At 31.5% G+C, this 51199-nt stretch overlaps 5 protein-coding genes, 1 long non-coding RNA gene and 2 other non-coding genes across 9 annotated transcripts in view; 5 read left to right on the top strand and 3 right to left on the bottom strand.

Annotated features, from left to right (window-relative positions):
- Positions 1-258: 258 nt before the first annotated feature.
- Positions 259-1945, top strand: LOC132039943 (pathogenesis-related protein STH-2-like). Its single transcript, XM_059430502.1, has 2 exons — positions 259-536; positions 1515-1945. The coding sequence occupies exons 1-2, from the start codon at positions 353-355 to the stop codon at positions 1811-1813; spliced, it is 483 nt and encodes a 160-aa protein (XP_059286485.1). The 5' UTR covers positions 259-352; the 3' UTR covers positions 1814-1945.
- A 1143-nt stretch (positions 1946-3088) lies between these two features.
- LOC132040344 (uncharacterized) lies at positions 3089-5850 on the top strand. Its single transcript, XM_059430978.1, has 2 exons — positions 3089-4022; positions 4558-5850. Exons 1-2 carry the CDS (start codon positions 3651-3653, stop codon positions 5827-5829), a joined length of 1644 nt encoding a protein of 547 aa, XP_059286961.1. The 5' UTR covers positions 3089-3650; the 3' UTR covers positions 5830-5850.
- A 5841-nt stretch (positions 5851-11691) lies between these two features.
- LOC132040685 (auxin-responsive protein IAA13-like) lies at positions 11692-14771 on the top strand. The gene is made up of 4 exons (XM_059431340.1): positions 11692-12056; positions 12833-13131; positions 13797-13914; positions 14476-14771. Exons 1-4 carry the CDS (start codon positions 11776-11778, stop codon positions 14543-14545), a joined length of 768 nt encoding a protein of 255 aa, XP_059287323.1. The 5' UTR covers positions 11692-11775; the 3' UTR covers positions 14546-14771.
- A 384-nt stretch (positions 14772-15155) lies between these two features.
- TRNAS-AGA (transfer RNA serine (anticodon AGA)) lies at positions 15156-15237 on the top strand. The gene has a single exon. It is a non-coding gene; the product is annotated as a tRNA-Ser (tRNA).
- Positions 15238-16716: 1479 nt separating this feature from the next.
- Positions 16717-21929, bottom strand: LOC132039022 (histone-lysine N-methyltransferase family member SUVH9-like). The gene is made up of 3 exons (XM_059429555.1): positions 21402-21929; positions 18450-20128; positions 16717-17402 (listed from the first exon to the last, which is right to left on the bottom strand). The coding sequence occupies exons 1-2, from the start codon at positions 21723-21725 to the stop codon at positions 18515-18517; spliced, it is 1938 nt and encodes a 645-aa protein (XP_059285538.1). The 5' UTR covers positions 21726-21929; the 3' UTR covers positions 16717-17402; positions 18450-18514.
- A 1223-nt stretch (positions 21930-23152) lies between these two features.
- LOC132041271 (U6 spliceosomal RNA) lies at positions 23153-23254 on the top strand. The gene has a single exon (XR_009410971.1). It is a non-coding gene; the product is annotated as a U6 spliceosomal RNA (small nuclear RNA).
- An 11044-nt stretch (positions 23255-34298) lies between these two features.
- Positions 34299-36480, bottom strand: LOC132040842 (chalcone synthase B). The gene is made up of 2 exons (XM_059431523.1): positions 36199-36480; positions 34299-35357 (listed from the first exon to the last, which is right to left on the bottom strand). The coding sequence occupies exons 1-2, from the start codon at positions 36401-36403 to the stop codon at positions 34366-34368; spliced, it is 1197 nt and encodes a 398-aa protein (XP_059287506.1). The 5' UTR covers positions 36404-36480; the 3' UTR covers positions 34299-34365.
- Positions 36481-50526: 14046 nt separating this feature from the next.
- Positions 50527-51199, bottom strand: part of LOC132040022 (uncharacterized) — a 27352-nt gene continuing 26679 nt past the window's right edge. For both annotated transcript variants that reach the window (XR_009410549.1, XR_009410550.1), the window contains exon 5: positions 50527-50941. This is a non-coding gene — a long non-coding RNA (uncharacterized LOC132040022). The remainder of the gene's footprint in view (positions 50942-51199) is intronic.

Raw genomic sequence — 51199 nt, 5'->3', positions numbered from 1 at the left:
TTTATGAATCTTATGTGAAATTAAAGTGTCATAAAACTACAAGATTTCTATAATGGGCCATAAAATCAATCTCCGCAAAGTAAGGATTTTTAGCTAGAGTTGCCAACCTATAAACTTGTTCAAAAGTCTACAATGGAGTGCTTTGAATGTTGAAATTGAAAGAGTTGACTTGTTGACTGATTGACTTAAATAAAAGTCTCACTCCAAATTATCCTATAAATACCTTCTCAAATTTCATTATCCATACAGCCCAAACTTTCTCAATTGAGCAAATTTAGTTCTAGTTACCTTCCTTTCATAATTATTTATCTTTTATCTTAAAACTTCTATTTATTTTAAGGAAAAATTAATCATGGGTGTTACTACTTTTACACAAGATATTGCAACACTAGTTGATCCAGCTAGGATTTTCAATGCTTTGGCTCTTGATGCAGACAACCTTTTACCAAAGTTGATGTCACAAGCTATAAAAAATATTGAGACTGTTGCAGGTGATGATGGTGATGGATGCATCAAGAAGATGAACTTCGTTGAAGGTTACTAATTTTCTTCTAATTTAATTAACTTTTTTACGAAGTCGTTTCAAATCAAGAATCTTGATTTTCATGGTGATTGATATAAATTAAGATGATAGAAATGAAGAGAAATATTATGTAATGTGAAAGTTAATTGCAAGCTAATTTTTTTTTTTTTTTTGCTTAAATAGTTAAAGTAGTTCTAGTTTCACTATTTCCTCATTAGGATACCAATACCATTTGATCAATGGAAAAAAAGGTGACAAATGTTTTCCACGATGATTTTAGTTACTCATGACCCGTCTAGTTTCCACAAGTAAGTTTCAGTGACTGAACAAACCATTCTCATAGTTACAGAACAATCCTTGACCAAAGGATGTCAGTTGATCATATACTTTGCTGAAAATAACACTATGTAAACATGTAAAACGGCTTTTTGATGTATATATACTATATGATGAATATTCTTGACTTCTTTGGCCTCTCTAATGAAAATTCTGATTCCCTCACTACTATCTTCAAAGAAAAGTCTTTGGGACGACTTTTCCACTTTCTATGGCGACTTAGCCACCGCAAATGTTCCGTTTAGCTTCGTAATTCTCTAGATTTTATATGATAGGAGGCACAAAAGTAAATTGGTAACATGAAAAATGCAAGTCCAATAATATAACTTCTCAAACATTTAGAGAATAGATTAATTAAAATTAAACAAAATATAGTAGGAGTATAAAATTAAAGTATTATCTTATAAAATTAATGACTAAGAAATAGGGGCAGAACTAGAGTGTCTTTTACGGGTCGGCCAAACCCAATAACTTTGGTTTAAACTCTGATATTCTATCTAACAAAATCATTGAATATGTCAGATTATAACTTTAGAACGTAACCAGTAACTTAAAAAGAGTAAAATTTAGAACTAATCAGTTTCAAATCCTGGCTCTGCCGATAAATAAAATTAGATAGAAAATAATTTGCTATTTGTTATTTTGATGATGGCAGGATATCCGATAAAGTACTTGAAACACAAGATCCATGTCATTGACGACAAGAACATGATAATCAAATATTCATTAATCGAAGGAGAAGTTCTTGGAGAAAATTTGGAACACATTTCCTATGATGTTAGATTTGAAGGATCTGAAAATGGAGGATGCATTTGCAAGACTATAAGTGAATACCACACAAATGGTGATTTTATAGTGAAGGAAGAACAAATCAAAGAAGGCAAAGAGAAAGATGTTGAACTTGTCAAGGTTGTTGAAGCATATCTCATTGCTAATCCTACTGCCTATGTTTAATAATTTTATCAATTCTTCAAGAGTTCCAAGTTTAATTTTTGGCATTTTGGATTTGAATTTGAGTAATTTGTGTTGTGTTTTAACTTATAATATATGCATCATGAGATTATATTATAAATATTTTTTATACTACTGGGTTGTTTGGTTTAGAAACAAAAGGGATTGTAACACAGAAATTAATTGTATATGAAATAGTAATATATCGATTGTATGTGGCTATTATTTTTTGTCAGACAATTGGTTCTTTGAACTAAAATGGATTTATAGGGTAAAAAATGCAATACAATTGTACAAATAAACAACAACAACGTACCCAGTGATGTAGGTATACCTTTATGGGGTGGAGAGATTGTTTAGATAAACCCTAAGAATTTGAAGAAACAGAAAAAAGAATTCAAATCAAAATAAGAATTTTTCTGTTAGGCACAGTGAAAAATATTCACTTAACAAGCATGGTTCTTCTTTTGGCAAAAATAACAAGCATGTTGAATAGTCCATGTAATTTACTCTTTCGTTCCTTTTTGAATTGAACACTAACAACCAATTATTCCCGTCTCTGCCTATAGTTTCCAACGTTCACATCATGATTTTCAACGGCATATATTCATGAACAATGGTCTTGCATACTTTATTATGTTTAAGCTCTTAAAAGTCCAAAATCTCTGCTAAAACATATTCGATCTGGAGAAATTACTGCACGTGCGAATAAAGTAACAATTGAAAATTCAGAAGAAAAAGAAATTACATATTTTTACCGTGTCAATTTATGTGACACTCTTTCAGCCTTTTTAGTCAATTCAATAAAGAATGACATCTTTTCATATTTAATAACAACTTAACTTCAAACTTTTAATATTACTCTTAATGAAATAATTTATAGCCACAGAAATTTTTATGACTTATTTTAGACTCCAAGTTTCCAAAGTCTTTTTTTTTTCGTAAACTTTGTTCTCAATCAAACAGCTTCATATAAATTGGGAAGGAGTGGGTATCATAAGTTATAAAATCAAACTCCAACAATCCCAATTTAATTGACACTTTTCGTTTTTCAAGAGTCAAACGAGTTGTTTTTTGACCGTGATTTTTTCATATGTCTTTTAAATATTTTAAACTGTTAATTTTGGTGATTTATAGTACTTTTTGCGAAGTTTCGAATATATAAATTTTATTTCAAAAAATTTAACGATTATATGTTCAAACACACAGTCAAATTTAAAAAATTTGACTCTCTAAAGAGAAACGTGTCAAACAAATTGGGCTGGAAGACATTTTGGTCAAAAATGGATAATATGTGATACAACAATGTTAGGAGTATCTTTTTGAGCTCAATAAAAATAAGAGTTAAAAGAAGGATGACCGATGCAGAGAAAAAAAAAAATTAGGCATCAAATTAAACATGGTTCATCAAAAAACAAAACAAAAAAAATAAAAAATACACGTGCTCCTTTGCTCAAACTGATTTTTTTTTTTTTTTGTGAAATTTTCACATAGAATGACAAGATTTTCGTCTAAAGTAAAACTAAAGGTCCACGATTATTGACTAGACAACATTTAAATTAAAGGATTACAAATCATCCAAATGTGTTGATAACCTTAATGGTCAAAAAAAGACTTTGAATTCAATTACTACTCCCTCTGTATTCGCTTTTTTTCTTTAATGTCCTCTCGAAAAATCACCTTCCTCTCCTTCCCCAATTTCCCTCGGGGTCTTCTTCCACGTTAATGCCAAATTTTTCCCTCGTCGTCCCATCAACCACGGGCGGCGAGCGGAAATATAATTTTCCATTCCACAATCACCAATCACAACCATCACCACCGCCACCATCAGCATTTCAAAATGCCTCCCAAGGGAGTCTTGAAACCGTTCCAATTATTGGAGGTAAACATCATCTCCGCCCAAGATTTGGAACCCGTGTCCAAGAAAATGAAAACCTACGCGTCCGCGTGGGTCCACCCTACCCGAAAACTCACCACTGGGGTTGATGCCGAAGGTGGTAACAACCCCACGTGGAACGATAAATTTGTTTTTCGGGTAGATGATGAATTTCTAAGGCAGGATACTTCTGCCGTTCAAATTGATATTTTTTCCGTTCATTGGTTCCGTGATTCGCTCGTTGGCTCCGTTCGTGTACTTGTCGGAAATCTTATCCCTCCTCCTACTAGGTTGCAACAACAACACCATATTGGCATGCGTTTTGTTGCACTTCAGGTTTGTCCTTTCTGTTTTCTTCTACTTATATTTCATCTCTTTGATTTCGTTTTCTTGTGAATATTTGTTTACGTGCATGCGGAAAGTTGCATGCATGCATGTACCTATTTAATCTTCCTCTCTAAAATCATCCCTTTGTTTTATCTAACTTTTATATGATTCAGAAAAAAATTATAGATGAAATTGTGGAATATCTCCATTGTTTGATGTTGATTCTTTCTTAGGACTATTTCAATATACCCTTTTTGAAACCTCATATTACTGTAACAAGAAATGAACTTCATTAGTTTTGTCATACGCTTTAATGTATGTATAAATATCTTAATATTTTGAAAAGCTGCATATGTGATAATGAGTTAGGTATAAAGGTAAAAATTGCTTACCTGTTTTCTTAAACAAATGAAAGATTTGCTTTAACAATTATGTTGCATTCTAATGTTTAGGTATTGATGTCAATGTATATAATTCACAATAATTCGTCAATTAAATATGTGAAATTGACATTTCTTTTTTTCGATCTTTTTTTTGGATATAGATACGACGTCCATCAGGGCGTCCCCAGGGAATATTAAACATTGGTGTAACGTTACTTGGTGGAACTATGAGAAGCATGCCATTATATAGACAATTGAGTATGTCAGCAGTTGGATATCGCGATTTGATGGACGAAGATGCAGATCTTCCCAACTACAACGAAAAAAATATAGAAACTCAAAATAACAACAAGGGCGATAACAATAACACCACCAACAACAACAACTTCACTGCATTAAAACCTATACTCCGTCGGACAAGGAGTGAACGTAGCGAACGTGTCACGTTCGATAGTGTCTCAATGGCTAACAGTTCATTAGTTGCGGCAGTTCCTCTAAAAAAGAAGGCTGTGGCTGTAGAAAAAGAAAGCTCAATACTTAGTATTTCATTTGAGCCACCAAAACACATGATGAAGAAAAAAGGGAAAGCAAGTTCTGTGATAAGTGGGGCAGAGCTAAGGGAAAAACCAAAAACAAAAGATAAAAAAGGTAAGTCTGGTTCAGTACTAAGTGATTCAATTGTGAGTAAAGAGTCATCTAGTCTTATAAACAGGCCCAAAGATGAAAGGCCCAAGCCCAAAGACAACAATAGGCCCAAAGAGGAAAAGCCCAAGCTCAAACTTATAGAGTTAGAACTTGGTGACAAAGAAAAGCCCACAAATGAAAAGAAGACTAATGGCACTGACTCACCAACCACTAAAGCAGTTGATGAAAAGTCAGTTACAATAAAGCCCAAAGGCTTGGGAATTACTGGGGACTTGCCAAAAGAGAAACAAACAACAGTAATTGGAAAGCCCATGACAAGAAATGGTGGATTTGATTATGGAGGCCCAAAAGGACTTGGGCCAGGACATAATGGGAAGTTTGTATTTGGAGGCCCATTTAAGGCCCATTCAATGTGGTCTGATTCAGAAGTTGGGCCTTCACCCTCAGAAGTGGCTGCTGCTATGGCTGAAAAGAAATACCCATTAGAAGAAGAAAAGAGCTCAGTTTTGGATGGTTGGAGTTTAGACGAAAGCGTCGAAGGGCTCCGGTCGAAGCTCGAGAGGTGGCGGACCGAGTTACCACCTCTATACGATCGAGGGATGGCATCGAGTAGCTACCATTCGACCGGACGCCACACGAGAAGGCACACTGATGGTGGGAGTGGCTTGTTTTCTTGCTTTGGTAACTTTTATGGTTATGAATGTCAATGCATTTGTGGAAAGCCCAAAAAGAAAAGTATGAACCCAAAGTTTCAAAGCCCATCAGTTGCAAGCAGGTCATGGGTGTAAAAAGCCCAAGCCCAAACCTAAAATAAGGGAAAGGAAAACGAAGGAAAACACATTCTTTGCTATTGTATTTTGAAGGAGAGAGCATCCATACTTGAAGATGCCGCTTTTCCAAAGAGAAAATATTCAGTATTATTGTTTTAATTTAATAAGAAATTTGTATCATTATGTTTTCCATTTTGGTTTCTAAGAGCCCGTTTGGATTGACTTATAAGTTGGTCAAACCAACTTATAAGTCAACTTTAACTTATTTGAGTGTTTGACAAAAATAGAAAATAGCTTAAATTAAGTTAAAAAGTACTTAAAATAAGCGAAAATCAAAAGTTGCTCAATACAATTTATTTTTTTGGCTTAAAAGTCATTTTGGTTTGACCAACAACTTTATCCTTTTATCCCTTATATTTTCTATTAATTCCAATACTACCCTTACTTTTAAAAAGCCCTTTAAAAACGCTTTTATCCGAGCACGTAATCGCTTATTTATAAAATAACTTTCGGCACTTAAAATCTTTAAGCACTTATCTTTAAAAGCCACTTTCTTTATTGACTAATCAAACGGGCTCTAAAGCAGAACGTGGCCAGTCTATAATTCACTCCTCTTATGTTCATTGCTAAATTTATTTTTTTTAACGGCACATGGCTCAAATTAGGGGTATTTGTTGGTCAGTTTGGTACGACTTTTAAGTATTTCGATTTGATATTGTCAATATTTAGTTTCTTAAAACGTTATTTGCTTCGATAATTTCGATTCAATTTTCTAGAGAATGAGTGAGTTAGCTTCGTCGAGCGGCTCGCATAATTTGTCACGTCAGCTCCAAAAAGGATAAGTTGTGTTAGGATTCATAAAGTTCCGTAGACTTCATAATTGCATAAAAAGAGTCAAAATAACAGCTACGGCACGTTGAGGCACTTCTTTGATGGTCCCCGTATACCCGGCAATCTTTGAAGAATACATGATTTATATATGTTTCAGGTCAGTGAGAGGGAGTACGGAATAAGGATTGATTTTTACTATATTCATCATAGCCCACCCCATCTACCTATCGCAGGTCAATTAAAGAAAAGAAACAAAATATTTTAATATCGAAAAAGAAAAAAGTATAAATTGGTACCAAGTCCTAGCTGTCTGGAACTATAACAGATCCTTGAAGACAGGTGAGTAATGTGGGTCCCAAATCCACGTGGTCAGCCGCGTTAGCTGTCTGCTTTCGTGGCATCTAACATTCTCCGAGTCACGTGACTTTTGTCGGTTTGTATTTGGAATTCTATTTTTTATTTTCTTTTTTCGTCCTTTTTGAGTTCTACTTGGAATAGTTGGTATTTGCCTGTTTGGACAATATTTGAGTAGTAATTTCAACCAAAATATAAATAAATAAATTGAAAGTGAAGTTAGACAAAAAAGTGAAAGTTGTCCTTCAGAAATAATTTTTCTTCTCACCTTAAGCATAAATAATGAAGGTCATTGTTAAAACCTCTATTAAATTATTGGAAATAGGTGAATATATTATTACTACTTTTTTTTATCAGAAACATCACTTATCTTTTTTATTTCACTCAAAAGGTTACTCAAGCGGAAAGTGATATACACTGGTACTTTTTAATAACGTGACACCTGATTTCTTAAGCCAAAAACTAGAAATATTAAATCAAACTTATTTTAATCAAAAACCTCCTATCCGACCCATTATCCTGACTCGTGAAATCCCTTTATATGCTAAACTTTGTTTGTTCACTATTTATCAAACAAATAGGTACGAGCAACCCATTTTAACTGAAAAAATTTCATCAAAATCAAAGCAAAGAAAGAATTTGAGGCTCCTAGATAAAGATACATTTTTTATTGAATGATTATCCCAAGTAGGGATGGGTCTAGTAATATTGTTATGAATTCATTTGAACCCATAAAACCTAAACTTGGATTTATAATGGAGTATTAAAGTATGAACTCATAACTTAGACAATGTGATGTGTTCAATGGTGAAACCCCAGTCATGAACACATATAATTAAATACTGGATTAACCTCTGGTACCAAATAATTAACTAAATACTTCATATATGTTGCTTGGACTTTTTGGGGTCATATTAGTATTTTAGTATTACTCCAAAAGAGGAAAAAAACTAACACAATAAAGAAAGAAATTGTTTTATTTAATTCAAGTTGGGTGGCTTGGTGCATGGCCCAGAGACTACTGGTAAATGGTTTTTAGGTCTCTCTTTTTGAAAGCAAAAGGGTGAGTGATAGTTGTCTTCCAAATAATAGACAGACAACACAAAGAAAGCAAATAAAGTATGGAGAAGCCAAACAAATTAATATAGTAGAATATATATGCTTTTGGCTTGTGAAAAGAATCAACCTTTAGACATTATATATATAACCATGCTTTTTATGCTTTATGCTAAAGTTGAGACACCTAAGCTTGATTAATTCAGATATTCTAAATCCTTTGGTTTGTTTTGTGTCATTACAAATGCTTAATTAAGATTTCTAGGCATTTAAAAAGTCTTAGCGGGTGTTTGGATATAAAAGATGTGATTTTTGAAACAAAAAAAAGTATTTCGGAGTTGAAGTTAATTTTAAAAAGATAGAAGTTTTGTGAGTTGAAGAAAATAAACACTTGAAAAACTAATTAAAACTAGGCTTTCAAACTTGAAATTCATCTTCAAAAGAAATTTAAAAAGTCTATCATTAATATAATGAAAGCTATTTTAAATTTTTGAAACAAAGAAAAAAGGCCAAACGGGCTCTTAATGAGCTTTCTCCATTAGTCTTTTATTATCTAGGTCATCATACTTCTCTCACACACATAACAAGCACAAGTTTCATCTCATATTTACTAAACTTTGAAAATTTAAACTCAATTACTAGTATTATAAATATTAAAAAAAATAACGATAAGAGTAATATAGAAGAATATAACTATTTTTTCTTGATTTTGATAAAATAGACTAAGTAAAAAAAATTATTATTTTTAATATGTTGAACAAGTAAACGAAAACGGAAGGAACAGTAACTTTTTATGCGACAGTAAAAAAATCCTTGCCACATCCTGCAGGCCTCGAAATAGATTCTTTGTTATCTTAAGCTAATTATATAACTAACCACATTAAAGTTCTGTATCTTACATATGATCTTTGTCGGACCAAATATTATCATTCTGTCCAAATTAACTTTTATGTAATATAATAATCCATCAAATGAACATGTTTTCTAGAGACAATGCCAGCGATTAGAGAGCTTTCTACTTTAAGTACACCTCCTTTGAATTTTTCCTCTCAATGTTTCAATTTTTTGATTCACACCAATTTTGCTTTTTTCCATGAGAAAAACAAGGGAGTAGAAAAATCAAAAGTTATATCAGACACCATTGATCTTTTTCCCTTTTTCCTTGCAACCTTTTTTATATAAATAAAACTCATAAAAGTGAAAGTTACTCTCAAGATTTACAGTGAGAAGGATAAAATTTCTCTATCTTTAATTGGAGATTTCGAATACGTGCCCAGAAAATAAAAAATTCTGATAAAGTGTGTTTTGCCCTTTAATAAAACTTACATTAATTGCGCGAATTTAGAATAGTCGAAGCCCAAACACGTACCGAATCATCTGACAAACCACAAGAAGGAAGAGAATTTGTCTGAAAAGTATAAGTTCATTAAATATTGAAAATCAATCAAAGAAGACTTAATGCATATGCGGCCCTCTAAATTTGCTCTTTTTTTTATTTTGGCACCTCAACTAAGTGTTGTTCCTATTGAACCCTTGAACTTGGCCTCAATTGTGTCTATCAAACACAATCCGACTTACATAATACATATGGTGAGTTTCAATTTTTTTAGCCTTGCGCGTGAATGTCAATCGCATCCTACCTGAAAAATTCAACCAATTAAAACATCCCACTCATTTTAATTATACCTCTGATGTGGAAAATCGCATCTAATGTGTATATCTGAAGCCTAATATAAACTGAGTTTAGTGGTCATGAATGGCTTACCTGATCAATCAGCGGAGTACTAAGCTTTCGTGGAATAATTAGGAACATCTTTACCTATTAAAATTAGATATGCAGGCTAAAATCTGGCATATCTAATTCCTCATATATATGTGCGGTCTTTTGTGTATAATTAAAATGGGTGGGGCGTTTTAATTGGTTGAATTTTCCACGTAGGATGCGATTGACATTCCACGCAAGACTAATAAAATTGAAAATCACCATATATATTATGTAAGTCGGATTATGTTTGATAGATACACTTGAAGCCAAGTTCAAGGGTCCAATAGGAATAACACTTAGTTAAAGTGCCAAAATAGAAAAAAGGGGACAAGTTTAGGGGGGCCCATATGCAATAAGCTATCAAAGAATTTGTAAATTGTAGTCAGATATAACTGTAAGGTCACTTCCCCAAGGCAAATAAAATAGCAAATTTATCGACTTCTCATACATTCAGTAAAAAAAAAAAGGAGAAGAAGAAGAAGAATTGCTAAATAAGTACGAATAATAAATCTCGAACCAGTAGTCCAATAAGTTGTGCTAGAATTTTGAACTTGAACTTATAATGTTCAAATTTTGAATTCGCTTCTACCCGTATAACTACCTATATAACAAACTACACTCGCTCTAAACTATATCAACTTATTTTATCCGAATCTACCTGCAGAAAATAAACCTCAATATCTACATAAAATAATGCATCTAAAGATAGGAAACATGTTAGTATGTAGCTTAATTTCAGACACAAGTTGAGTAGAGAAAGGCAGGGGACATGGAAAAACACTTGCGAGTAATAAAGGCAAAAACATGGCAAAATAAATCAGAGACTAAAAAGGGGAATGGAAAATGATGAATGAGAAATTGAAATGAATGCAAATGAAACTTGAAGAAGAAGAATTGATCTGTTTGAAAAGAGTGTTTGGCTCAATGGCGGACATATATGGGTCCACAAACATCACTAGCTTCGATCCTTCCTTTATAATATAATTTTTTTTATTCAAAATATAATACAAATAACCAATAGATATTTATGTGGGTGTATCCATAAATTATATCATTAAAACAAAATAAAAAAATGTAGAATTAAACAATTTCTAAATAAGAAAATATTATAAGATTCATATTAAATTATGCAAGAGTTTATGTATTAATTTATATTAATAATGCGAAAATTAAACTATTTAAAGACAAATATCTTTTAAAACAAGTAGTTCATGAATCATAATTTTATTATTGTTAATTATTCCATAACAATCTTTGCATTATAATTTACGTATAGTTAATATGTGAACCAAAACCATCATAATTCATAGGAGAAGTTACTTATTGTAATTATTAGTCTTTAAAGGATAAAAACAATAAATTATCGAATTTTCAAGGAGTTGAGGAAATGGTCTTCTTTTTTCTTTTTCTCATTCGGTGTTAACTATTCGTTTTGAAGCACGGCTAATTCAAATTCACATCAAAATTTTCAATTCAAGAGTAAAATGCTCTCTATAAAAAAAACAACCTCAAACTCAAAATCTTTAATTGAGAATGAAGTAATATAAACTTATCATTTCGTCGTTGGTACTAAGGAAATTATATTCATTGCAAGTTTAGTCCCAACATTTGGACAAAAAACGAACGAGAAAGGAGAAAGTTCTTTAAAAGCTATATGGGGGCATGGAAATAACACATTCAAGTACATTATGGCAAAAGCAAATGAGTGAAAAAAATAAAATGAATGCAAATGAAACTTGAAGAGGAAGAATTCATCTACTATACATTTTTTTTTTTTTTTAAATGTGCTTGGCTCAATGGCAAACATATGGGTCCCATGTATAACCATCATTTCCATCACTTTTATATTTTTATTTATAATGGATCTCTCCCAATATATATATCATCACTTCATTCTCATCAATCTATTGAACTTCATTTTTTTCTCATAAAGAAAAAAAAAACTTGAACCCCTTCTCATGGAAACAACACTTGGTTTACTAGGTGGTGATGACACAAGTTCAAGTGTATCAAAAATGGACCATGATTATTCATCTTACACTGATGAAACTGGGCTTGAGTTGGGTTTGGGCCTGGGCCCAAGTCTAACAAAGGCTAAGAAATCATCAAGAACATGGTGTGAGTATGGTAGTATCTTGACTGCTAAAGACTTTCCTAATGGATTTATTACAGGGACAGTTAATAATATGTGTGTTGATTCTAGTACTGAGAATACTGGAAATGCTTCTACAAGTTCCAGGTTAGAATTTATGTATTCTGCTAATACAAGTTATATAGAGTTCTTTGGTAAATTTAGGTGATTATTTTAGGACTTTTTCCTTGAGTTGTGCTTCTGAATTGATTAGTATTTCTCGTCAAAGGTGTAGTGGCATGAATATGATTCCTAAACTCTTAAGAAAGATTTTGGGTTCGAAATTTGGAAATAAAAAAACTTTTGACAGGAATCACTTCCGTTTGATGGCCTTTATGTGGCTAAAATTTGAATTAGTCAGACGAGTGATTTTTGAATATACTATGAGTACATGAAAAGTGATTATGTTCTTTACTTTAATGTTGTTTATCTTATTATTTACTATCTGGCAATGTGATTGAACTCGGAATTTAGAAAAGAAAGATAAATTTTGGCACCTACCAAGAATAGACGAGAGAACTTGTCGCCTTAATTAAAGAAGTCTCTTTTTATTTGCTACAGAAGTATATTTATATATGTCCATCAATTGTAAAATGAAAATCCAAAACTAAAAAAGAAATACCATTGTCTTTTAGAACAAAATAAAATGATTAACTAGTAGATATACACTAGTTACCACCTTATTAACATAATTTATTTTTTGGTTAAATACATTATGAGATGTTTTTCTATGTAAATTAATTCGGTTAAATAGCTTATATAGGTTTATCTTGAACTCTCTTTTCCACTTTTGACATGTTGGGTTAGATTAATCATTGATATAAGTATTTATATTTGCCTTGATGGATAGAGTATAATTGATTCATTTGCATTTTTTCAAGCAGTCAGGTTGTGGGATGGCCACCAATAAGGACTTACAGGATGAATAGTTTTAATCAATCAAAGATTACAAATGCTGATCAAGAAGAAAATGGAGCTAGTGGGAACAAAGAGATGGAGAGTTCAAAGAAGAAAATTAATCATGGAAATACCAAGAATGAGGCAGATTTTGTGAAGGTGAATATGGATGGATTGCCAATTGGAAGAAAAGTTGATTTGGGTTCTCATACTTGCTATGAAACCTTAGGCAAAACCTTGGAGGAGATGTTCTTCAAATCAACCAAAACTACAAATTCTACTAATTGTAAGTTGAGATATCTACCATATATAGTTAATAAATTTGATTGAAGTCTTATGATGTTAGCACTCAAACACTATGTGGTTCGGACTCTTCAAAAATAGTGATGGGTGCATGTTGGATCGATCCTTCAAAAGTAGTGCATATTTGGAAGATGGCAATCGAACCCCTTCGTCGGAAAATTGCACTATATATATACGGTGAATTTTTTATTCATGTACAAATATTATTTTTGCATCCCCTTAACAAATGGAGATTTCGGATCAGTGATGAGGCGCCTGCGATTTTTCGAATCTCGGCAATGACACTTTTTTTTTTCTTCTTGAATAACGTTTTAGCTTAGAGACAATGCAACCTCCTTTGTTGGCAGTAATTTGCCACGAAACATAAATATGTGGAAAATTAGTAAAAATTGAACGAATACATGAGTTTCGAGCCCATAATTTCATAAGTACAGTACATTCAATAGTAAAACTTATAGACTGAACCTACCAAACATAAACTCTGGATCTGACCCTGATTATATTTGGGATTCAAAATGTTTCCAGTGTAAAAACTTGGCTAGATGTAAAAAGGAAGAATTGACTAGTAAGTTGATAGTATATGTTAGTATGATTGTTCTTGTTGGAAATTGTATAATGCTCAATTGCATTTGTCATTTTTTGAAATAGGTGGAGAAAATGAACAAGTAAAAAAGTCATGTAAGCTCTTGGATGGATCATCAGGGTTTGTTCTCACATATGAGGATAAAGATGGAGACTGGATGCTTGTTGGAGACGTTCCATGGGGGTAAGAAATATTTCTCTTAATTTAGTGCTCTATAGTTAAAATCTTGTCATACAAATGAAATTATGCATAATCAATGTATATGGAAATTCGAACTCTTTTGGTGAATCAAATTTGTTATGCAAAACGACAATGCATTATCTTAAAGTAGGTATGTCTCTAGTCTAGATTGACCTTAATTAAATGAAGCTCTATCATTCTACTTTTTAAAAAACCTAAGATGAAACTTCATTTTTCCGCGTTCCGCCTAGCCATTAAAAATGTGGGAAAAAAAGAAAAGAAGAAGAAATAGGACAAAAGATAAACTCTACTTTTGCAATTTCAGTCTCCTTAATCGGTTCTTACATGCCGTGGTGAATCTAGGATATATTGTAAGTGCGTGTTCACCAGAACTCAATAGCTTTCGCGTAACTCTGTATATATATTAACAATCTACTAAATATCTATAAATATTTAACCGGAAGGTCATTTATTATTATATATATACACTCGAGGTCTGTGTAGGAACTCATAAACTTCAAATTTTGTATTGTCTTTGCTTACATTGTTTTTATTGTCTTGTAGGATGTTTCTGAGCACTGTGAAAAGGCTAAGAATCATGAGGACTACTGAGGCCAAAGGACTTGGTATGTAGAACATGGAGACACAAAGAAAATCGATCCAGTTCACTTAGCAAATGAAATGAAACCATAGCTTGGAAAGACCATATCGGAAAACAGTACAAGTAGAGAAAGCAAAGAGTACACATTTAGGGAGTACTTTTTAATAGTTTTGTTTTGCAATCATTTTTTCTATCTAATGTAAGCTCTGTTGAAGTTAGTTCTTAAAACCCCTTATAGTTGATACAAATGTTTGCTCGACCCTTTTGTCTCATAATGTAAATATGGAAATGCATTAAGTAATATATTCCGTTGGTGTAGAAGATCAAGCCGAAAAGATATATAACAAGATTCCATTTTTAATATGGACCTTTTGGCATCGTATAAAGCTTGATAAGACTTAGAAATATCATTCGTGATAACTTCGTCGAATGAGTTACTATACGTACACTCCAAATTAACAAAGCAAAAATTGGGACGACAAATCAACAAATAGATATTTTGAGAATTTAACAACTTTAAAGTATATTTTCAAGATTTCATTGAAGTTTAAACTGCATGATGTTTGTAATATAAAGCTAACCTTCATTAGGAAATAAGTATATTCAGAATATGAAACGTATTAAGTAACTCATACAACATGAAGTGGTCGTGCCGGAGTGGTTATCGGGCATGACTAGAAATCATGTGGGCTTTGCCCGCGCAGGTTCGAATCCTGCCGACCACGTTGGTTTTTTCCACCTTTTTATTTATTTTGCAGCGTGTGAACGAAACATTTTTTTTAGCAAACTGAAAATCCTATGAGAAAAATATTAGGTCATGGTCTAAAATTTTGTAGTTAGTTATTGCAAACGTTAGAAACACAGTTAAATTGTATGTCTTAGCAAACACTAGACATGCATGTCTAGTGTTGTTCGGAAGGATAATTTTCTATGGGTTATATTTGCACAACTTTTAAAAATGATAAAATCTAAACTGAGACCAAAAAACGGACATTTGTCTGTATCAGCCAACTTTTAACACCGTGTTTTAATTTCACAGAATTTAGCACATGGTTTATACTACATCTAAGCATATTAACATAAGTTTTGTGAGCTTTATTTGGGGTTAACAGTTCCCTTAAAAGTTTGGTTAAAAGAGCTTTTTGAACAAGAAAATTAAATGATTATTAGATATTGGATTGTTTTCGGACAAGTAGTTGGTTTTTGCCGAACAATTTAACGTGTTCTTTTCTTGCGTTTCTGTCAAATTACTTTTTGGATTATGTTGAAAAAAGTTCGATTTCAACCAAAATAAAACAAGTTTTGATTTTAAATATATCAATCCACATGCTACCTTATAAGTTTCCTAATTGTGACAATTAGAATCAGGAATTTTATAGTTACGTCTAGACATCTTTTAGCCCCTGCTCTCTATTTGGTCTTATTGCTAGGAAAAAAAAATAAGAGTTAAAAGGGTCAAAAACATACTTTAATTGTATCACTTTTTTTTTAGTTTCCACTATCACCTAGTGAACAATTGATAGTTGAGTTGTGTTTTGTTAATTCTCCCTCCGTTCACTTTCAGTTGTCAACTTTTGAATTTGCACGCCCCCTAAAAATTAATAAATGAAGTGTGTATTTTATTATAATTACCGTATTAATTGCCGTATAGTCTCTTTAGACTCGGAGAATGATTTGGAAATAAATAAGTAATGTTAAGGGTAAAACAAGAAAAAATAATTGTCTTTTCTTGATATGCTAAAGTGGACAAGTAAAAGTGAATTTATTCTTAATATAGTTAACAAGTAAAAATAAACAGAGCGAGTAGTTGATGATAGTTCAGGTAAAAAACTCTCACAACAAAATTAAAAAAAAAAAAAAAAAGTTAAGAGATGTGTTTTTGACCCTTATCCCAAAAAAAAAAAGTCATTTTCTCTAACTAATTAGGAAATAAAAATGTTTAGTGAATTTTCCTAGCAGTTCTAATCATATTAAAACTTCTTTTAAGCGTTCAGTGATTCTTCAACAAGACTGACTTTAGAACAAACCAAATCCAAACACAACTAATTCTAAAACAAAATTTTCCCTTTTGGTGATTGTTAACCTTGTAACAAGTTATCCAATAGAAACAAATTTACAGAAATAAAAGAGTAAACACCATTCCAATTATCAACTTTTGCTTCCCCTCGTAAACTATAAATATACATATAATATGACATCCAATGCATCAGATAACAATAATGTTTCAAGTATAACAAGAATTAGAAAGTTGACACCATCTTGACAGTAAGTTTGTTCAGTGTACTTTCAATCGGGTAAACAATGAATAAACCTTCAGTATCAAGTACTCATCCTTTGTGATAGCTAGCATTTACCATATTCAGAAGGGAAAAAATTGAATATAGAATCATCAAAATTTAGTCTACCTCTTCAATCCTTGTAAATCCATGCACTCCAAATTTGACACCATCTAGCTATACCTCCTCCGTTAACTTGACGAACAACAAAAAAAGCATTTGATCTGGATTACAACAATCTGTGACAGAGGATTGATACAAATTTCTGTACACAATCATATGAAGATCGGTCTTCATATTTACAAGCTAATACATTTTTCCTTTTTTGACAATGTGAGACACAAACAAGAAGTAGCTAATACTACAACACAAAAGTTCTTACTATCGCCAAGAATATTACTCCGAGGTTAGTTTTACTAATGAGATACGTTGGTGAAAGAGTTTCATACTGCAGGATCTTGCTTCACAAAGCTTTCTTCTATCTTCTCAGTTAGTCATTAACCACACCTTGATATCTTCTATCTTCGTTATGTGGACTAGATTCTATCATCAACATTGTGAGTATTATCGAACAAAGGAAACAGGGAAAAGGTTTGGCAACAACCGCCCTCCATCTGCACGAGAAATAATCCAACATCAGGTGAAAGTTAAGCTAAAATTGCTGTTAGTGACCACCACGGGTCGGTAGCTTACTAAATTTCTCCAACATAAAAAAGGTATCAGCATCGAGTACACTGGTATCCAAAACCAGGATATAGAACATGTAAACAGAGGTTAAAAAAATGTTCTAAGAATTTATTGTTTTCTTCGGTCTATCTTCTATGAAGTTCACTTCACTCAAATAAATTATAATTTTCATAGGTCCTCCATCATACATGCAAGTGAATAGATCAGCAAGGAAGAACAGAACTATGTATAAGAAAAGTAGCACCAAACAAGATCCACAATCATCAAGAAAGCATACAGAAGCAAGGTGAGTACATTACTGTTACTTATCAGAAAATGTACTGCCGGAGACGAGTTTCAATCTGTTTAAGGTACTTCAACAGAAACACTCCTAAAATGAGAACATTAATAGTATTCATAGTATGCAAGTACTCCTAAATACATAGCAGATAATGCTATTTGGTACTAAAGCACAAAGAAACTAATGCAATATGGTATAGCCACACTCTTCTTTTGTCCAGTTTGGTGCATGTTAATATTTCAAAAGTTCAATTCTTTTACTGTATATAATTCTTCACGGCTAAATTGGAAGCTTTCTTAGATATAGAAAGCAAAGAGTAAAATGTACTATTAGGAAAAATTAGAGCCAATAGAACTGTAATCTGGTTCTGAATCATTAAAGGAAATCCGATTCAAAATCATTCAGACGGAAGCACAGTCAAATGCCTCCGAAATGCCTTTATTACTAATCTATTGATGCAGACTCAATAGCTTGCATGGATTCTACAATTGTAAAGCAAGGACTCTAATATGCCCAAGAGGTAGTCAAAGTGCAAAGGACTTCAATCAGCATATGAAGAGGGATGCAAAGAACAAAGACCACATGCAGCTACAGTAAGAATTTACAGAATCTAATTGCAAAAAGAGCAATTCGAGAAAACATTATGATGACTCTGATAATTTACAGGATTTACTAACTATTAATGGTTGCTTACCTGATGTGGCAAAAATGGCTATGCTGCGTATGACATTCAAAACTATATGAATTCCTATGAGGTAGTCAATTGCAGATGGCAAGCTTCGCTGTTGAATCATCAGGCATTCCATAATCAATGCTGAGCTCCCTTAGGGGAGGGATATTCTCCATTGCAAAGAGCATGAGGTGAGGGAAAGATACATTATTATGATCATACAGCACAGGTTGAACTAGAACATTGGGGCTTGAACTGTGACTCATGTAACAGGCTAAATTCCTCATTCTAGATACATCCATCGCAAAATCCAAAGGAGGAATGGAAGGGTACGCCGGTCGGACGTAATTAGAATCTATTTGAGACAAATCTCCCCATTCCGCCCATCTCTCAGCAAAATTACTTGGATAGATTAAACTATCACCATTCATTGTAAATATTTGAGCTTGCTCTTGTGTGAGCACAACACCAGTATATTCACAAATAAAAGACCCTGCTACTATGAGGTCCAACGACCTAACCCCCCAACCAGTCTCCCTAGACCGAAACACTTCAAACCTGTTCCTCACCCCTTTCTGGCTAACTCGATTCCGACAAGTTGACGGACATGAACAATGGGGTCCACATTCAAATATAACTGGCTTTCCTCTCAACAAGATCCCATTCATATCATATGCTAAGTGTCCACCATTTTTCATTGCGCAAAAGCAATTATTCCCACACCCATCAGTGCACTCACAACCTGAACCATTCGCATGCTGATAGACGTGTGGAGGAAATACAGTCTTCAACAGATAGTCAAAACAAGCAGGATCACGATCATTATCAATATCATTGAACAAAAATACAGGCAAATTTTCCTTTCTCCTTGATATATCAAGACTAATATATCCCAGAGGCCTTACCTCTAGCGGTCTGGTCCTGAGAGACTCTGCAAATCTAAGAACAGCACTTCCCATATCTGGCTGATTCTCAATCCTAACAAGCTTAAACTTGTACACTCCAAACCCAGACTTACCCACATCAAACCAAGATTCGGTAATTCTATAGAGTCCGTCATACACATACACTTTACCACTAGAACTACCTGCATATTTAAAGCCACGGATTACCCTCACCTCAATTCCATAGTGCATGCTCCTCTCTAATGCCAAATTCCCACCTTCCAATTTTTGATGCATGACTTGCCGTGAGTTCTTATCCTGTCCACCTTGCCCTGTATATATAATCACATCCCCTGCATCTTCATCATCCTCATAACCTCCCGAAGCAATTACACTTGTGGCAATTGGCTCCCCGTTTGAGCTCTGATTAGCAGGAAGATAATCAATCCCAGCTTGAGGGGTCCCATGTAATCCTACCACACAAAGCTCCATTCGATATATGAACAAGTCACCGACAATCACTCCGGGGATTGCACCAACAGTGCGCTTATCACGATGCAGCCATAGTCCATGTTCCCTCATCATTTGTGCTGCCTTTAAGTCCCCTCTTGCTCTCGTCTGTCTGCTAGGACCACCCAAATGTTGTTGGTTGTTTTCGTCTTCTAAAAATGCAAGAATTCGTAGAGAATCATAAAGCATCCGTGTTTTTCGAAACTGGTCCCGATAAAATTGATCATCCTCCGGTTTAAGATCTGTCACTCTGACCAACTCCGATGACCGCTTCTCATACTTCCTTCTTGCAGCGACGATATCAGAAACCTGAGAATAAGCATGTCAACTGCAGAATCCAAAGTTAAAACTTACGGGTTCACAGCAACCAGTAACTTTTGCGCAAAACTTTGAATGTATGAAAAATTTCACTAAGAATAAGCATGTCAAATGGGCGGTGGGTCGAATCGAAGTTGACAACTTAAAACAGGTCGACCCGAACACCCACCCAAAACATTGCTATATGAGTTAATTTAAATTGACCCGAACTTATCAATGAATTAATCAAGAATGTGCCCTAATTAATTACACTTGTATGGGCTAAATTGAACAAACCTACCTGATAATAAACATGTCAAATGGGCGGTGGGTCGAATCAAAGTTGACAAATTAAACGGGTCGATCCGACCCGACCGACCCAAAAAATTTATTCAGGCAATGTATACATTAGATTAATCTTAACTAAACAATTATCATAACCCCAAATCAACACAAATCAAATTAACAAAAAATTTCTTTAACAACATGACCCAAACTCAAAATGTTCCCTAATTGATTACACATATAATGGGCTAAATTTGAAAACCCTACCTGTGAATCATTGCTAACAGGTACAATTGCTCGACAATTCGGGTCATCAAAAGCCAAACGGGTCGACCCGACCCGACCCAAAACATTGATACGGGCAATAAACCCATTAGACTAATTTTAACTTAACAATTACTATCATAACCCCAAATCAACACAAACCAAACTAACAAAGAAATTCCCTTCTATTTCTTTCACAAAATGACCCAAACTTAGAATGTGCCCTAATTGATTACACATATAATGGGCTAAATTTGAAAGCTCAAATGGGTCGACCCGGCCCGCCCAACCCAAAACATTGATATGGGCAATAAACCCATTAGACCAATTTTAACTTAACAATTACTATCCTATTCCCAAATCAATACAAACGAAAATAACAAAGAAATTCCCTTCTATCTCTTTAACAAAATGACCCAAATGTGCCCTAATTAAATTACACTTATAATGGGCTAAATTTGAAAATCCTACCTGGGTATCATTGCTAACGGGTACAATTGCACGACAATCCGGTTCATCAAAAGCTTCAACAACATCTACATTTCTTTGAGCAAAAGCAGCTCAAACGGGTCGACCCGGCCCGACCCAAAACATTGCTTAGGGCAATAAACGCATTAGATCAATTTCAACTAAAAACACAAACCAAATTTCTATTTCTTTAACAAAATGACCCAATTTAAAATGTGGCCTAATTGATAACACACAATTATAACGGGCTAAAATTTGAAAACCTTACCTGAGAATCATCACTAACGGGTACAATTGCACGACAATCCGGGTCATGAAAAGGTTGAACAACATTTCCATTTGATTGAGCAAAAGCAGTTGTAAATAACTTAGATATTCTATTATATTCCGAATGTACACCACCATTTTCCAACATATTTGTACTTAGTAAAGCTTGAGAACTAGTAGCATTCGCATTACTGAAATTGAAATTCGAATTAGGGTTTGTAAATTCATCAACCGGTTCGGGTTTCGGTTCAATTTTAGGGTAAATAATCTTTGTCGGTGTAGGTAAATTTAGGTCTTCAAATGGAATAACTGAACCCATTTCCATAGAAGAAGAAAAACAAAGAAAACTGGATTTTTTTTAATTTTTTTTTTTTTTTTTTTTGTTAGCTCATGTGAAGAAGAAAGGTTGGGGAAAATTTAGTGTGGTTTTAGGGTTTTGGAGAGTAGTGTTGAGATTTCATTTCTCCATGGAAATGAGAACAAAGGATTTTGTCTGAAAGACAGAAAATATTTGCTCAAATAGAAAGTGAAGGAGTATCTTTACCTTTATTGTGTTACGTAATATCCAATCTGTTTTCAAAAATGTCCTTTTTTTCAAATTTAAGGGTGGATTTAGGAAACTTTAGAAAGTATTACGGTAATTCATTAGTACTTTATCCGGTTCAATTTATGTGATATAATTTGATTAGGCATAAAGTTTAAAAAAGAAATTAATCTTTTAAAATTTTGTATGGCAGTAGATCATTTCATAAAGGGTAAAAGAGAGTTTTAAATTAGATTATTTCTAACTATAGAAATGTATCATTATTTGTTAGACAGACTAAAAAGGAAAGTGTATCATATAAATTGATACAAAAAAAGTAGTATTTTTCTCATATTCTTTATTGTTGATGTAAATAAACAAATTTTAGTTGTCATTAAGAGTAAAATAAACACATTTAGAAAAGTCAATTAGGAAAAAAGAGGAAGAATGTACTATATTGTTTAAAGTGAACTGTTTAAAGTGAAGCGGTAAGTTGATTTTTAGGGAAACTCTTGGTGGTGTAGAATTGAGGTCCTTTTTTTTTTTTTTCCCGTACGGTGTTCGATATCCGTATTGGAGCCCGATTATATCTAGATTCTTATGGGGTAGGGCCCATTTCTAAAAAACGCTTCCTACCAAGAATTTTTTTCGTATCTAGCGCTCGAACTCGAGACCTCCAACGGATCTCATTTCGATGGAAAACAAACAAAACTGGTGAATTTCATTTGCCATGTAAATGAGAAAAGGACAGATGATTTTGGAATGACTCAAGTTTTAAGATCTTAGCTAAGAGATATTTTCTGGCAATCTCAAGCTTTTTTTGCTTATATTTTCGCACTTACATAAAAAATTTAAAACTTTATCCTAAAAAGAAAAAACTCACCCTCCAATGTCCATTTTCTTCCATTGTTGAGTTCAGAAGTTCTTGGTTCCAAATTTGTGAATGCAACCAAAGTTTAATTTGTTGGTGATTTTTTGTAAAATTGAGTAAGTGTTACTCATTAGTATTTAATCAGTTGCTAAATGCTAGTATTTGAAATGAGATTGATGGAAGATATTTGAAACGTCATTGTTAGTTGTGTTAGAGTTGATAATTTGTAATATAAAAACTTACTTCTTGTTATTAAGCGGACATTGTTCAAAATCATTAGAAACATATTAGGAAAGCTAAATACCAAATTCTGAAATTATTGAAGGTGATTTTGGGAGATTTTAGATCACCCATAACTGTTCCCTCCGAAACATTCGATAAAATTGGAACGACACATAGAAAATTAGCATACCCCTGTGCAATGATGACACGCTCAAATTGAGAAATGATTCAAATTGAAGAAGAAGGAAAGAAAGATCGCACTATAACCTTCCACAAGAAGAAAAATGTGGTCTTGCAGACTGTTAGAGTTGTAAAGCTACAGAGTTGTTCGAACAACTAGTAAAGTTATTCTAACAATTATTGAAATTGTACAATAACTAAGCAAGATTTAAAGTTGTCGGAACACCTACTAAATTGATCCCAACAACTTTAGTAGTTGTTTAGATTATTCCATCTATTAAAACTATTAAAAATGTTTTAATAACTACTGAAATTGTTAGACTAACGTTAGTCTATTATTCCAACAATAACTAAGCATGTATGTCTAGCTTTGCTCCATTATTTTTGCATGTTCCCTATGATGACCTACTATTATGGAAGTAGCTATCCATGTTGATCCTTGTCTAGTAATTTATAGAGCTGGTTGTTTATTGCATGATTCTATTAATTGTAGTTGTAACAATCTTATTTAGCTAATTCAAAGGTTGTGTTTGATAGGTTGATTTTAATGTTAACAAATTAATATAGTCGACCTTTACTTAGTTACTTAATTTTTATTTTATTTTTTTGTTTTGTTGACAACATAGAACAACTAGTAATTACTTTACTACTATATAGAAGCACCACTTTGGTGCAACACCTACATATTATTAAACACAAATCAACTAATATTTGATCCAACCAATATTAAAAAAATAAACAATGTTACGAGATTTTTAGTAGCAAACACTAATATAATAAAGTTTTAGATACGGAACATTACAATTTAGTTGTGGGCCCACATATTAAACACAAACCAACCAATATTAAAAAAAAAAAAAAAAAAGGTAAAAAAAGTGCAACCCACCGTCTCCAAACTCACGGGTAAAAAAAAAGTGGACCCCATATTAACAAAATCAAGCAACATAAAAAAAAAGTGAATCCTATTAAAAAACAAACAAAAAAAAAAGGTGCAAATTTTGTATTCGTAACAAACACTAATATAATAAAGTTTTATATACGGATCACAAACTACAATGTTATATTAATCGTGTTTTGAACATTAAAAAAAATAAAGTAAAAAAGTCTATTATTCCAGACAATTAATAAAAACAATATAAAAAAAAAATAAGTGAATCCCATATTAAAAAACAAACAATGTCAAAAAAAACGTACGGACTTTGTATTCGTAGCAAACACTAATATAATAAAGTTTTAGCTCCAAATTATTTATATTAATCGTGTTTTGAACATAGTGTGTGTATATATATATATATATATATATATTATCCATGTGCAAACTAATAATGTCCAAAACCTACTAGCAATATAAAAAATGGGCCCATATTAATCAAAATACAATAAAAAAAAAAAAAAAAAAAAAGTGAACCCCATATTAAAAAAAAAAAATAATGTCCAAAAAAAAAGGACTAGCCATATTGATCCTTGTCTCAAAAGTAACCATACGAGCTTTTTTTTTTTTATATTATAGATCTAATCTAAATATTGGTTGTTCCCGCCATGTCATTTATTTGTTATGTTCACTAAAATAAATATACTTAAAATATTTATATTTTAAAATAAGATATAATAATGTGAAAAGAGATTAATGTCGTAAAAAAAAATCAAATAGACATCAAATAATGAATAAAGTAAATTAGTCAAATTATAATTTAATCGACGTTTTCTTAAAAAACCATGCAAAAGACAATGACAAGGTTGTATTTATCAAAAATTAAAAAATAGTATTTCATCATTTAAATAGAAAATCAATTTCTATTTTGTTTCGTTTTAACATATAAAATTAATTTAATAATTTATTAGAATTATCCAAATCAAAATTTGATAAAAAATAATAAGTATTTTACACCTTTAAATTAATCGAATTAAAATTGAAAATATAGCTTAAATATTGCTATTGTTTTATTTGAAAATAGTTTTTTAAACAAGTCTTCTCTTTTAAAAATATTAATAAATTTGCCGATTTTGTATTTAGCAAACATTAATATAATTTTTAGATACAACATGTTATGAACGTGTTTTGAACATAATATATAGTCTATATATATATATTTTAAAAGTAATAATTTAAACCCGTGCCGTCTAGTATATTTTAAAAGACCAACTATATTAAAATCCAAGACCTATATGGAAAGAATGAAATTATATGTCAAAATTTGATACACTCTTTCTTTTTTCTTGAAAAATTGAGGGAGGGGTCTTGGGGAAGGGGATATGGGCAGGGTTGACTCAAGGGAGAAGCTAGTAAATTTTTTGCTTTAGGCCCCCAAATTTTTTAGGCCTCACAATTTTTAAGGATGAATTTTATGATTTCGTTTTCTCTTAGACAATATTGAAGAGGGTAAAAAAAGTCCAAAATTTATATAATAAAAGATAGAAAAGAAACCTATCTACTTTTTAAAGGAAATATTTTAGAAATTTTGAACTAAACTATTCAAATCTTCATATTATAAAATAAAACTTTTACACCAACATCCAATGTAATATATTTAAACACATGGTTAACATCTTATTAACTTGAATTAATCCTCACTATTATAAATATTAATGTTTCTATGTGAAGTAAAAGGCAACAATTATAAAAAATAAAAAGTCAATACTTTTTATTAATGTGTGTTTATATACTTAAGCCCATAGATTAAATTTAGTATTAGACAACTAATTTTATTGAGACGTCCTTGGATATGGGGAGGGATTAAAATGTGAAGAATCGAATACTCACGAAGAAGGTGAAAAATGATATACTTATTTATGAGAGAAATTATGAAATCAAGCAAAATATGAAGATATGGTTTGAATTTTTAAGAAATAAATCTATCCGAAATAAAGTATTTATACCAAATCAATAGATCTGGTAAATGTCCCGTGCATGTAGACACTTGCCCAATTTAAAACATTATGAAAGGGAATTAAAAAGATTTTGAGCATTAATATGAAAGGTATCAGACCAGACGCCGTCCAATGGAAGTCCCTTAATTATAGTAAGGTTTACAAAGTCTGGTTGAGATTTTCTTTTTCTCCATGGAAATGAGAAAATGACAGAGGATTTTGTCTAAAAGAAAGAGAGAAAATGTTACTCAAATAGAAAAATAAAGGAATCTTTTATTATCTTTATAGGGTTATGTAAATACTGTACTTACTATATCCAATCTAATTTAAAAGTTGTCCTTTTTTCAAATTTAAGGATGGACTTAGGAAATTAGGACAAATGTTAATGCAATTCATTATTTTTTCATATGTACTCTTGCTCTAATAATAAATGATATAAAACTTATTTTAAAGAGATATAAAAGGGGTAATATTATTAAATAATTTTCTTAAATTAATACTATTGAATAAATTTTTAATAGGTATGTCTAAACATTAAACAATAGTTAAAATGGAGTGAAAATATTAACAGGTCCTCTAATTAAAAGTGATATTTGAGTCCATTTGTTTAAGAAAAAAGCAACTCGAGTTTTATGGGAACTTTACACTGTATGTCAATTATGGAAAAATATTTATCCGATTTAGCCCCTTTTTTTTAATTACCTGCCATAGCCATTTTTTTTCCTCTTCATTTTTTTCCTTCCTCCCACTACACTTTTATATGTGATTTTTTTTCTTTCCATTTTACAACTACAGCTATGTTCTTGTTTTTCCATTTACTTTGTTCTTGCTAGATGTAGTCCATTTTCTGGTGCGGTGTTTGCATATGAGGCTAGATGCATGCACCATCTTTTCATCTTCTGAAAGTCTCACATGCATTCTTGATTATGGAAAAAAAAAATCACATATACACGTTTCTCCGTGTATATGTTAAACTTCCCCAGGTGGTTCAGGTTCTATCCTTTGCGTTAGAAGTGAGTGGCGCCGATTCCCCAAAGCTTATACATTATTATACACTTTTATACTAGTCTTATACATTATTATACACTTTTATACAAGCTTTATACATTGTCTACAGTAGATGTATAAAGTTGTATATTGTTGTATAATATTGTATACTAGTCTTATACATTATTATACGCTTTTATACAAGCTTTATACATTGTCTAAAGTAGATGTATAAAGTTGTATATTGTTGTATAAAGGTGAATGTTCAAGTTAGGCCATGAAATGTTGGGCTGTAGGTTTGTAATTTAAAATATGGGCTATGAATATGGAATTTTAACCCATAAATTGTTTATAAGTGAAATTTTCCCAAGTTTTAATTCTTAGCTAAGAAATATTTTTTGGCAATCACAAACTTTTCTTATTTATATTTTCGTACTGATGTATAAAACTAAAGATTTGTCCAATAAAATAAAAACACCCATCCAACATCCTTGTTCTTCTATTGTGGAGTTGTAAGTTCTGGGTTCTAAATTTGTGAATGAAATCAAAGATTGTTGGTGATTTGTTGTACAATTAAGTGAATGTTATTCATTTGTGCTTAATCAATTTTTAAATACTGTTTGGAATAAAATTGATGGAAGAAATTTGAAACGTGATTGTTAGTTATGTTGGAGTAGAAAATTGAATAAAAAAAATTAATTATTATATTTGAGCAGTGTTTTAAAAGGTGTTTTTTGGGCGAGCCTCGAGGGGGGAGGTTGTAGTAAAATTGCACCTAGGCGATCTGGGGATGCAAACGTAAGCCCCATCATTCTAGGCAAACACTTAGGCGTGAGCGAGTTTTTGCTTTGGGGCGTAAGCCCAGAAAATCTCTCCAAATTAGAGTTCAAATTGGTAAATAAATATGTAATTTAATGCCACAAACTATAAAATTTAGCTTTTAAAACTTAATTGCCAAAAAAAAAAATTACACTTAGCCCTAATTTGTGTTCCTTTTCTTTGTCTTCTAGAGGGTAACTGGGAAAATGATCAATTTGTAAATTATAATAAAAAAGGCTTCATCGATCATCAATTGTTTTGATTCGACACACTTTAATTTTAGATCCTTCTTCATCTTTTTTCTCTTTCAAGTTAGTTTATAAGTTTCTACTCAAATGTTTGTCAAAGTCTCATTAGTTTCTTTTAGCTGAAAAAGTTCTGGTTAGTTTTTGGTCAATTGTTGATTCTCATTAGCATTTTAAGATGAAATTGTTCCATATATATTTACTTATTTTATATTTTCTTGAAATTTTTATAATTTTTTTATGTAATTTTGATCTTCTTTTTATGTTTATTGATATTAATTTATAAAGTATTAAAAATTAAAGATTCATAGGGCCTACGTCCAGTGACTCAAAGGCTTAATTACGTCTCTCCCGTATAAGGAATAATGCCTAGCCTCGCGCCAACGCCTTTTAAAACACTGCTTCTAAGCTTGTGTTGTTCAAGATCATTAGAAATGTCTTAGGGAAGCTAGATATACCAAATTTTGAGATCATTTAAAGGTGATTTTAGATCACCCCAACCATCCACAAGAAGAACAATGTGTTCTTCCGGACCATTAGAGTTGTGAAATTGTTTCTCCAACTATTAAAGTTATTATAATAACTACTGAAATTGGACAGTAGCTTTTAAGCAAGATTTAAAGTTGCTGGAACACATATTAAATTTATCCCAACAACTCTAGTAGTAGTTGTTTAAATTGTTCCTAACTATTAAAATTGTTTTAACAACTACTGAAATTTTAGTAGTAGTAGTTTAAATTGTTCCTAGCTATTAAAATTGTTTTAACAACTGCTGAAATTGTTCAACAATTTTAGTCTATTATTCCAATAATAACTAAGCATGTATTTCTAGCTTCGCTCCATTATTTTTGCATGTTCCCTATCATGACCTACTATTATGGAAGTAGCTAGCCAACTCGATCCTTAATTGTAATTGTAACAATTTTATTTCTGCTAATCCAAAGGTTGTATTTGATAAGTTGATTTTAATATTAACAAATTACATAGTCAACATTCACTTAGTTACATGATTCTTTTTTGTTTTGTTGATAAAATAGAACAAATTGAAATATATTTTAAAAGGTCGATTATATTAAAATCCAAGACCTATATGGAAAGAACGGAATTATATGTTAAAATTTGATATACTCTTTCTTTTTTTTGTGAAAAATTGTGAGAGGGGGATTGGGGAAGGTGATATGAGGAGGGTATTACAATGTGGGAATCGAACCCTCACCAAGAAGGTGAAATTTGATATACTTATTTAAGGGTTAAATGATGAAATCAAGCAAAATATGAAAGACATGGTTTAAACACAGAAATAATAAATCTACTTGAAATAGAGTATTTACATCAAATCAATAGATGCATGACAAATGTCTGTATATTCGCAGTAATCACTTAATCGTGACTAATTAATGTATATCATTATTTTATTAAATCACTTAATTATGGTACGTTAAATTGATATGGTAAACGTCCTATACATGTAGACACTTACCCAATTTAAAAACATTATGAAAGGAAATAAAGAAAAAATTAGAGTATTAAATATGAAAGGTATTAGACCAGACACGGTGCAATGGAAGTTGCTTAATTTTTTGGAACTTTGAATTTGGTGCAAAATAAATCTCCAAATTTAAATGGAAATATTCTCGAAACAGTTCATAATCACTAAAAAAAAGTTGTTTTGATTCAGCCATTGCATTCTTTGGAAAAAATGAGATGAAAGAAGTTTGAAAGACATTTTAGCAAATGAAATGATGAAATCTTTAAACATAAGTAAAAGATATTATAGCTAGATCTCCTAAAATTGAAATAATATATACGGACCTTCATTAATTGTCATATTCTTTCAATTACTCTCCCTTCTTATATGGCCACATTACTAAAAATATATATCTCAAATTATTTGTTCATTTACAAAATTAAGATAAAATTAATTAAATTTTTTCCATCTTACCCTTAGTATTAAAAATTCTTGAAAATAGTCAATATTTATCATAATGTATTTATTGGAGAGATATAGCGGTAAGATAGTTAAATACATATTTTATTTATGGAGCGTGCAAAAGGAAAAGTGGCCAAGTAATAGAGACGGAGGGAGTACATATTTTAAGTTTGTAAAAATTCTATGACACCATCTAATTTGTTCAAATTTAAATTGGGTAGGGTATCCTATACACAGCGCATATTTTTTCATGTCATTTCTTTTAAATCGTGTTTTTATTTTTATTTTTTTATTTCTTTATCTCTACCATTGAGAGTGTTAAAAATGATAAGAAGATATCAAAGGATTTAATACATCATTAATGACAAATAATATTATATGAAAATATATTCCCATTATTAAAAGATTTTTTTTACATATACAAAGTGCGATGAATCTAACATTTGGTATTAAAATTTTCTAAGCACGTACAAAAATTTTCATTTTATATAAAGAATACATGTTAAAGTTAAGTTTTCCATTGAAAATATTTTTATCACATTAAGCATTTAAAAAATTATTTTTTGAATAATTTTTTCCTATATAGACAAATTATATTTAAACGTTAAATGTTGCGACAATGGGTAAAAGTCAATCACTATAAAATTAAAATAAATATGAAACAAGTCAAATTATTATAAAGAGATCTGACTATATTACATTATCTTTTAGGTAAAAGTATTTATACCTTAGGATCCACGCTCAAAGTATTGTGTCACGAACTATACACATGTCACAAGCAAGAGCATCCACAAAACAAGAATTGATTCTAGTTAGGTGAGGTTGCTCTCCTTGTTACATGTGCACAGTGGGTGACACATGTGTGGGGGTACTTTTTGCCTAAAGGATAACTATTAAATTAATTTTAAACATACATATTGTGTTTGAGAAAATAAACAAAAACAAAAAAGACTAACAAAAACAAAGGAAGAAAACAAAGTTGTTTTGCATAAAAAAAATCCGTCTCAATTTATGTGATATAATTTGATTAAGCACGAAATTTAGAAAAGAGAGGAAGACTTTTAAAATGTATGATTTAAAATAATCCATAGATATTTGTGTGGCTGTAAATCATTAGTGAAGTTTTAAGTTAAAATTATTTCTAAATATAGAAATGTATCGTTTTTTTTCAGGACGGTCTAACGAAAAAAGTGTATCACATAAATTGAGACATAGGAAATACCTTGATATGATCTATATTTTTTAATTAAGAGCCTTCTTTTGTCCCTTTTGGGGACATTCAATAAAATAGAACAATCTCCTGTTTGTAAGGAAAAACCAAAAAATTAATATTTCTATAAGAAAAGAATTTTGGAAAGTAAAGAATAACACAAGTGACGTGTCTAGGGCCACCTGCCACAAAACCCGGGAAATTTTAGTTGTCATCCAGTTGTATTTGAATTTCAGATTTTTGGCTCCAAATTTTGAATAAAGTGAAATTTTTGTATCTGTTTTGAACTTTTCTTTGCGAAAATTTTGTAACATTAACAATCGTAATCTATTTTTTGGACCATAATTTATTTCTTTTACTTTTCTTGTGTTTTGTGTTTTATCCAACTTGATTTCTTTGAAAGAGTTCATGTCAAATACTTTTTGCCCTTAAAATTCACTTTTAAACACACATATTGTGCTCACAAAAAAGACTAACAAAAACAAAGGAAGAAAACAGTTGTTTTTAAAAAATAATAAATGAAGTACATAATTTACCAATATGCTCATATTAATTAGTGCATATTTTTATTGGATTTGAAAAATGATTTGAAGTGAGTAATTAATATTATGGGTAAAACAGGAAAAATAAAATTATCTTCTCTTGATATCTTTAAAAAGTGACAAGTAAAAATGAAAATTTATTTTTTGAAACATTTGAAGATAAAAGTGATTTGGAGTATTCATTTTCCCTCTTAATTTATGGATATTTTTTGATTTTTTTCGATTTCTTGGAAAAAATGATCGTTTTTATTACTCTCTCTGTTCATATTTATTTGTCCAGTTTAGAAAATCAAGACTCTTAGTTTTTAATTTACCTTATTATTTACTATAATTACTTTTCAATGCATTTTCCAAAACGTTTCATTTATTATATTCAAAGATTAATATAGTAAAATTGTCATTTTATTTTTAATTTCTTAATAAGCGTGTCAAATCAATATATGACAAATAAAAATGGACTGTCGGAATATCATTACTTAGTAGGCGTTTGGCCATAGAAACCAAAAACAATTTCATTTTTTTTTGGAATTTTTGAAGTTGGAGTTATGTTTGGCCATAGTTTTTGGAAATAATATTTGGTCCTTGAAATGTACTTTTTCTCAAAAACATGAAGTGAAAGACGTGAAAAATAAAGTTTTGGTTATTTTTTAAATTCCAAATAAAATTTCAAATTGTATTTGAAATTTTAATGGCCAAACACCATCAAGTGAAAAAAGTAAAAAAAAATTCCGAAAAAAAGCAGAATAATACTAATGGCCAAACGGATCCTTTGTATTTGCACATGATCAAGGGCTTGCCTAGAAACGGGTTTCAACTTCTGGCTAAGACGTCACTTTTAACATTCTTTGCCTTTTTAAATGCCAAGTGAAGACGTACATTATGGCCAAGTAAAGACATACATTTCAAACTAATCGCTCTTGCACTCTAAGCAGTGGCAGATTTACAATTTTTGCTGAGAGGATTTGAAAAATAAAATGTAATTATTGGGAAAATTTGAAAATTCAAGGTGAATTTTAAACACTCTAAATCACTGAACCAACCTCTTCTCTTGTATTCAGAGTATTCAAAATTTATATATGTACATAAAAGATAAAAAAAAATACCTTATATATATGGTGTAATTTTTTGCTAAGGGTGCGGGTGAACACCCTCGGTGGGCCCTAGATCCGCCCCGGACTCTAGGTAGTTTAATCTCAAAAGCTTATGGTTTTTTAGGGTCATGTGAAGACGTACATTTCGAACAAATTCGTCCTTATGCTCCTAGTAATTTGATCTCAATAAACATTTGGCTTTTGAGTTATCATTTTAACCCGTTTAGTCCGAAGCAGAGATGGTCTTATAAATATGTTGGTTTATGTGAAGGTAGTAGATTGTAATAACTTTGGTTTTACATACATGGAAGTATTAGATTACAGTAATATATGATTACAGTAATATATATTGAAGACTTGGACCCGCTTGGCCATGAATTTTTTTTGCCCTTTTCCGGAAAATTATTTGACTTTATTTGAAAATCAACGTTTGGCCGTGAAAATTCTAAAAACCTTGTTTTTACTTTTTTTACTTCCAGTACACTCAACCAATCAACTATTCTTTGCAAAAACTATAATCAAACACAACTTCATCTTCAACTCCAACTTCAAAATTCCAAATAAAGTGAAAAATATTTGGTTTCCATGACCAACGCCTACTTTGATTATAGTAATCTTTAGTTACACAAGAAGTATGCACTTGGACAAAATCCTAACTAATGGTTCCTATTGTCTAGTGCTTACAAAATGATTATTTATGCCTAGGGAGATCAATTTTAGTAATTCGCTATTAAGTTGAAGTGTCAAAATTCTTATTTCCATTTAGCAATTTAATTATTGTGATCAGATAAAATTATAAATCCGTAATATTACTTTCTTGCGTAGTCCCAGAAAAAAAAAATCATGAGGATTTGTCCTGATTCCTTGTCACAACAATGGAACAAATTATTACAACGTCCAAAAGAATTACTACTTATCTCTATTACTTTCACTTTCATTTGAACGAAAACGAGAAAAGAAGATAAACATTGTGTATCCAATTTCAGAATCATGACATCTATGCCCCCCCCCCCCCCCCACAAAAAAAAAATCGATGAGAATTAATAATAATAATAAAAAACTTGATCTAAGATTTTGTAAAAAATTTATGAAAAGTAGTCAAAGACTTCTTAAACTAATCATTTATGTTCAAGTTTCTGTAGAGGTTTAAAATGTAAGCTTTTCACAGAGGGAGTTCAGTGAATTAAAAAAATAGTCAAAGGTTAAACAATACTCATACCATATATTTGAATCAAGTAACCTAATCAATAAGCAACAGTTAAATAAAATTAATCAACAATTATTTTATTTCTGTCTGGATGTTCTAATTTATTGTAAATATATATATTGAATGGACAAGTCCAACCATAGCTTATTCAACATAGCATAAAGTTATAACCCTCCCCAATCCCAAACCCAACCCACAAAAAAAAAAAAAAAAAAAAAAAAAGACACAAACAAACAAAGAAAAGGCAAGATGATCACAATAGTAAGTACATTAAATGGGCTTACTATGGAGGACTACTGTCTCAATAGTAAGCCCAGGCCCAAATGATAAAAGGACACCCAAGTCCAGCCCTTCACCAGTAGTTTTCAGCCCATCTCTAGTGGACTTCTTTCTAATCTCATCCAATATGAATAGAACACATGCACTCGACATATTCCCGAAGTCACGAAGGATATTCCTCGTGGCCCGTAACTTTTCGGGCTCAAGGCCCAATTTGTTTTCGACCTGATCCACAATTGCATTCCCTCCTGGGTGAAGAATCCAAAAAAGTGAGTTCCAATCTGATATTCCCAAAGGCTCCAATGCCTTAGTTAAGCAACTCTCAACATTTTTAGCAATGGTTGGAGGTACACCTTTTGTACAATGAAATGTAAGGCCCATTTCGCGAAGGTGTAACGCGAGGTGACAATCCCCGTTGGGGACGAAAGTTTGGGCCGCCGACACAATCTCAAAAACGGGCTTCTCCAAATCAGGCTTTGGGTCCGATCCAACTATTATAGCGGCCGCCCCATCTCCAAACAATGCTTGGGCCACAAGATTATCAACATGAGATTCACTAGGCCCACGAAACCCTATCGCGGAGCTCTCAGCACACACGACTAGGATCCGGGCCCCCTTGTTATTCTCCGCCAGGTCCTTGGCTAATCGGAGCATGGTGCCACCAGCAAAACAACCTTGTTGGTACATCATCAGGCGTTGAACGGATGGGCCTAGGCCCAATAGCTTAATGAGCTGGTAATCGGCCCCGGGCATGTCCACACCACTTCTAGTGCAAAAGACTAAATGGGTTATTGTGGACTTGGGTTGGGCCCATTCTTCTATGGCCTTGAGTGCAGCCTCTTTACCAAGCTTGGGAATTTCGGACACCAATATATCTTGCCTAATATCTAAGGATGGTTCACTATAAGAGCACAAATTAGGATTTTTCTTCAATATTTCCTCTGTCAAAAGCATGTGCCTTTTCTTTATCATTGTTCTGCTGCCTGTATATCACATGGAGTATAAAGATATTTATTCATATGTGCTCTTGACAGGGGGAAATTATCATTTTTTTGGGTGCAAAGATTAAAGAAAAAAGGAAAAAGAAAGACGCAACAATTTTTCTTTTAAGAAAACTAGCACGTTAGAAAATTATCAGCCAACATGAAGAGAGTTTATTAGAGTAATAAAATCTTTCAGCGTTGCGCTAATTCAGATTAGTTAGCCAAACAGGTACCGAACACCCGATGCAAAACCAAAAAACACAAAGTCTCGAATCAAATTAAAGGGATAACACATTATTATTAATTAGAGTTTGATCTGTTACTCGGGAGGCTGAGTCAGAGCAAATATTCACGGCTATTTGACACCTTAGGTGACGTATATATGAGTCGGCCATGCATATCATATATAGACAAACATGTTATGTTATGTACATCGATAGTATAAACAACAATGTATTCCGTCGTTGTGTTTAACTACTTGTAACATGCTTTTAAATTGATTTAAATTTTGTACATGCATCGTTACCGTATGGTTTGTTTACGCCACCAGGTTAAGATTATTTATAACAAGAAGTAATTTTACTATAATATTCTTAATTTGGTAACTTCGAATAATCATGCAGTAAATGGCCTATTTTAACCTGTTAGAGCACGTAGATATATTGTGTAAAGTTATTTACAATGTCAGTATATATATAAGTTAAATCCCGATTCTTTCCGATTATCAATATAAATCTACACTTAGTATACACCATATAATATCGAAAACTCGTGAACAAGAGAAAGAAGAAAATAGCAACATCTAATGCAAAGCATGATCAAAATAAGGAGAATAACTCACAAATACGTCGAAATTTTTCTCTGAGATCCACCAAATGATCACTATTTGTAACCCTAAAATAATAATCAGGATATGAGCTTTGATCAATCCAATGTGAAGGAGTAGCTGTTCCAATTGCCAAAACTAGTGCTGGACCCTCTGATTTTTGAGATTTGAATGCTTGTTTACCATTTTCCATCTTCATTTTTTTTTCCAGATTTAACATGAGTTAATGAAGATGGAAAGAGGCCAAAAAATCAAAGGCAGCTTTTAGTAGTGATAATGCAGTGCAAAGACAATGCTTGATTCATTAGCCTTCATATATAGAAGATAAACAATGCAACTACTTAGGGAAGTGACGTAACACTCCCTCCAATGAACACAGATTTAATAAAGGGACCTACTTCGATTTTGTATATATTTTTGTGAAGTACTCGTATAACTATATTACGTATGCCAACATATTGGGAGTTGATAAGAAAAAGAAGTTACCTATGGGGTAGGGGTGGGCATGGTATGGTAGATATTTATTATCATACCGAAATCGAAATTTTTTATATCGCGGTTGTAGATGATGAAATTTTATTAAAAGTAAATTCACAAGAAATTCGAATTATATTAAATCCAAGGTATATTAGTCCGAACAAATATTATGGGCTAATATAATTGGATTAATTGCTTAAGTCCAATTGGTATGGATTTAATTGAAAGACCAATTCAATTGGGCTAGCTAGTCTGTCTTGTCGGATTTTTACATGATGAGCCCATAATCCTATTAGCGTTTCTTAAGCGGAAGTCCATGCCACGTGTCAAATGACGTATGCTAAGTCAAGTCAAGGACCAATAAAATCATGTCACATGCATAAAGTGACGCTTTAAAATACCGAACCGTACGTTAAATTGTCAAGTATAGAATAACCAATCAAATGTCGTAAGTGTTCAAATGACATGGTTCACCCTACCAATCATATACAAATATCTTAATATATATAAATAGGGGTTTTTAATAAAAAAAATGATGTTTGGCAAAAATACAAAAGCTATATATACTAACATCAAAAATTTTTTATCACTCAAGTGGTGAAGTTTCCATACCTCTACGTTTGTGATTGTTTAAATGCTCCTTTTTCGTAGTGAGTTTGAAATACATTTGATCTTTCCATTCAAGAATAAGCAAAGCCCTTGATTTTCGTATCGTGAGGAGAAGAATCTTATAGGATTACATCTTTTTATTTAAGGTTTCATAAAGATTGTAACCCTATAGACAAATTCTTGAAATTAAATATTACTCTTTGTCGCTATTTTTCTTCTCTTGATTATTATTTTCAGGATCGAAAGATTAGTCGTTACAGCGGTTTTGGTATTATGGTATTTGTTACGGCATTTGGTATGCATGTTTAAAAAGTTTGGTATTCGATACGGTATTCAGTATTCAAAATATGTCAAAGAAAATACATTTATACCAAATATCATGAAGTATATATTATATAAATTCATATATCTTAATATTATAATACTAACAAATATATAAACTAGTTTTATTCGAAAATTAATTGTTTAGACGTTGGAACTTTGACTACTCTAACTTGATTTAAATGTCTTTTTTGTATAATGATTTGAACAACAAATTACAAATGGTGATGAACTTGTACTTTCTTTTGAATATTTTTACATGTGTAAGGTTTATATGTTTAGTACATAATAATTGAGATTCTTTTTCTTAAGTAACTTAAAAGTTATAATTCTCCACGATATGAGTATATGTAAGTTGAAGTCGGTATTTAGTATCTTTGTAAAAAATCTTGAGAACGAACTTTAAAATACGGAACCATACATTAAATTAGTAGCCAGGTAATGTAGTATTTTTTGAAACCATTGAATAAGGAAATACCGTACCGAAGTTTCAAATACCGTACTACGCTCACCCTACTATGGGGTGTGTTTGGTATGATCGGGAATTTTTCGATGGAAAATAATTTTTCCTAGATTATCATTATATATAAATACTTTTGGAATAATTTTTTCTACTTATCTTCAAATGATGTTTGGCAAAAAAAAAATTTAAAAATTCTCAAGTTACCAGTTTTTGGAATTCTTGGGACTTCCACTCACAAAACATCAAAAATTTTCCAAGTAATATGCACGTCCAAACACAACTTCAAGTTCCAAAAATCACAACTCCAAAAATTCAAATTTTCAAGTTTCAAGTTTCAACTTCAAAATAAATGCATGTCCTTTTGTCGTCTATGAGTTTGTTTACTACATTTATCTTTAACTGAGAGACATATAGAAGAAGAGAAGCCTAAGGTTTTCTTATAAGTGTGTGTTATGTTGAATTTAGTTCGAGCCATACGGGTTTGGCTTAAAACGGATAATATATGGTATTATATTACATCGTATTGAGAGTATTTTGGGGGTGAGTGGTTGATTTAGGCTAACGACAACTATAGATAATTATTCATAAATAGCGGAATATAATTTAAAAAATAAGACAGGTTACTTATCTGATCAATTTACTTTTGGTATTATGAATAATACTTTTAATTGAAAAATCTCGATCAACGTCAAGTATATTATTAAAGGTTTGTGATTTCGTAAATGTAGACAGAAATAATACAGATGAGAGAGTTGGAGACACGTTGGAGTTTAAAATTAATTCAAAGAAAGTTTATGATAATATGGTCTAAACTCTAAGTGACCGAACTATGTATAAAAATTATTATTTAAGATTTTATGTAGTTAACAAAAAAAGTTAAATATGCTAAGACACTTATAACAGATGTCAAAAATATGTCAAAAAATATCTTATAGAAACATTATATTATCTTGCTTCAGATTTCAGATTTATCATAATTCCTGGAATGTTCCTCTTATATATATTTTTTTAATTGATCAAAATCTCCGTCCAACTACCCTCATAAAACTAAAGAACATGAGAAATGTCGTTTTTCCAGTAACCTATCTAATGAAAAAGAAAGATATATTTAATAATTTCACTAAACGTTACTTTTTTCTGATTTTTTTTTTTTATAGAACAAACCATAATGTAGGTTTATCTCCAACTACCAAGTTTCTTTATTTGTCTTGTTTGTTTCAATAACGTCTGAGGGTCATTTAATAATTAATGAACAACAAATTACAAATGGTGATGTAAACAAAGTTATACAACAGTTGAATAACATTATGGTAGGGGTAAATAATTTGTTTCTTCATTAAATCCTAACCATGTGAAGGAAAAATCTTTTTGAAACCAGAGTTTATATAATGCATTGTTCAATAGTATAAAGTAATATCTGAATCATTATAACATAAGATTCTTTGTTCTTAGAGGCGAAACTTAAATTTTGAGTTTATAGGTGTCACGCTCCGAGCCATGGCACAGGCGTAACGGGGCGAATCGGTGTTTAGGCGCATCGGTTAATGTGAGTTACTAGCGATATGTCATATTTTATATACATATAAACCAAAGGGGCCGGATCAATATGTGGTATACCATACTGATATCTAAGTATGATAAACACATGCTAATCGAGTGAGAATAACTGACTGAAATATATCTGTGCGGAAGAAATACTAAAAGTCTGCAATACTGAATAAGTAGTAGCCAAAAGGGCTAACTCAATAATCCAACAAAATACTGAAATACATCGGTTATGTAATCTATGAAACCTCGCATTGAATAAGAAATCTTACGATTTCGACTACGGGACAAGGCATTATTCATACTTTAATTTTTGGAAGGCCCGTACGCTATGCGGGCGAATATAAAGATAAGGTAGGCCCCCAGAACCGAGGTCACTCACCCGACTAGGCGAATACGAAAGCCTCTAGTGGTACACGTACGCACCAGTACATCGATATTGCATCATGAGATGCAGGCCCCGAGCAAATAGGATGTCAGTACACTGGAATTGTACTGGTATGTAAAGCAATTGAATGAAATAATAAGCTAAATCGGGCGACATCGAAATCTTGTCCTTGCTAAATTTTGAAACAGTGAAGTAAAGATATGGATACTCCCTATCCTGAATAATGAATAACCTGTTTACTATCTGTGACCTTAGGTCGATAATAATAATATGCATGCAAAATGCGTAGCACGATGCCTAAGTATACATATACATAATCTGTGACCTTAGGTCCGTATACGCTGGGCACGATGCTTTAATAAAGGTATTCAATAACAAGCACTGAGACTGAGATATAATTGATAACATGATACTGATTACTGATTATGAAGATAAAACTAGTAACTGTTCATAATAATGCTAAGTATTCATACTGAGACTCATGAGATACAATTCACAAGTCTATATTCAAATTAATCACCATGAACGAATTTTGAAACTATAAGCTTAGAAGATAACAGTTCAACAACCATTCAAGAAACTAGGGCTAAACTGTATTTTGAGTCAATTTACTGATAAGTATGAAGAATGAGGTGTAGGGAGAATCATGAACATTCCCTAACGTAGATAGTTAGCCTCACATACCTTATTTGCTTCACAATCCTCAATCCAAAAGTCTGAATTCTGAGAAGAACCCAAAAGCCCGTGTCTCAAACCTTATCTGTGGGTTTTCATGAAAACCCTAGGTTAAGAACAATGAATTCTATCTTAGATTATCTAAATACATGATAGAATTTGATTGGAATGGGTAGAACTTGCTTACCTTAGAGTTCCTGGGTTGGAGAGGAGAGAAGTAAGTCGTTCTAGGGTTTTTGGGACTTGTAAAAATAAAATTAGAACTGAAACCAGGTATTTATAGTTTCTGGTGCGGGCTGAGAAATACGGACCAGAATACAGTGCGTATTCTGAATTACGGTCCGTAAACCTGGACCGTAATTAAGCATGTTTAATAGGACAGAAACACTGTAGCACCTCCTTCCCAAATACGACCATCAAATACGGGCCGTATTTAACTATAAAATTTCCTAAGCCAATTTCCAGAATGCACAGTGGTTTAGATGCCAAATTACGATTTGAAATACGAGTCGTATATTGAAATACGGTCCGTATTCTGTGGTGTAAATCCCCATCTGACAACTGAAGAGAAATTTCCAATTCCCACATTCTTTATCTGGTTTTCTAAGTCTAGAATCATGATCAAAGCTTAAGTTAAAGGTCTGAGGTGTTACAATAGGTTATTGGATATAGAAATTATTTATACATATTAAATAAATTTTTGAACACAATTATACAGTTTGGACCAAAATGAGTATCCTAATTCTGTCGGACACATTAATAAAATTGTAGCTCTACCCATGCCCCAAGTAATTAACATGCATGTTACAACTGGTTTTCTAGATTGATAATGAAAATTTCATTACACTATCTGTATTACTGTATATAGGAAAATAGTGACAAAGGTCGATATTTCGAACACAAGTGTCACACCTAGTTCCGTATTCTTTATTCATAAAACTCTAAAACAGTTCCCCACAATCTAGAAAATTGATTTTTTAAAACAAATCTGAAAAAAAAAATGGCTTTTATTAAAAATCTGAAACTTTTTTTTTTGAACAAAACCCGTTTTTTAAAAATATATTCTCGAAAATTGGATATTTTAGTTAAAAAATCTGGAAAATGATTTTTTTTTTTAAAATCTGGAAAACTATAAATTATTTAAAAAAAGAAAAAGAAAATTGTTCTAATTTTTTTTTAAATCTGGATTAATTTTAAAAAATCTGAAAAACTGATTTAAAAAAAAAATCATTTTTAAAAAATTCAATTTTTTAGAATATTTTTTTAAAAAGCTGGTTTTATAAAATAAAAAAGCCATTTTTAACAGATTTGTTTTTAGAAAAATCAATTTTCCAGATTGTTTTTAAAAAAATTGTCACGTAGGCATCACATAAAATAAGTTAAATGCTAGGTGGCGTCCATGTCACCCAATTCCAATGACTAGACTTGTTTATGTGAAAATTTGTTAGAAATGAGGGGTATTTTTGAAATTTGCTAACCGTAGGGGTATATTTGGCCCCAACTTGTAACGGAACGGGTATATTTGACTACTTTGGTAATGAAAGGGGTATATTTGACTACTTTGGCTAACGGAGGGCAAAGTTAGCCAATAAACTAAAGTAGAGGGGTATATTTGACCCTTTTCCCATTTATTAATCGTAAGAAGCATGATACCATATCAAATAACTAAAATAAGGTTGCAACCCAAACGAAAGATCTGCTAAGCTATAAAAATCAAATAATTGTGAAGTCAAGTTCCCGACAAGAAAACTATTCTTAAATGATCTGATTTCTCAATTCATGACCAAAATAAATCGCTTGATTCTACATTCCACATATAAAGGACAACAACAACAACAACATGCTCAGTCAATCCCAGTGTAGAATGCAGAAAAGGTAAGATGTGGCAGAATCTACCTCAACTTTTTTGGGATAAAGAAGGGCATTTCCGATGACGATCGGCTTTCAAAGAAATATACTCATGCTATCTTTACGCTACTGCTCCAAATTATTTGGAGAACATATAAATGATTTGAATCTAATAGACCATATCGCATACTCCCCCTATTTCACTTTATATCGCAGAGTTCATTTCGAGAGTGAAATTTTTCAGTTTTGGCAATAGATTCGGACATTAATTGAGAGGGAGGGAGTATAATCAACATGTCTTAGACATCAGTACTTTATAGTCAAGAATCAGGATAACTGCATGGCATTTTTCTAGCAAAAAAGATAAAAAGAAAAAATATAATGTCATATTGAAAGATTAAATGCTAAATGTCTACCAGCGAAAATCAATTTATAGAATGGCACATAAAGGCTGAAAAGAGTGCATAGTGGCTGTCTTAACCATTTTCACGCATTACAACGCATGTGTCTTCACTGAAGCGAACAAGATCATGTAACTAAGTGTTTCTTCAGTATGGGAATGTACACCTCTGTTTTAAATTGATACCTTGTGGTATAGCCATTCAGATAACTAATCGTTGTGACTGCTTGTTTGTAGGATTAGGCATGTTTTTTAATTTAATTCTATTTTGTTTTGCTTTATAACTAGGATATTTAGTTTAATTAAAAGGGCATTTTAGTAATTTAACTTTTAGATTAAGGTCTTCTCACTTTTAATATATACTAGTTTCTACGTACATGCGTTGCACGAAGATTTTCAGACAACATAATGCTTAAATTTAAAATGATTAGATATCGTTTGAATCAACAAAAAATGATCAAATTAATTTAGTTAGATGTCCTATCGCTTTGGTTGCTCTGTCATGTTCTTACCTGTCTTCTCTATATTGAAAGCTCTCTTACAAATGCAATATAAATTTGTCCGTGCTGCTGCTAGCTTAGGCCTATATACAACCTTTTGATTTCGAGTTAATATGAACCCAATTTTTTTGGTGCGGTACATAAATTTATGTGTAAAAATATACTAAAACTGCAATAAATGACAGATATGAACCTATAATTCTAACAGTATAATGAGTTCAATGCTAAGATTATAAAATGTTAAACCCATAATATTTGAATCTTGGGTCTGCCTCTGACAGCTAATACAATACAACATTTGGGGATTGTTTGAACATGTCTTTCATTTATTGTCATTGCAAAAAAAAAAAACAAGAGTACTTAGTTTCAAATAAATAGAAGACCTTATTCCTTCATCTTTTTTGAGGCAAAACTTAAATTCTTCAATAAATACATGCTTGTTAATGTTATTGGCACAATCTGCATGTGTAGCATATGTCGTCAATAATCCATGCAATTGCTCGAGGCCTATTGGTCTTCAAATCCAATCTTCAATCAAGTATAAAGGTTGAATCAAGATTACATTTATAAAGCTAACTCAAGCCTTGGACCTTCAAAATTTTAGCAATTTGGCAAGAACCATGAGCCCCTAGGATTGATTTCTGTACAATTTACTTTCTAGCTAAGAGAAAAGTTTGAAAAAAAAAAAAAACTTGGTTAACATAAAATAAAAGTTTTAACATATATTTTTTTAAAACAAAAACACAGTGAGAACCGCAAACACTTCTGAAAAAATAACGAACTTCAAAGAAGCAAATTGAAGAAGTAGAATGAAGTAGCATGTCATGAGAGAACTCCTAAGGTTATCATGAACCATGATTTCAATTCTTTTTCTAAGTATGTTACGGGCTTTCTATTTAATAAAAAAATGGCGCAGGGTATAAGTTGCAATTTTTTTTTATAGGGAGTAGGAAAATACCCAACTTATTAAAGTGGTAATTAATATCTGATTTTGTGTAATATGAAGGAGAGAAAATAGGAAGTAGACAATTTAATTAATTAGAGTTGTAATGAATGTCTAATTGATGTAACCAACTCCAAGACAAATTATTTGCGCCCTTTATTTAGGAATCAAAACCCAAAGGTTGAATTTATATAGAACTCCAAATTTTTTTCCTTTATAAAAATAGTTTATATATTTCATAATACTTATGAAATATTTGTGATCATTAATATTAAAATAAAACGTTTTCGTTATTTTCATGAACGAAGTGCTGCAATGATTTGACCCATGTATTTATCCATGGAAGTTTCAACAATGAAATAAGATGATTGGTCCTTTCTTGACACACACAAATTAAGCTCTTTTTATTTGTCATGCCAGAATTTTGCTAATGAAATTACTTATCTTAAAATTAATTACTTAAAGTATGGGATGTATCGACTTAAAGACCCAAAAAATACAAGAGGAGGAGACATGAAACTGGAGAACATTAAGCAACAATTTGTACAAATCAAAATTAATCTGCGCAGTGTTGTATAACAGAGCAACCAAATGTAATGCAAGTAATTTGGTAGATGAAATTTGGCAAAGGTTAAACAAAAGCTCCAAGTCTTTTAATAATATATTTAATCTACGATATTAATATTCAGAGATAGAGAGAGAAAGATAAGAGTAAAGTAAAGAAGGGGAAGTTAAGAGTTGCAACAACGTGTTTATAAGCTACTTGATTGAGTTCTCAATTCAACCCTCGACCTTCTAATTGTCTTTACTGTCTGGAACATTTATCAGGGGTTATGTAGACATTTTTTACGGAATTCACCAATAGCATAGAGTCAATTTCCACCATAAATTATTCAAACGGATTTTCTTTGCCCCATGGGATCCCAAATAACAGTGCTCAATCGAGCTTTAGCGCAATTGTTTGTCTCTGACAATTTCTTCACCTCCACATGACTCTCTGTTTCTTCAATTTCCTTTACTATTCAACTTTAAGCAAATTAGTGGAGCTAACAAATACTTTGATGAGCATATGAGCGTTAAATATCCAGAATTTTCATCCAGGGGTGTTCGGAACAAAGAAGAAGCTAAATATCATTTGTAATTTTTTTGGGGTGTTCGGGTGAAGCAAAAAAAAGAAGATTAAATCACAAGATCAACTTACTTCATGTAATTTTGATCTTTCACAGTTAGTCTGATACTTGTCTTCAAATTAGAATATATATATTTCCCAACATCAATAGGATATTCAAACTTTTTATCCTATATATAAAGTATCATTTTTTTGTTGGGGAAAAGAGCAAAGATATCCCTCACTTACACGTAGATCCGCTCCTGTATGGGAAGACTTGCCAGATTAAATCTGGGAAGACTTGCCAGATTAAATCACAAGATCAATTGGTCTCAGCCTTTTGGAGTAACATCTCAATCCCAATATCATTAGAATATATATATTTCCCAACATCAATAGGATATTCAAACTTTAGATCAATCCTTCCAGGTGCAGGTAGAGTATCATCTTTATTTGTTGCCATTATAACTTTTAAATTCATAGATTGGTCAAAACAAATCTACCAATTTATGCTACCACAATGAATCTAGAATTACTCCCTGGACCTATACATGATTGAACTAAAGAGATCAAATCAAAGGAAAGAAGAAGAACATGATAAATTATATTTTCGACCACCAAGATACATACAAATCTAATAAAATTATCTTGTAAAAAGTGTGGTTACCTCTAACATTAACATAAATCTCCTTAAAGATGAGAACATGCAAACTCTTATCCATTCGTGCATTCTTCTTTTCATTAAATTCTCAAATCATCGAATTCCCATAAAGTTGTTATAAATTCCTTGGAAGGTTTTTTTCCCAAATTCTTCTTCAGCTGAGAATTCCCATTAAAATTCTGCATCTTTGTGACATCTATATCGAATGTTATTCATGCCGTTGTGACAAAGTTAAGAACTTAAAGAAAGAAACCAAGAACAGAAGAAATAACTCTAAGCGGTAATCAGTTTCAATTATGATTAAGAATAAATACAGGAACATGCACAGCAATTGGTTCTCCTTTCTATATATGAGCAAGTTTGAATAATAAAATAATATGTAGTACAACAAACTTTTACCATTATGCCTAAACCATACAACAATAAGCTTATTGGCAAGAAAACATTACTTAAGTAATGTAAATACAAAGTAAGAAAACATGAAAAGTAATTAAATACTTACATCCTATTAGCAAGGGGTGATAATTATACTCTCTCTGGGAAGATGAAGTTCCGGAATAATACCTACTGAAAAAACCAAGAATAGATTAAGCTAGATTCTCCATAAAATCGATCATCAGTAATTAAAAAAAAAGAAGAAGCTTTGCTACATGAACTGCAGCGGATAAGAGGTATTTGTACTAGTGTGAAATTTGTATCCCATTGAAGTTCTATTTGATTAATTTTTAGTTTTAAACTTACTCTAGTTTCTGTGAGATATATTGCAATTAATTTAATTCCTAACGTGAATAACAAAGTGCAAAACATGTGACCAAGTTCAATAAGAATTCTTTTTCACCAAACTCACTATAATTCTAATTCCTTAATGACTATTTTTACCTTTTTGTACATTAATAATATAAGAATAAATTAACCTTTAAGTGGTATAAAAGTTTATCAACATTTAGAGGATATTTTGGTCGTTCAACATTTAGCGAAAATTATTCGGGCTTTTAATATATACTAGTCTCTACGAACATACGCTGTACGTTATTCCCCATCAATTATCACAAAAAAATGTTAGGTAATATTACTTGTACTTACATTATAGTTGTTTTATGAGGTGCAAAAATGTTATTAGACTCTAATTTTAATAGTGTGGTAAAAGATGTTATTAGAAATTTAACACTCTCAATTTTATAATAATACGTTCAAATTTTCAATATATAGTAAGTAATAGCTACAGCATACAAATATATAATATACCAATGGTAGGAATGATAAAATCTTCAATATTATTATATATATACTTTACTCGTTGGCGAAATTAAACACTCTACTTTAATTTAATGACTCTTTACTCTTATTTTATCGTTTAAGCCCAAACATATAAGGTAATCTAATAACACCTACAATTATTAAAATATGGTGTGATAATTAACTAATCATTTTTTATGTTGGAATCAAAATTATAACACAGAAAAGCAACCTCAATCACAAATATACTCCCAGGCCAATAAGGCCACTCGTTTGATATGATCTTATTTGAACATGTTATACTAAAGACTATTTAATCAATTTGATTAGGAATCAAAATTTAGAAGTTATATTCATTTTAAACTCTATTTTTGACTGTGATACTTTTTTTGTTTACTAAATTAGCCATTAGAAATATGGTAGAATTAGACTAAAAGGGTATATAAGTCGTTCAATATTTGAAGGCTATTTTGGTCAACCAACATTTATATTCATGCTTTTAAAATAATATAGGCTAGTCTCTATAAACGTGCAGTTGCACGTTATTCCAGTCCGTCTTACTCATAGCAAATAAATATTAGATGTTATTTGTAACTATATACATTTATCTTGTGAGTTACATTAATATTATTACTATATTTTGGGCTTGTATCTACTTAATACTTCTTTGAAATTGATGTTCTCAATATTTGTCCTTTTCTTCTTTTTCCCGTATAAAAAAATCTTACGACTAAGATAATTCAATGTTAGAGATTAAGTGAACATATATCTATTTATTTATTTTCATTTATAGATACAAAAGTATTGAAAATCGTTACCAAACATAATCACATTATCATAATATCAATCAATTTTAAGAATATTTAGTTAGAAAAAATTTAAGTTGATCACAAAAGTAAGACATAATAATATTTTCTATTTAAAACTGCAAATACATATATAATAATAGTATATCCAAACAATCCATAACTAAGTATATATCAATTCACCAATCTGCACCCCATGAAGAATAAGTCAACGTAATTAAACAAATCACAAAAACAGATATAGAAAAAGGAAACACATACCCTATTCTACAAAATGCAGATTGTCAAAATTTTATTGTATGCTTACATAAGATAGTAATGAAGAGTTTTATAGATGAGCAAAAAGATTTTAAGTATTTGATTAACATAAACTTATTTTTCTCAGAGCGATTAAAAGGAGAACGTCCATTTTACCGGGACAAATAACCCATTTATAATCAGGGTCCCCTGGCTCATAATTAGTATGGAGGCTTTTACTAACTATATAAAAATAAAACAATTAAAAAAAAAATGGTCAACCGTGTTTAGTTTTAGCTAGGATTCTTCCCCAATTTTTAATCACTACTTTAAAATTATTTAGAAAAAAAAAAAAAGAAAGAAGAAGACCTTTTACCTAATTTCCATTAATGTAAGTGTTTTAGTTTACACGTGAATTTTATGTTGTTGTGTTAACTGGTGTCTTAAATTAACATAACTGCTAATAGAAAAATTTATTAGACAAGTAAATTAACATGATGTTATTTCACATCAATAAAGCCGTGCGAATATTAGTTGACAAGCTATTTGACTCCTAATAGAATTAAGGGAAAAGGGTCAAAAATACCTATCTACTTTTTGCGGAAAAATTGCTAAAATATCTCTAAAACATTTTGGATTAAAATAGCCCCCCTCATCCTTAAAGTTTTCAAATATACCCTGTCTTGATGAAAATTATCCCCCAAAATAACTCGGAATTATTTTTTTTCTTGGCTCCATCATTTAAACTCGACTAACTAAATAATAAGCCACAAGATCCCCTTATTCCCCAAAATTCCCTTAAACTTCAAACCTACGTATTGAGGGAATAAGGGATCTTATGGGTTATTATTTAGTTAGGTCGGGTTTAAATGATGGAATGTTTAAAAAATGGTTTTGCGGGTTATTTTGGGTGATAATTTTTGTCAAAGACGGGCATATTTGAAAACTTTAAGGATGGGAGGCAGATTTTACGTCCAAAATAAGTTCGAAGGATATTTTTAGCCCTATATCCAAAGTAGAGGGGTATTTTTGACCCTTTTCCCTAGAATTAATCAGATAACTCTTTTTTTTTTATTCTACTTTAATTCCTAAGTATCCTATTTCCCCTTAAAAAAATGAAACAAAATTCCAAAAATTTTATTTTGAATCCTAAGAATCTTCCTACACCCAGATATTATGTATGTTAGCCTACTAAATAGATTAGAATCCTAGAACAACACGCTTTTTCTCCTAAACCAAACCAATCCGAATACAAAAAATAAAATAGTATATTACAATTATATCTAATATTATAGTTATATCAAAAGACTATTTTGGTCAACTAATATTTATATTCATATTTTTAAAATTTTATATATATATATATATATATATATATATATTATAGATTTTGCTAATCTACAACATGGAGGTTGTATGGTTTGCACCCCATCCATTTTTGATTCACTAAAATGCCCATATCAATACTTTACAAGACACATTTAAGGAAGGGCATTTAGGTAATTTTATTATTTTCTTTTCCTTGCTACTCCCCACTACAGATCTTCTCCTTCATTCCTTACTAACTTTGTTCTCTTCACAATTCTTTGCCAAGCTCCTCTGCTTGTCTTTAACGTTCTCTTCTTTTATCCTTCCATTTGGTCACTGAACTTTTCTGATGTGATTTTTTTTTTTTGTTGTTGTTGTTGTAGTAGTAGTAGTAATAGTACTTCTCTTACTCCTCCATTCAAAGTCATTAATGACATACTTTAAAAGTGGTGTGGGAAGAAAGGTGCTCTCATTGTTTTGGTTCAAATAAAGACAATGCTACTAAGTTCTTCAAAGAAAGAAATGAAGAGATGATGCTGGAAAATGAAATTGAGAGGGGATTTCGCCGGAAACGTGGATAGTAAAATTTCTCGCTATAGATTTATGGTGGCTGGAGTTCTGGGTCACCTGATACAAGAGAGAGAAATGAGGGTTTTGGGAAATGACAAAAATATCCCTAATATTAAAGCTCTGGTAGAAGATAATAAGGCTATTTAAGTGAATCAAAATATGGGGAGGGTGCTAACCTACATGGCAAAATCCATATATATATGTATATATATATACACACACATTTAGTGCAACAACAAAAGGAGATCTAGAGAGTTGAAAAATATTGTTTAAGATATAGGGTGTGTTCGATCACTACAAAAAGACTGTCAATTTGGGGGGTTTAAAATTACAAATTGACCCCCGCAATTATGTGTGTGGCAATCAATTTGTGGTTTTTTTTTTTAGAGAAGCGGTGCAATCGCAAATATAAATTCTAATATATTTAAAATCGTACAAATGCTGATACAACTAAAATCAGGAGCGAGATTGAACAAATGACCAACTCCTTAGCAACTTTGTAAGCTTATCTATAACTCTAAATATCGGCAACGAGATTGAATTGTTATGGAGCATGTCTTCAGGATGTGTAACAGAAATTCAGAGCTTCTTTGAAGGCCAATAGGTCCTCTAAAGTCTCAAGGTTTTCTACTTGTATTCTCCATAGTTCCATAATTGGTAGGGCTGTGCATATCACCAGCAAATGAAAAATGTGAGGAATTATAGGCCAAATAGAGGCAAAGCTCCTGTTAAAATGCATTAAATTAGTAGGCAAATGAAATATTCCACTCAAGTCACACTAGTCTGGCCATTTGAGTATTCAAGAGGTCACAAAGTGATTGAAATGGGTGAGCTTCTAAACAAATAGATTATTAGTACTAATTCCTTTTCTAGCAAATGAACTCAAAAGTCCAATTCAGAATTAAACGCAGTACTGGAATG

Source organism: Lycium ferocissimum, chromosome 12, assembly GCF_029784015.1.
Source record: "Lycium ferocissimum isolate CSIRO_LF1 chromosome 12, AGI_CSIRO_Lferr_CH_V1, whole genome shotgun sequence".
Classification (NCBI taxonomy): domain Eukaryota; kingdom Viridiplantae; phylum Streptophyta; class Magnoliopsida; order Solanales; family Solanaceae; genus Lycium; species Lycium ferocissimum.
The sequence above is the reverse complement of the archived record's forward strand: the minus strand, read 5'-3'. Positions and strand labels throughout refer to the sequence as shown.

What these genes read in the sequence shown, in the direction of transcription:
- LOC132039022 (XM_059429555.1), bottom strand. Translation starts at nt 21,725, where the DNA reads ATGGAAATGGGTTCAGTTATTCCATTTGAAGACCTAAATTTACCTACA. An exon ending in CCGTTAGTGATGATTCTCAG is followed by an intron (nt 20,129 to 21,401) that starts GTAAGGTTTTCA and finishes GCTTATTCTCAG; the next exon opens with GTTTCTGATATCGTCGCTGC.
- LOC132040685 (XM_059431340.1), top strand. Translation starts at nt 11,776, where the DNA reads ATGGAAACAACACTTGGTTTACTAGGTGGTGATGACACAAGTTCAAGT. An exon ending in AATGCTTCTACAAGTTCCAG is followed by an intron (nt 12,057 to 12,832) that starts GTTAGAATTTAT and finishes TTTTTCAAGCAG; the next exon opens with TCAGGTTGTGGGATGGCCAC. An exon ending in GTTGGAGACGTTCCATGGGG is followed by an intron (nt 13,915 to 14,475) that starts GTAAGAAATATT and finishes ATTGTCTTGTAG; the next exon opens with GATGTTTCTGAGCACTGTGA.
- LOC132039943 (XM_059430502.1), top strand. Translation starts at nt 353, where the DNA reads ATGGGTGTTACTACTTTTACACAAGATATTGCAACACTAGTTGATCCA. An exon ending in GAAGATGAACTTCGTTGAAG is followed by an intron (nt 537 to 1,514) that starts GTTACTAATTTT and finishes TGATGATGGCAG; the next exon opens with GATATCCGATAAAGTACTTG.
- LOC132040842 (XM_059431523.1), bottom strand. Translation starts at nt 36,403, where the DNA reads ATGTTAAATCTGGAAAAAAAAATGAAGATGGAAAATGGTAAACAAGCA. An exon ending in AGAAAAATTTCGACGTATTT is followed by an intron (nt 35,358 to 36,198) that starts GTGAGTTATTCT and finishes TGTGATATACAG; the next exon opens with GCAGCAGAACAATGATAAAG.
- LOC132040344 (XM_059430978.1), top strand. Translation starts at nt 3,651, where the DNA reads ATGCCTCCCAAGGGAGTCTTGAAACCGTTCCAATTATTGGAGGTAAAC. An exon ending in TGCGTTTTGTTGCACTTCAG is followed by an intron (nt 4,023 to 4,557) that starts GTTTGTCCTTTC and finishes TTTTGGATATAG; the next exon opens with ATACGACGTCCATCAGGGCG.